Genomic DNA, 63,016 nt, shown 5'->3' on the forward strand with positions numbered 1-63,016 from the left:
ACAGTCCTCTGAACAGGAGTTGCAGGCGGTTGAGCAGGTTGATTCTGAGCAGCAAGGAGTTGCTCCATCAAAGCGCCAAGTCTGGCGACCTCTTCTTTCAATTCTCTGTTCTCTTGTTCTAGCTGATCCATAACTCTTGCAGAATTGGCTCGAGTATAATACCGGTGAGTCAGCTTGTCTTCAAAATAAATGAAGAACACAGAGTTAGGACAAGAAGACCAGAAACAAGGGTACCTGCTTATGCAAAATGATGCATGAAATGCTTGTGCAGATGCTTTTGTTTTACTTTCAAGGAACCCTTAGGGCATTATTTGCAATTTTTGAATATTTAAAGCATTTTTAATTTCATATGGAAAACATCTTATTCAATATATTTTGCAAATAAGTACAGCATTTTTGATCAATACAAAGAGAAAAGGAAAATAACATCCTATGGATCCCTATTAGCTCGGGAGGCTGGAAGACGAGAAGTGCACAGCTTCTTAATCTCTCTCTCATAGGCTGCTTCCATATCTGCTTTCTCCTTAGCAAGCTGATCATACCTCCTCTTCCAGAACTTAGAAGACTGAGGAAGCAGAGACGTCCAAGTGTCGTTCGGATCGTCGATCACTCGATGCTCGAGAAACTCAATCAGAGCGTCTTTCTCCTTAATCTGCTGCAGCAATTCCTCTCTTTCACGGATCCAAGCACGCGAAAGATCTTCCTCTCTGAACTCCTCTACACGTTGGATAGGGAGGGTTGAAGGCCCAGCCACATCCAATGGTGTAGGTCTCGGATGGTCGTATGGCATCAAGTACACGGCAGCTCTCTGTCTGACCCAAGAGGTGTAAGGCTCCAAAGCAATGCAGTTCTTCGGACCCAACTCATTCCTACTCTTCTTGCGAATATTGCGCCAAGCGCGGACAAATCTGGCTTTCAGGCCTTGGGGATCTTTACCCTCCAGAAAGAATACACCTTCTAACAGAATGTTATGAGGTTTATCCTTTAGGGGGAACCCAAGCTGACGACGTGCTAGAATAGGATTGTAGCTGATCCCACCACATGTACCAAGAAAAGGCACATTCGGGAATTCACCACAATAATCAATGATCTGAACGGTATCGTACACGCGATCATACCAAGAGATATCATCATTAGTGAGAGACATGAGTCTCTGAGACCGCCGTAGACATCCCTTATTCTCCTTGAAGGCAACAGTCTGCGGCAAGTGCGAAATAAACAACTTGTACAGCAAAGGTAGACAACAGACAATAACTCCACCACCCTTCGCATTCCTCGAGTGCAGAGAGACATAAGAATCACCCAACAAAGTCGGAACAGGATTAAGAACTGAGAAGATCCTAATAGCATTCATGTCCACAAATTTGTCGAGGTTGGGAAACAGCACTAAACCATAGATGAGCAATACAAACAAAGCCTCAAAGGCATCCTCACTCCTGGCCTTCCCATAGAAAGTAGCTTGAGTGATGAGGAACTCGGAAGGAAAACCCTGAATTCCGCCTTTGGTAGTCAGATTAGCTTTAATCAGATCTTCATCTATGTGCAACAAGCTTGCAATCTCTCGAGCAGATGGAATACTCTCTAGGCCACTGAACGGCACCTGATCCAGAATCGGAATCCCAATGAGGTGAGAATACTCCTCCAAGGTAGGCAATAACTTGAAGTCCATAAAGGAGAAGCAATGATACAGCGGATCATAAAACTGAGCCAGAGTGCTCATCAAACCCTCATCAACCTGAGTAGTGAGCAGAGGCAGAAGCTTCCCATACCGAGCCTTGAAACCCAAGGGATCTAGTACATAAGATGTCAGATTCCTTAACTCTTTTACATCAGGCTGTCGGAAACTGTACTTCTTTGTATGCCTTTTTGGTCTTTCCATGTCTGAAAATTTTGCAAATAAACCCTTTTAAGTTCCTTGAAAATTTTCTCTTTTCTGATGACATGAAATGCAGATGAATGCATGAATGCAACAATCACACTCAAGGATCAAGCAAGTCACACCAGACAAAGGTCATGGGAAAGCTCATTGTATCCCTATGATCAATCATCCATTTTGGTGGATTTAGGTTTTCACCTTATCAACACCCAAGTTCCATTGATATTAACGGTACATGAACCGGCTCTGACATCCTTAATATCAATCATCCATTTTGGCGGATTATGGTTTACACCTTATCAACGCCCAAGTTCCATTGATATTAAGGTTGTCTGAACGACTCAACCATGAATCACGGGTTTGCTGAGAGTCACGAGCATGGAGTCTCGATTAAGAACCACCCAAAGGGAGTGTACTAGGGTTTAAACCTGCCAAACATGTTCTCCAGAGGTTCCCATAATCATCGTCCCATCTCTCGGATATTATCGGAGGAACGAATACTCGTATTCCAAAAATATTCTCAAGAGAGACTCTTATGAGTGTAGTATCGCGTAACAATCGCATCAGATCTGACATCTGAACGACCTCCGCACTACGTCCTAAAAATAGGCCAAGATGGGTTTGGTAAGCTAAGGTCCTTGGCTTCTAAGGCACATGATTGAAAGAATAATGCCTAACCACAAATAACTTGTGTGACATTATTAATCCAACATGACCTCCACCAAGTGAATGGACTCGCAAGTCAACTGGCTAAGGAATACTCCACACCAGTCAACAAGACTATGCCATTCTCCTATCCTAGAGTGCACTCGAGTTCGGGTATAGAACTCATCTCACAGAGAACACCAAAGCAAACAGCAATTGTATATCAAGCAATTCAAACATTACAATCAATACAGTTATCCCAAATTGTACAAAAATATGTCAAATAACAAATAACAATATATCACACAACAAGGGTGAAAAGTAGGCAATACCACCAAGGAAATCAATTCTTTTATCCCCAGCAGAGTCGCCACTTTTCTGTAGCGGTGTATTCGTCGCTATATGATCTATTAATTAAATCATAAGCAAAGTATACAAAGAAATCGAGTCGCCACCGCACTTTTATTTATCCAAAGGACTGGCTAAAAAGCGAACAAAAGCCTAAGAAGTTTTATACATAGAAAACTAATGAAAAGATCAGAGATCGGGGTAAGGGGTAAATTACGCAATGGGAAGGTGTTAAGCACCCATCACGTCCTAGGTACTCCTAGGGAACCCTTTTCACACTTGTTGTATAAAAATGTTTATTTGTTTTTGACATATTGTGCAAACATGATTGGGAAGATGAGAAAAGAATGTACAAGTTAATTATTTTTGTGTTCGAACGGATGAACCCGTTGCCTACGTACCTTCCATCAAAGGTAAGGATCAAAATGCCGTAGTTCGGCTAAAAGATCTCCAAATTGTCAGTGGGTTCGATTTTAAAACAAGAGCACTAAGGCTTTTCATTCTCAACAGGAGAAAACTCAACCAATACCAACAATCCACCATGCAAGGATAGCTTCAACATACTAGTGAGGGGTTAACCCTATAATAAGTATGGAAGGCTTACAATCAACTTAATAAGGATGCGGTGAGATTTACATCAACCACTATGAGAATTGAAACCTATGGATAATGTATGAAAACATATTAACAATGGACAAAGCCACAAAACAATTGAATGAGTGAAGTTAATTGATTATGAGTATTCACAAAGTATGGTCAAAGTATGATTAAGATTCAATTCAAAAAGAAGTGTTATCAAAAGTGAAGTTTGAAAAGTCAAGGACTTAGGGTCCAGGTTTCTAATTTGAAAAAGGTCATGAGAATGTTTGCACAACATGTATATACAAGTTTGACAAGTCAACAAGTGAGAAGGGATTTGAAACAAAAGGGTATGGATGATGGAGTGTAAAACTTTCTAGAGGTTCACCTCTTGAAATCATATAGAAGATGATTCAAGTGTGTCCTTTGGAATAAGGAACAAAGCAAGTTAGCAAAATAAAAGACAAGGTGATACCGGATGCCATCAATGGACTTATACCAATCTCACAAACAAAAGCGGATACCGGATACCAATAAATGGATTTACACCAATCTCCTAAAACAAAACAATGATACCGGATGCCAATACATGGTCTTACTCCAATCTCACCAACAAAAGCAAAATAGGGATGTCAGATGCCAATAAATGGTCTTACTCTAATCTCCTCAAAGCAAAACAAAATAGGGATGTCAGATGCCAATCTATCTGGACTTATTCCAACCTCCACAAGATGATCATAGGAATACAAATGCCAACATCATGGACTTATACTTGCATCCTCACATACAACAAACAAACAGAAGCACCAGGCTAAGAGGATATGAGTGACCAATGAAATGGTCTTACACTCTATCCCTTCCAAATCATAGGAACAATGGCCAAAGAACATGGTCTTACAATTGTCCTCAATGGGCAAACACAAATGTGTCACAAAGATATGAAATGATGGTCATGCACCAATGAACAATCAATGATGATAAATGCACAAAAGCATGCAAGCAAACATGTACATATGCATCGAGCAAATAATCAAACAAGGTCATTTATCACACACTATAACCAAGCAATCAGGCTCAAACAAAGGGTTTGACTTTAAAGTTAACTGGAATGGGGTAAATGGTGCTCTTAACCTTGACATTGAGAGCCAAGGTGAAGCAGATGAAAGGATATGCGGGGTGTGCCTCATCACTCTTATCTCTGGTTAGAGAGAGTATTGAATATCAGAAAGTGTGGGAGTTCAGAAAGGGGGAACTCTCTCCACAAGTTAAAGACTCGATAGATCTTGGGCTCTTACTCACTATGCATCAACACAAGTAGTGTGAGCAAGGTGAGTGACTCACAAAATAGTAGGAGATAGGTTACATATCTCTTTTGTCTACCAATTGCCTTATTAAAAGGACTTCACCTGCTTGGGGACAAAATTAAACACACAAAGACATTGCCTCTTAAGGAGGACTTCAGACAGGTGCCTGGCTAAATAACAAGCCAGGTCTTCCAGACTACATGAAGAAGAAGGTGTTATACCTCAATGCAAATGCTATACAAGCAAAGCAATGCAAGTTCTCAAAGAACTATTAGCAACTATGGTACCTGAAATCAATCAAATATAATCAGTACCAATCACAAAATCAAAACAAACAAGGTAGTGAGCTAAGCACAAAATCAAAACAAACAGATAATGTACAATCAAACAATGCAATGTGCAAAGCACAAAGCTCAAAGCAAATGAGCTAAGCATCCTACAAAATAAACCAAGTTAGTTCATCATAAGTAAATAAACCAAACTCAATCAACTTGCATTAATCTCCTTGAAGCATTTTGCTTCATAACCTGAAAATCACATTCAAACATGAGATACAAGACCACTAGGACAAGCCTAGGGTCAAAAGGAGATGAAAAATTTAAAACAGCAAGTGAAAATTGATCAAAACCAAGATTAACCAATTAAGAAGAAGGACCAATTGGTCCCATACCAAAACTATACACCAAATCCACTTTATACACATAACATGTCAAACTATGCATTTTGGAATCACATTGGAGCTAACAGAATGATCACACTCAAACCAATATCAAAACAGCTCAATAATTTCCAGAAAAATTCAAACTCAAACAGGACACATTCAATGAGCCACATATCAAATTTCATGGCATTTGGATAATGGGAACCAAGTCAATGAAAATCATCAAATCAAAACATATAGAAACAAGCTCATGCATGGTATCAAATTGAGCATCAACTTCAATCAAGTGTAAAACAGAAATGACACAAGATAAATAAGTCACTCCAAAGCAAAAATGGAATTAAACATGTTAAGAATCAATCCACAAAATTTCAGTTTCATATGATAAGGTATGAGAATTTCACAAGGCATGTAAGTTGATCACTCAAGAAAAGTTCACAAAATGGTAAACAGCAAACAAAAATACCAATCAAATAGGAAATTGATCAACAAATCCTACAAAACAACATTGTTAAACTAGACATATAGATGTAATCACATGCAAAAATCCAGAGCAACTGGCATTCAATAAGCATGAAAACAAAATTCATGAAGTTGGCATAACATAGTGTGACACACATTGTCACACTCACAAAGATCACATCATATCTCTCTAACCAGGAACTCAAAAATAGCAAACTATACATCAAAATTACTAGGAAAGAATCTAGATCATGCATATGAAATTTCATGCATTTTGGATTAGGCCTCATTATTTTATGAATGAAATGGCAAAACATATACACAAAGCACACATGATCAAAACCTCTAGGCAAAATCAAAAATCAATCAGGCACAACTTTGATTATCATACCTAAAAAAAACTAGAGAGAATTTGGAGATGAATGCAAAAATCCTCACTCAATTTGGATCAAAAATGAATTAATTATGATTTTTTGAAGATTGGTGATGAAATGAAATATTTATTTAACATTTAAAATGAATTAACATGAACCGCATGGCAATTTGGTAATTATGATGAACATTTGAATCTGCGCGCCTCAGCCAAACGCTGCGTTTCATTAAAGAAACGCAGCTCCCAACCAGATCGTGACATGTGGACGAGTGCATGTGGAAGAAACACGAATGCGCATGCAGAAACACAGGAAGAAGATCAAAGACGCGTCTGAAGCATGGAATCCTAGTGTTCTTCATGAACTCATCATGTTCATCATGCATATGAACAAATCTTTCCTGAAATCTTCGTGCCGTATACCAAAACGACCGGCGTTCTACCTAGATCACGAATCCAACAAGCATTTTCCCTAATTCTACACATGGCATGAGATTTGGTCAAGAGAAGTTTTGTAATCAAGATTTAAAACTAGCATAACTTGCTCAAAAATCCATGGATTCACGCAATTCGAATTTCAGAATGAGCTATGTACTACGATCTACCAGATGCACACATTGATTTCATGAATTAGAGGACTCGAATTCTCACCTTCTTGATGATGCAGTGATGAAATCGAGCTCCTCAAGTCCTATTAGTGCAAAACAGATAGCCTACAGTGGTTATGAAGATGGAAGGAAGGTGCAGAATGAATCAATTGTGCTTCCAAAGTCCGAAATTCGCATCTGCCATGAATGAGCTTGGTCTTCAACAGTGGAGTTTTCTTCAAGAATCTCTATGCCTTTGCCTCAAACAGATCCTCTACAGTACCTGCAATTGATGATTCACACAAGAGGAAGCAGAAAAAATGATGAATTCTTGATGAATGAGTGAAAAAAAGTGTGAGTGAAAATTGAGAGAAGTGAGAGAATTTGTGAATTTTGTGATTTTTCTGAAATTGTGAATGTGGATCCCGAACTTTCTGTTATGATTAGGCTTAAATAGTTCCTCTTAATCCAAAGCCTTAATCATGTTTAGCATAATTGGAGTGATTAGCAAAATTCTCATGTTATTCACTTTGGCCAATTTGCCCTTTTGAACTTAGAACCAATGGAACAGTAGAAATGCAATGCAAACAAGTCATATTTGACATTTAGAATGTGTTGGAAAAGGTTTGAAGTGCAAATGCCATGTATTTTTGAAAATGACTATTTTTCCTACCAATTTCTAAATGGTTCACTTGAAAAATGACCTTTTTATGTGAAGGTTTTTGATGAAATGTAATGATGGATTTGGATAGTACACATCAAATGTGGTTTGCTCAAAAAAGAATCAACCAAATTGGCCTTTCCATTCAAAAGTTATGGCACTTTGAATTTCAACTTTTTTTGAAAATGATTTGATCATAACTTGCCAACCACATATGAGAAATGAGTGTTCTTAGACTTTTTGGAAAGGTGAGAGCAAGATCTTCAACTTTCATGTTGGGCAAAATTTCATTTGAAGCATTCTTGGACATTTAATTTTGAGGAGAAGAACCTTCCATTTTTGGCAGGTGAAAATTACAGGTCATTTCTATTTTTGGAAACTTTTTGTTTGACCTCAAATCCTTCAACCTTGATATTTGAAATGCCAAATGAGGCTTATATGGACATGAATGAGACCTTTCCAACCATCTCACTCCTTCCAATTCCTGATTAAATGCACAGTTGACCATAGTTGACTTTGCTAGGGTTTTGGTGGACTGAGCCATGTTCTGATGAATTCCAAGCCTCTACCACATGAGATCTTGATCCAAAATGATATCACAACTTATATGAATCCTTTATGAATAATCATGGTGCCCAAGTTCTTCAAGAATGGTCACCATCCATTGCCCAATGGCTGATTTAACTGTCTTGACCTAGTTTGCTTCATCTGCAAGTAACAAGGTTAGATGACAATGTTTTTGTACTTTTGGTTAGTAAACATATGAAAAGCAATGATATACAAATGCAATACATGCTTGGTGATCAAGAATCACACTCACAAAATACCCACCCACTAGGAGGGAAGCAAAGATGCACAATGATCCTTGAGGCAATGATATGGTATGATATGATGCCATGAGGGATCTTAGGGACAAAATTGGGGTCTTACACCTCCCAACACATATATTGGGAAGATTTGTTCCTTTTGAGTTATATCCTCATAGGACGTGTACTGATTCAGTTTGTCTTTTCGGATCAATCCCGAATTGGCATTTTGTCAACTGTTTCTTGGGCTTCCCAGTGGGTTGTTCCCCAGCGGAGTTTTGTGGGCCTCTACCCTTATACCGGTAGTTGTAAGTCCTATGTTTCTTGCGTCTTGGCGGAATTTGTGGTTATATACCTTTTATTCCTCAGCAAGAGTTGTTGGTTTTCTACCCAGTAGTCGGTAGTCGTAAATCCTGTTTGCCTGCTCTCCAGAGTTTGTGGTTTGTTATAAACCCTGTTTCTGTTTCCCGTGCGGATTTGTGTTTTTTCCCATCCCCACGTGGAGTTGTTGGTTTTCTACCCCGTATTCGGTAGATGTAAACCCTAATTCGTGGTTATCCCCACCAGAGTATGGCTACTACCCCGTATTCGATAGTCGTAAGTCCTATCTCCTTTCCCCTAGCAGAGGTAACCTTTGTGGTTTGATCTTGTTGATGGTGGATTTGCTGTTGTTGTGGTTTTTATCCCCAACAGAATTGATGTGTTCCTTGTGGAATAAGTTGAATAAGTGCTCAGTATTTGGCCTTCATTCACCCTGTCCCCAGTGGAGTTTGTGGTACTCTACCCCGTATTCGGTAGTTGTAAACCCTAATTTCTCCCCTTTTGCAGAGTTAACCTTGTTGTTCATCCTAACCGATGATGGTTACTCGTTGTGGTTATCTTCATTCGTTGTTCGATGTTGATATTCCTTTTTGCTTTTGGACAATTGCCGGATGCTAGCAATTTATCCTCAGCAAGTCTTCTGGATCATTGCCGTATGCTCGCAATGTTATCCCTTTTTGAAGTCGCCAGTGGGTCTTTTCACCGTTTGCTAGTGATTTGTTCCCCGGATCATTGATTGTTTATCAATGCATCCCCAGCTCGTCCCTGTGGATAATTGTCGGATGCTTGCAATTATCCCCAGCGGATCGCCTGTCATTTACCCGTTTGCTTGGTAATGATTGTTGCTCCTTTTGATTGGTCATCTTTATATACCTAGTTGTGGTATCCCGATACCTTTCTTTTCGGTCGATTTATCCTTTGTTAACCCAGTAATCGGTTGTGGATAATCTTCCATGCGAGTGTGTTATCCACGTTCTGAAGGTAATGGATAATATATCTCATGCACTCTTCAGTTGAAACCTTTGGTGTTTCCCTAGTCGAGTAAGATTCGTTATTTCCCTCTGCGGAGTCGAATGTTCTTTGTTGTTGGATAATTGTCGGATGCTTGCAATTTATCCTTTTGAGTTGTCTCTCGTTTACCCGGATGCTTGGTATCGATTGTCTCTCTTTTTGGTTAGTCACCTATTATATACTTCGGTATCTCTGGTGTCTTTTCCTTTCGAGTATATTATTCACGGTCTGCCGGTAATGAATAATATGTCTCATGCGCTCTTTGGTTGGTCTTCTTTGTTGATTTTCCCCAGCTGAGCAAGATTCGTATTCTTTGTAGAATCGAATATCCGTCCTTTAACCAGTTTGTGTTTTGGATGATGAGTGTTTTGGCATATATACCAATCCACGTTTTCGGTAGATCACCTATTATATACTTCGATATCTCTGGTGTTTCTTACCATGCGAGTATATTATCTACGGTCTGTCGGTAATGGATAATATATCTCATGCGAATATGCTATCCACGTTCTGACGGTAATGGATATTATATCTCATGCACTCTTCGGGTTTGTGTCCCCAGTTGAGTAAGATTCGTTTTCCTGTTGTGGATTCGAATGTCCATCCTGTAAGTCGATTTGCTTTTTCAAAGCCCTCCTTTCGGATGATGAGTGTTTTGGCATATATACCAATTCACGCTTTGGTCGGACACCTATTATATACCTCGGTATCCCTGGTGTTCCTTCCTTTCTACTCCCTATTATGACCTTGGTCCCTTGTGGAGTCAGATTTTCCTGAGTTGATGTGCCTTTTTCAGGTCTTTCTCAGATGTTTGGTTGATTGATATCTCTCACCCTTATACCGGTCTTAGATATTCATTCTTCCTGAGTTTATTACCTTTATACCGGTAACACCTCATCGTGTTGTTTCCCCAGGAGAGTCTCTTTGTTAGACATTTTCCTGGTGGATTTCTTGTTGTGATTTTACCCTTTTGCTATATTGGCGTTTCCCCCAGTATATGCATTTTCCCGGCAGGGAGATTCTTTGTAGATCTTTTCCTGGTCCGAGTCCGGATTTTTATCCGAAGTATCCTTTGTGGATAGGTTGAGTCAGCTGGTTGTCTTTCCAATGGAAGGTTGTCCTTTGGAATATTTTGTTCCCCAGTGTGAGTCCCTTCACTTCCCCGGTGAGGTCTCCGGTCTGATTTTTGTTATTCCCTAATTAGAGTCGTGTCTTGCGCACGTTGTGTCAGTTTTGTTTTCCCTAATTCGGAGTCGTGTCCTGCTCACGCATTTCTTTTTTTATTATCCCCAATAAGAGTCCGCAAGAGTCTTGCTAGAGTCTCTGTTCCTGGTGAGTGTATTACTCTGATGGGTCGTCTGTTCTTCTTTGTAAATCATATTCCCCACAGAGTTTGTGTCTTTTGCATGCATACATCTGCATCATGAGGTCTCTTAGGGACCAAAATTTGTCTCATTACTGTTATTTAAGCCCATTCTACCACGTCGAGATGAAGATTTCTAAACTTCACTTCTCCGGCTAGAATGACCTTAAATAGGGGCATCTGTAAGACCCCAATTTTGGCCCTAAGATCCCTCATGGAATCATATCATATCATATCATTGCCTCAAGGATCATTGTGTACCTTTGCTTGCCTCCTAGTGGGTGGTTATCTTGTGAGTGTGATTCTTGATCACCAAGCATGTCTTGCAGTTGTATATCATTGCTTTTCATTTGTTTACTAACCAAAAGTACAAAAATATTGTCATCTAACCTTGTTACTTGCAGCTGAAGCAACAACTAGGTCAAACAGTCAAATCATTCATTGAGCAATGGATGGTGGCCATTCTTGGAGAATTTGGGCACCATGATCATTCACCAAGAGTTCATACAAGTTATGATATCATTTGGAATCAAGATTTCATGTGGTAGAGGCTTGTAATTCATCAGAACATGGCTCAGTCAACCAAAACCCTAGCAAAGTCAATTGTGGTCAACTGTGCATTTAATCAGGGATTTGATGGTGTGAGATGGTTGGAAAGGTCTCATTCATGTCCATATAAGTCTCATTTGACATTTCAAAGATCATCATTGAAGAATTTGAGGTCAGACAAAAAGTTTCAAAAAATAGTAAGTGACCTGTAATTTCAAACTGCCAAAAATGGAAAGTCTTTCTCCTCAAATTTACATCATCAAGGAAGCTTCAAATGAAATTTTGTCCAACATGAAAGTTGAATATCTTGCTCTCACCTTTCCAAAAAGTCCAAGAACACTCATTTCTCATGTGTGGTTGGCAAGTTATGATCAAATCATTTTCAAGAATTTTGGAACTTCAAGGAGGCATAACTTTCAAACCATTTGGCCAAATTGGGTGATTCTTTTTTGAGAAAACTCCATTTGACATGTACTATCATAATCCATCATTACATTTCATCAAAAATCTTCACGTCAAAAGGTCATTTTTCAAGTGAACCATTTTAAATTTTGGTGGGAAAAATAGTGAATTTGAAAAGTACATGCAATTTTCATGCCAAACCATTTCCAATCACTTCTAAACAGAAATTTGGACTTGCTACAAGTGGAAATTTACTGTTCCATTGGTTCTAATTGAGAAAGGGCATTTTTGCATTTTTACATAACATGTGCAATTCACTAATCATTTCCATTTTGTGCTAATCATGATTAAGGGGTTGGATTAACAGGACTATATAGCCTTAATCATAACAGAAAATTGGATCACAATTCATTTTCTCAGATCCAAATCCAAAAAACCTCCAAATTCTCTCAAATTTTTCCAAACTTTTTCAACTTTCTTTCATCAAAATTCATCATTATTTCTGCTTGTTCTTGCTTGATTCATCATCTGCAGGTTTTGTTGAGTTTCTGTTGAAGCAAAGTGTGGAGAATTCATGCTAGATCGTGGTTGTTGGACATTGATGCATTCACATGGCAGTTGGAATTTCAAGAAGATCTGAGCATTGTTGAGCTGCATACTTGACTCCATTCATCTTCCTCAACATCATTGAAGTTCTGTTTTCACAATCCAAGCCTTGAAATAACCAGAATCAAGATCTGCAACTTCAAGAGGTAAGAATTCGAATTCTTCAATTGCTAAAATTATGAGATGGCTTTGATAGATCTTTTATTGCTGAGCTTGCTGCAAGTTGAATCGTGCGATTTCATTAAGATTTGAGCTAGATACATGGACACTACGCCAAAAACTTGAATAGACAGCGCCCCTTAGAGGGCGCTTTATTACAAAAGCGCACTCTAAAGTGAAGAGAAAAAATAAGGAGCATACTACTAGAATAGACAGCGCACTTTAGAGGGCGCTTTTGTAACAAAGCGCACTCTAAAGTGAAGCGAAAAAATAATGAGGAAATGGAGGGACACCAATAGAGGACGCTTTATTGAAAGCGCCCTCTAAGGGTAACCTTAGAGGGCGCTTCTAAAAAAGCGCTCTCTATGTCCATGTACATTTCCAGTTTATAAGGCGCTTTTGGAAAGCCTTAGAGAGCGCTTTTAGAAGCGCCCTCTTAGGCCCCCTTTAGAGGGCGCTTTTGTAACAAAGCGCCCTCTAAAGTGAAGCCAAAAAAAATGGAGGGACAACAATAGAGGGCGCTTCTGTGAAAGCGCCCTCTAAGGTTACCCTTAGAGGGCGCTTTTGAAAAAGCGCTCTCTAAGTCCATGTACATTTCCAGTTTAGAAGGCGCTTTTGGAAAGCCTTAGAGAGCGCTTTCAGAAGCGCCCTCTTAGGCCCCCTTTAGAGGGCGCTTTTTTTAAAAAAGCGCCCTCTAAGGTCCCCTTTAGTAAACATTAAAATTATAACATATACTGCATGTCTCTTTATTTTCCCTCTCTATAAGCTATTTCGTTTACGTAACTGGGTTTTCTCTCAACTGCGATTACTCTCTACTGCGATTACTCTCGTCCTCCGTTCGTTCTCCCTCCCTCACCGTCATCGTCGCCGTTCGTTCTCCCTCCCTCACCGTTCACGGTCACTGCGTTATCCTCTTCCACCGTCACTGTTCACTTTCTTCTCCATCGTTACCGTCACCTTTAAGGTATTTCTCTTCTCCATCGTTACCGTTCACTTTCTTCATGTGTTTGATTAGGGCATTTTCTAAACTTAGTTTTTCATTTTGTGCATTATGTTGATTAATGTTGTTTAGGGCAGACTGAGTTTTTTATTTCTGATTGAAAACTGATATATTTGAAGTGTGTTTGAGCTTGTGCTTGGAAGTTTGATGATTATGGATGCAAGTTTGTTCATGTTCCAAACACCATAAGTTTGCATTGGTCTTTTGCATGCAGTAGGTGTGTGTGAGTTTGTATTCAATAATGATAAAAAAAAAAGAGTTTAGATTGTTGTAACATGAGAGAAATGGAAGGTATATGAATGTGTTCACGTATTGAATCATTGTCTTACTTGGGTCTTATTGAATCATTTCTATATTACAGATAAAATGGCTAACCAAGACGATACCCATGCCGCGAATGAATCACGTAATAATGTTGAAAAAGAAATCAAACGAGGATTGACTGTTATGAAGTCAATCATTCGTGCAAGAGACAAGGGTGTAAAATTTGAAGTACATTGGAGTGCTGAAGACCAACTAATTGAGCCTAACGGTTCAATGTTGGCAAGTTACATTGGTTTCCTTGTTCGCCAACATATTCCGATTACATGTGATAATTGGAGAAGTCCGGACTTGAAGGTTGGCAAGGAAAAAATATGGTCGGAGATACAGGTACTTACCATATATTGTTATATGTTTTTTTTGTTGACTATTTGTTAACCATATATTGTTATAATATTACTTTATAATAACACACTCCATTTGTATGTTTTTTAGAGATCCTTTCACATCGATGAAAGCCGGCAAAAATATTATATTCAATTGGCCGGAAAAAGACTCCGAGGATTTCGATCCTTTTTGTGCAACAAATTTCTCAAGGATGAGGAAGGAAAATTTGTTGAAGGAGAATGGCCAATGAAGTATGCCGAGATTATTTCAGCCGATGAATGGGATAACTTTGTCGCCAAACGAAGAAACGAAAAATTTCATGTAATGTCTATTAATTATGGTATTATACAATTGTTAAGTTACTTGGTTCTAATATGCCTTAAACTTTTTTATCCAGGAAGTAAGCGACAAAAATAGGAAAAGGGCATCAAAACCCACGTATCCATACAAAAAAGGGCGTACGGGTTATGCACGGTTACAACAAAGAATTGTGAGTATATTCAAATGCTATGAGCTTATACATTGTCACAATATGTTATAATTGATGATCTTATAATCTAATTCAATGTGTAGCTAGCCGAGGAGAAAAGTGACGCAACATCTCTTCCGGACCACGTATTATGGAAGGCTGCTCGGGTTGGGAAGGATGGGGCTGTCGTTGAAGCGGTCCAAAATGTTTATGACGAATGTGTAAGTATATGTAACATTATTTCTTTAATTATATCGAAAATTTTGTTAGACATATAATTCATTTTTAATCTCCTCTAATAATATTTCAGGAGACTTTATCCCAAACCGTACCTTCAACCGAGGTCCAGGATTGCAGGAGCGTACTTAGTCGAGTACTAAATGTTCCTGAGTATTCCGGTCGTGTGAGGGGTAAGGGTTTTGGTGTGACTCCGTCGTCATTTTATAAAAAAACAAAAACAAAAAATTCTACCAACAAAGAGGTGATGGGGACCTTGGCGGAGTTAAGGGCACAAGTACTCCAACTGCAAAACGAGAATGCAAGGTATAGAGAGGAAAGGTGCGCTTCCGAGGCAAAAGATACTAATGACCGAGCTAGTATCAATCATCAACCGAAATTTCCCGAGGTAATTATATATGTTATTATGAAATTAAAATAGCACTTTTTTACTTGACACATATACAAGTTAACAATAACATTTATTATTGGTTTAGGGCATTTCACCTTGTCAGCTGTATCTATCGTCACCAACTTATCGCATGGTTGGCAAGGGAAAAGTGCACAATACTTCGGGTGAATTACTTCACCATAATCCCCTCCCGGTGGGATTTATGAAAGTTTCGGTTGACCTCGTATTAGATACGGACGCCCGTCTACCATTACCTGACATTGTTTCAGAGACAACGTTAATGCGAGATGCAGTCGGATCCTTTGTTGGTTGGCCATCAGATCTAATTTTCCCTGATGCCGAGGTATATATGTTCTAAATGATTATGAATATTTAGTATTCACATTTCAATTCAGCTACAATTATGATATTTAATCAATTATATGGTAATGTTAGACTCCTACAAGACCCACACATAAATTTGGTAAAGGGATTTCAAGACGCATCGAGTCGGTTGCATCTCAAAAAGAGGTACAAATATATATACCCATTGAATTATATACGCAACGATTCTGTTGCATCACAAAAAGTCATGATTTATTTTATATGAATTTTTAGGTTCCCGGTCGAGAGTTGAAAAGCGCTGCTAAGGATATTCCAACGACGTCCGGGACAAAATCTCAAATTATGATGCGTCTTGAGAAAATGGTGGAGGAGTCTGATATTATGCATGGGGCCATTCGTACTATAGATTTTGATGAAGGTGTTTTCGGAGCTGCTCATTTCGAAATAATTGGAAAGGAGGACTTCCAACAACTTTTTGAACACACCGAATTGGGCATCGCTGTCATTCATACATACATATGGTACTCCGATCAATCTATAATTTACTTAGTTGAACAATTTATTTACACATTTCAATGAGTAGTCTAATGTTTATTATGTTTCTATTTAAGGTATATGTATGTAACATTGATGCGGGGAACTGAATTGTGTAACCGTTTCAATTTTATTGCTGCTTCCCGTATCAATGCAACGTTAATAACGAATAATCCAACATCCGTAAAGAATGATCTAGTCGATAGATTCATGGCGGCCGGCGATAATACTACACCCAGTTTGTATTTTTTACCGTTTAATTCTGGCAACGGGTTAGATTTTCTTTCTAATAATTTCATTCTAATCTATGTATATCTTTTACGTAGAAAATTTTCAATTATCTAAATTTTTGTTTTATTTTACAGTGGTCACTTGGTGTTGGTTGCTATGGATCTTTCGAGACTAATAGTGTATTATCTCGATTCTTTATCGGGTGATTGGAGTAAATATCCGAGTATGAAGAAGACGGTTGACGCGTAAGTGAAATTCCCCTAAATATTCGTGTGTATTTGTATATTTAATTATGTCTGTCAGATTGATCTCAGTATACGTTTTTATTTTGTTAGGGCAATAATAAAATTTAGATTGAAAAAGAAATACCGCAATAGGAAGGACATTACCTGGATCAGAGTTCAGGTATATATTAAGTATCTTATTTTTGCTTATAATAGTGTTTGTTTTTTTGCTTATAATAGTGTTTGTAAGAAATTAACTATATATATATTGTTTGTTTTTCTGTGTAGTGTCCTCAGCAAAATAATTCGGTCGATTGCGGATTTTTTGTAATGAGATTTATGAGAGACATCATTGCGTTGAATCGTATAGACATCCCAAAAATGGTATGGAATAATAACTTAGGGTTTATTTTAATATTATCGGATATTTCATCTAATTTGTTACTAAATCATAAATATGTTTTATTCTCTTAATTGTAGTACTTTGAGGAATACAAAACTTACTCAAGAGCAAATTTGGATGAAATCAAGGATGAATTGTGTCAATTCATTGTTGATCAAAGAATCATATAGCTAGGTTGTATATTGTTGTACATATATGTATGGAATGTTGTTGTTGTATGCTGTTGTTGTATATATGTTGTATATTGTTGTTGTAATTTTACTAAATCATGAATATGTTGTTGTATATTGTTGATCAAAGAATCATATATTAATGTTGTATATATGGAGGATTAATGTTGTATATAAATGGATTCATGTTGTATATATCAATGGATTAATGGTGTATAACATTGGATTAAAGGATGAAATCAATATGAATTTTACACTTTTGCAGCATGCGAACAGGTTACCAATTAAATATCCACTGTTTTTCAAACAATTTTTTTTTAAAATAACTAACACTTTAGAGGGCGCTTTGTCCAGAAAGCGCCCTCTAAACACTTTACATTGACAACTTTAGAGGGCGCTTTTTCCTGAAAGCGCCCTCTAAAAACTTTACATTGTCAACTTTAGAGGGCGCTTTTTCCTGAAAGCGCCCTCTAAACACTTTACATTGACAACTTTAGAGGGCGCTTTTTCCTGAAAGCGCCTTCTAAACACTTTACATTGACAACTTTAGAGGGCGCTTTTTCCTGAAAGCGCCCTCTAAACACTTTACATTGACAACTTTAGAGAGCGCTTTCTCCAGGAAAACAAAGCGCTGTCTTTACCTATGCCAGCGCCAGATTAGAGGACGCTTAAAAGCGCTGTTATAGGCCAAAATAAGCGCCCTCTATTCCCTTATTTGGCGTAGTGGGATTTGAATGTTTGATGCTAAAACTTATTTGATTCGATTCTTTTGCTGTGGTGAGAATTAATTGAAATCATTGTTAGATTATTGATGTGTGATGAAAGACGGTTCGTTTGATATGAATTTCGTGCATTTCTGTGAACATTGGATCTTGGTGATATGAACACGATGAGTTTGTGAAGAACACTTAGGTTTTCATTCTCCAGCATGTGTTTGATCCGTATTGCTTTGCTTTTGCATGAGAATTGTGTTTGCACGCCATGAAGCGAATCATAATACGCCACCTCATTTAGTGAAACGCGGCGTTTCACTAAATGGCGCCAGTTTTAAAATGTTACACGGTTCGATACTTCGCTCCATCAATTTCCAATTGCCTTGCCATATTTTCTCCATGCTTTGCTTATCATGTTTCACATGCTTTTCATTCATTTTTTATTTTTTTCTTTCCACATAAAAAATCATAACTCACTCCATATTGATCCAATTCACATGCAAACTTTTTCACCATGTTCATCATCATGTCCTTGATTTTTTGGTGATTTTTAATAATTTTGTGCACATGTAGAAAAAATAAATGCCTAGGGTTTATTTTCATGTGTCATTTGTTGCACCTTGCTTACTATTTCATTCATGAAATCTTGATGCCTAATTAGAAATTCATGAAATTTTACATGTGTGTTCTAGACTCATTCCTGGTAATTTTGGTATATGGTTTGCTATTTTTAAGTTCCTGGATTGTGAGATATGATGTGATCTTTGAAGGTGTGACAATGTGTGTCACACCATTTTTTGTCCATGTTCTTGATTTTATTCACCATGCTTATGCTATGCCAATTGCTTTGGATTTTTGCATGATGACACTTCTGGATGTCTAGTTTGAACATGATTTTTTGTAGGATTTTTATATCCATTTCCTATTTGATTAGGATTTTCTTTGCTGTTTAGTCATTTGTGGACTTTTCTTGAGTGTTCATCTTCCATGATTTGTGAAATCCTTGATATGTATTGGATGGACCTGAAATTTTGTGGAGTGATACTAGACATCTTGAAGTTTACCATGGCTTTGATTGCATTCATTTATCATGTTTGGTTGCTGTTTTATGATTGCTTGAAGTTGATGCATCATTTGTGGCCTTGTATTAGCTTGTATATGCATGCTTTGACTTCATGATTTTAATTTCCATGCTTCCACTTATCCAAATGCCATGAAATTTGGTGTGTTGCTCATTGAATGTGTTCTGGTTAAGCATGATTTTTCTTGGAATTTTTTGAGCCATTTTGGTATTGATATGATTGTGTTCATTCTGTTTACCTCAATGTGATTCCAAATTGCCTAGTTTGACATGTTTCACTCATGAAATGATTTTTGTACATAGTTTTGATATGGGACCAATGATAATTTGTTCTTATTTGATTAATCTTGATTTTGATCAAGTTTCATGTTCTGTTGTGGTTTGTTTCTCCTCTTTTGACCCTAGGCTTTGTCCTAGTGGTCTACTTCTCATGTTTGAGTTGTTTTTCAGGATAAGGAGCAAATGCTTTAAGGAGATTCATTCAAGTTGATTGAGTTTGGTTTATTTGATTGTGTGAACTAACTTGGTTTGTTTTGTAGGATGCCTCTAGCTCTTTTGTTTTGAGCTTGTGCTTTGCACATGTGACTAGTTGTGTTGACTGTTGGTTCTTATCTTGTCTGTTTTGACTTTGTGATTGGTATACTGATTGTATTTGATTGATTTCAGGTACATTAGTTGCTAAGTTCATTTTGAACTTGTTGTTGCTTGGTTCCTTAACCAATTAGGTATACATCTTCTTCTTCATGTAGTCTGGAAGACCTGGCTTGTTACCTAGCCAGGCACCTGTCTGAAGTCCTCCTTAAGAGGCAATGTTTGTGCTTGTTTATCTTTGTCCCCAAGCAGGAAAAGTCCTTTTAATAAGGCAATTGGTAGATAGAAGAGATGTATAGTCCATCTCCTACTATTCTGTGTGTCTTCCCTTTGCTCACATTACATGTTTGTAGCATTGTGGATCCTAACCCAAGATCTATAGAGTCAATAACTTGTGGAGAGAGTTCCAACTTTCTGAACTCCCACACCTTCTATCATTTGAAGCTCTCTCTGACCAGAGATAAGAGCATGAGGAACACCCCTCATATCCTTTCATCTGCTTCACCTTGACTCTCAATGTCAAGGTTAAGAGCACCATTTACCCTATTCCAGTTGACTTTAAAGTCTAACCTTTGTTTGAGCCTGATTGCTTGGTTATAGTGTGTGCTAGATGACTTTGTCTGACTGATTGCTTGATTCATATGTACATGTTTGCTTGCATGCCTTTGTGCATTTATCATCATTGATTGTTCATTATTGCATGATCATCATTTCATATCTTTGTGACACATTTGTGTTTGCCCATTGAGGACAATTGTAAGACCATGTTCTTTGGCCTTTGTTCCTATGATTTGGAAGGGATAGAGTGTAAGACCATTCCATTGGTCACTCATATCCTCTTAGCCTTGTGCTTCTGTTTGTTTGTATGTGAGGATGCAATTATAAGACCATGTTGTTGGCATTTGTATTCCTATGATCATCTTGTGGAGGTTGGAATAAGTCCAAATAGATTGGCATCTGACATCCATGTTTTGCTTTTGTTTGTGAGATTGGAGTAAGACCATTTATTGGCATCCGGTATCATTGTTTTGTTTTAGGAGATTGGTGTAAATCCATTTGTTGGTAGCCGGTATCCGCTTTTGTGTGTGAGATTGGAGTAAGTCCATTGAGTGGCATCCGGTATCACCTTGCTCTTTATTTGCTAACTTGCTTTGTTGTTCATTCCAAAGGACACACTTGAATCATCTTCTATATGATTTCAAGAGGTGAACTTCTAGGAAGTTGTACACTCCATCATCCACATCCTTTTGATTCTAACCCCCTTTTCACATGTTGCTTTCAAAAACTTTGACATAGTGTGCAAACATTTTCATGTCTTTTCAAATTAGAAACTTGGACCTTAAGTCCTTGATTTTTCAAACTTCACTTTTGTTAATACTTCTTTTTGAATCAATCTTAATCATACTTTGACCATACTTTGTGAATACTCATAATCAATTAACTTCACCCATTCAATTGTTTTGTGGCTTGGTCCATTGTTAATAAGTTTTCATACATTAGCCATAGGTTTCAATTCTCATAGTGGTTGATGTAAATCTCACCACGTCCTTAGTGAGTTGATTGTAAGTCTTCCATACTTATTACAGGGTTAACCCCTCACTAGTATGTTGAAGCTATCCTTGCATGGTGGATTGTTGATATTGGTTGAGTTTTCTCCCGTTGAGAATGAAAAGCCTTAGTGCTCTTGTTTTAAAATTGAATCCACTAACTTTTGGAAGTTTTTAGCCGAACTACGGCATTTTGATCCTTTACCTTTCATGGAAAGGTACGTAGGCAACGGGTTCATCCGTTCAAACACAAAAATAATAACTTGTACATTCTTTTCTCCTCTTCCCAATCATGTTTGCACAATATGTCATAAACAAATAAATTTTTCATTCAACAAGTGTGAAAAGGGCTCCCTAGGAGTACCTAGGACGTGATGGGTGCCTCACACCTTCCCATTGCGTAATTTACCCCTTACCCCGATCTCTGATCTTTTCATTAGTTTTCTATGTGTAAAACTTCTTAGGCTTTTGTTCGCTTTTTAGCCAGTCCTTTGGATAAATAAAAGTGCGGTGGCGACTCGATTCTTTGTATACTTTGCTTTTGGTTTAATCAATAAATCATAAAGTGACGAATACACCGCTACATGGAGCATAAGTGCCTTGCAACAACAGCCATCAGAGATGAATGGATATAGCATTATAGACTTGGCAATCTCAATTTCAAATACATCCGAGATTTGGAGAAGAAATATGGTTTCAGGATTACCATAAGCCGACATTCCAAACAAAGTGTGTGAATAATGTGTGCAGGCGAAGCAGCATAAGAACAACTGATCGAAAAAATACCAAGTGTACTATTTTGCCGATGTAGTAATAATATGGAACTTTCCCAAATATCGATCTCGAGGACTGCGTAGTAATATCTAGTTTAAATCGTAATTCAATTAAAGAAAAATAGAAGTTTTTGTTTGGAATAAATCCGCACAATAATAAAAAATAAGCAATATGTAAAATTTGGCTTTTACACAAATATGAGAATTATGTTAGGGTAAGGTGTGTGATTTTTCCCTGTAATAACCGTGAATTAAGATCACCTCAACAAGTTCTTACGTTCAACTACCAGATCTTAGGTTTGTTTCCTCCTAAAACCTCAGAGGGAAACCTTTTGTCATTCGTCCTAATATCTAAGTCCTTAGAGAATTATGATGAAACCAAGCCTTTGTTTTATTAAGATTTACCCGGTAACTATAGGGTATCCCTAGTCCTAGGTGATATCTACTATAGTTTAATCGTGCAAAAACCTTAATAATTGCGGTCCAGCTAATTGATAACCGTAGAACAATCCTTATTTGTCCGATAAAGAAAGCATTAGAAATATTGCACAATTGAATTGAAAAACAAAACATAAAATTGAGGGAATTAGGAATTCAAAGTCATTACACAATCAAATCAGGGACCCCCCTAGAAATGGGGGGTTTAGCCGCTCATAATATTCAAATAAAATACAATATTAAAATTAGACATTACAAGATAAGTGGATTCCGTTGATCTTCGATTGCGATTGCTCTTGAAGAATCTCCGTTCTCCGAATCCCCTGACAACACCAATCTTAATCGTCAAATTCTTTGGTCGTAAAAAAGGTCATATTCTCTTCTCCCAAATAGTAGTATAAATAGTCATTGTTCGATTAACAGATGTAGCAAATACCTAAAATACCCTCCGGAGTCACAAAATACAAAAATCCAAGAAAATCAAAAGATGTAGCATCCAAGCCAACACGGGTCGTGCCAGGAAACACGGTCGGCCGTGTCGGCTCACTGTTTCTCAACTCAAACTCTCCAAGTGCCAGACTTGTTGACACGGGCACCCATGTCAGCCCACTGCTTTTCTTCTAAACTTCAATTTTCAACCTTCTCCTGACACGGGTGGCCATGTCAGGACCACTGTATCCTTCAAAAATACTTCTCTGTGAGTCCGAAACACCCGATTTCCTTGCACGAGTCCTTTGGGATTTTTGCTTGAATCTGAAAACAAATAAAACTACCAAGAGAACGCATAAAACGTAATAAACATACATAAATAATAAGAATAACAAAGCGAGAATGGAAATGCGAACATTAAACTTAACTTGAAAAAAAATACTAAAAAGATAAAACAAAGTGTTACCGATTTCACGGATTCATGTCGAATAAGTAACAGAAAACTAGTAGAATTGGTGACCGATCACAACCTCAAACTTATCCCATTGCTTGTCCTCAAGTAATGTTCGGGACAGCAGAAAGATCACTCCCAAATCATTTTACCATAATACTGCTTAGATCTTTCGCGACTCTCTTTCCACTTTCCTTTCACTGTTTCCTTCTTCTCCGACTTTTGACGTTTCGCCACCCTTCCACATCGAAGTACCTCTTCACCTGTCATCTTTTCACACTCTCACCAAATCTCTCAGGGTTAAAGTGTTTACACTTAATATCAAGGTATGCAAAGTCAACTCATAAGTTTGAATAACTTCTATTTTCATCTCAAACACACACCACACACACTTTTTGAGGACTTTTACAGTTGTAACGGGGCTTAGGGACAAGGTGGGAGAAACAAACAAAAGGGAAAAACGAGTGGTTTTTGGCTCAGAATCCATGTTGTCACTCGTATCACGGTGTTCTATGCATTGTTCACAATCAAGAGTTTTGGACAATGTTCTGTTAGGATTCTTTAGTTTTTTTTACTCAGGTGTTTTTTGAGCTTGCTTTTCAAAATTTCCAAACTAAATCCTCCTCTAGGTAAGTGATTTATTCTACTTCTTATTTTTTTTCTTTTTCTCTTTTTTTTAAAGCTTTTCAACTTTTTCATTTTATATTTATTTTTTTCGATTTGCACTTATCTAGATCTTACCGATGTTCCAACCCCAAACTTAGAAATTTTTTTCACAGATCAAAAATCCACAACACTTATCTGAGCAAGGTAAGGGAGTGTTTGGGTTTATGGTTAACTAATGCGGTTAATAAACAAACAAAAGGGTTATAAGGCTCGAGATGGGTGAACGAAGGATAATATCGAATGGTTGGCGGTAAAGGCTCGAGGCTAAACAAACAAACAAGTGCCTCAGTGTGTGTACGTGTGCATTGAAATTCGAATATCTAATTACGCAAACTAAGAGTGACCGAGACATACCTGAAGACTCTCATGATGATACAGTGTTTGGCTTTTTATGATCCTCACCATGTTTGGTATAGCTTACAGGTCCCAAGATACCTATAGTGTGATGTAGCTTCATCTTCGTATCGAGTGCAAAGTATTCCCGTATCAGTCCAGTGTCGGAAAGTCACGTCCGATCATCCACTTCAGTAGTACCAACTTTCGGGGGTTTCCTGGAGAGCAAGTATGGGTTGTGTCTTTCATCCACTAACTACAAGCCTCATCATTCATCCGACATAAATACCCTCGATCTGTAACACACGAAATAAAAACACACCTAATTAAAGTGACAATAAATAGACCGAAACTGAACTAACAGAAATAAAAATACTGAAAGTAATAAAAAAAACCCACACACTTGAACCAAACATTGATCGCAATGTTTAAGTCCAAGATAGAGAGGGGACTCACAAAGCCTCACTACGGCGGAGGAAATTGCAACATCAACAATTGCATCAGTGCATGCATCTCATCCATCACTATTTCCTAACTAGATTTCTCCACCCCTTGACGTGCCTGCTCCGCTTGGAGGTCATCAATCTCGATTTGCATCCACATCCATTGGTCTGGGGTCATAGATGATGACTCGTCACTTGTATGAGTCGTCTCCTCGTGTGGAGGGACAAACTGCTCTTGCTCCTGTGTCATCGTGGACGACACTCTCGCACAACCAGTTAGCAGTTTCAGTAATGCATATCCTAGCAGGGTCAGGAAGTGCCATAATAAACTAATTAGAACTCATCACAACATAATAATCTGAAATTTGAGAAATCATACCTTGCTGAACTAGAGCATTCATGTCCAGCTTAGTCTTACTGGAAACTGGTGTCTCATTTAGGGAAGCAGGGTCGTAGCCAAAATGGTTGGCTACCTGTGTAATTATACCCCTAATGGAGATTCCTCCCTGAGCAGCTCGGCCAACTCTACCTAGGTAGTCAGTTGTAAAGGCAGCAGCACTCACATCAATCCTGTTCGCCATGGCAAAAAGAAAGAACATATCCCTCTGGGTAACTACCCCAGTACTATCACCTCTACCAAAGAGTGTGAAAGCTAACATCTTTTGGGCGTAGCGGAAACAGGGATTTTGAATCCCCGATGCCTTAGCACCCTTTGCCACATAATCAAATCGACTTGTGATGGCTGACTAGAAAGCCTTAGCGTCAAAATTATCCGGAACAGTTTCGGGACCATAGAGGGGTAATCGGAGAATACCTCCTAACTGCTCAACCGTTAACTCATGATCAATATTATACAACCTGAACTGCATAATATTGTCGCAACCTGAAAAATACAGTGTGCGAAAAAAACAACCGACGAAAAAGAAAAAAGACAGAAGAGTCGCCACCGTGCATTATTTATCCCAAAGGGGGGAAAGGAAACGCTCGAAGTAAACCTGAAGGAAAAGGAAAAGACAAGGTCTCGCAACCAAATCTTGGGTTCGGGAGTCGATTATGCGAAGGGAAGGTATTAGCACCCCTACGCATCCGTAGTACTCTACGGGATCCACTCTTGTTGTTCTTGTCTAATGGGTGTGGGTTTATCTAATGTGTTATTTACTAAAAGAGGGGTCAAAGGCAAATGACTTGCACGGATGTCGCATCCACTGCATACGTATCTCATCTGAATATGAGAATCAGAGTCTTCGTTGCTCGACTGACCTATGGGTTAGAGGGATGTGTGCTCGCTAAGACATAGGGGGTTGGACAGACGCAGCAATCTGTCTCTAACGCTGAGCATATTCTCTAAAGGTTTCCTTGGCAGTCTGAGACATTCCTTGCAACAAGGTCCGATTTGGAGCCTTGTCTAAGTTGTATTGATATTGCTTGACAAAAGCCTCTGCCAAGTCTTTCCAGCTCTTGATAGTAGTACGAGACAAATGAGAATACCATTCCCGAGAAGCTCCAGTTAGACTGTCTTCAAAATAGTACATCCACAACTTTTCATCTTCAGTGTGAGCTCCCAACCTTCCCAAATAAGATTGGAGATGAGTGCGTGGACAAGAAGCCCCGTTGTATTTCTCAAAAGTAGGGGATTTGAACTTGTGAGGAATCCTTACTCCCTAAACCAGACCAAGATTTGTCACATAAAAAACCTAAGGAATTTTGAGACTCCAAAGATTTGAGCTTCTCAGCAAGCTCATCCATACGAAGAGTGGTCTCGTGAGCCTCGTCGTGCAAAGAGAATTGATCATACTGATAATCTTCAGTAACGGGGCGCCCGTTAATCCGAATTCCTTGATTCACATTGTATCTTCCGCCAATACCATTTCCAACATTCCCCGTGTTGCCAACATTACCCGGGTTTCCATCAACATTTGCGTTACCCGCGTTACCAGCGTTCACAGGGTTATCAGCGTTCCCAGGGTTACCAGGGTTTCCCTCAGCATTTGGTATCTCCACCTCTGGATCGGGCCTCGGTTGCTCAACCAATTCCCTCAGCTTTTCCTGGCCTGCAGCCATACCAGTCATCAATATCATGAACTGATCCATCCTTTCACGCATATCAGCCAGCTCTTTTTGTACCTGGTCCATCGCTAGTCGTGGATGATTTTCCTTTGTCGGGTACCTGTGGACTCGCTTGGGACCAATAATGCCTGATTGGGAACAAACATTAGACACTGCGGTGACACCTGTAAAATAACAAGGGTAGTATGCATGGTATGCGATGCACTGCTTATTCAATTTTAAGGCACCCCCCCCCCCTCAAAAAGGGAATACCCGACAAATGAATAAGCATGAGATGTTGGATGCAAATATGTGTAGCACCTCAAATTTGCACCCCCCATTTATTCATTCATTTCATTTTTAGGTCATTGACATTACATTGACATTACATTAACATTGCATTGCATTGCATCTTATCAGTCAAGATTGGCATCAGGAGAATTCATCTGTGCAAGAGACCAAGCATTTCCATGAGATGAAGGCCCTATGTCTGCTCCAGAGATTTTGTGTGAATCAAGGATCATGTTGAAGCAACTTGACCAAAGGCTAGAGGCTCAAAAGTCATCAGTACATGTCCAGGTCATCTGAGGCCCATAAAAGTCAACTGAAAGTCAACTAAGGGCTAGGAGGTGGAGAAATGGTTTGAGACACTTCATTCATGTCCCAAAGAGGTTCATTCATCATGACAAGTGTCTACATTGAAGATTTTGAAGCCAGATCAAAAGTTTCCAAAAATGGAAAGTGACTTGTAATTTGAAAGTTTCCAAAAATGGCAAGTTTTTGGACCAACTTCAACTCAACTTTCCAACATCAAATAAGCTTCAAATGAAATTTTGTCCAACATGAAAGTTGAAGATATTTCTCTCCCATTTCGAAAAAGTCCACGATCTTGAATTTGTGATGAATGGTTAAGGAGTTATGATCAAATCATTGCAAAGGGTGCATGAAAATTCAAATGGCCATATCTGTTGAACCAAAACTCCAAATTGAGTGGCTCTTCTTGCATTTTTCTCCTCAAGACATGAACTTTCCAAATACCTTATTACATTGCATGGAACTATCTCATACAACCATGTGCTCATGCATGCTATTTTTGAAGGAAAATTGCCAAAATCAAAATTGGTTGATCACATGAATATAATTCCAATTCTAATGTGTGCATGGGCTGATTTTGAGTGATTTTGGACCTTCATTGTGCACTGTTCACCTGGCCATTCCATGCATGAGGTGAAATTGTTAATTTGTGCATACACCTTATATCCTTCTAATCTCATTTAGCTTTGGCCTAATCGTGATTTCAGATTAGTTAGCAGGTGGTATATAATGTTAATTGTAATTGCATTGCTGATAACACACAGTTTCAGATCTAGAATTTGAGTTTTCATCCAAAATCTCTCTCACAAAGAACTTCAAAATTCCTCACATAAGCACCATTTCTCTTGGTGAATTGTTGATCCTGGTGAAGTTTAGAGTGAGAATCAACTGTTATTCTGTCCAATTCGTGCCAGAACCATACACACAATAGCTTGAAGGTGTTAATGGAAATTTCAAATTGAGCTGGTTTCAAGACTTTTCACGAGCCATTTCTTGTGTCAAACTTCATTAGAGCTTAAGGGAAGTGGAACTGGAAATTGCTAAGCCTTGGACACACGGTTTTCAACTTGCTGTTCTTCAAGAGGTTAGAAATCGAACCTCATGATTCTTGATTTCATTATCATATTTGTGTAGATCTTTTAACCCTGAGAATTCTGGTATGAATTTCACATGAAATGGTGCACTATAACATGAGATACGTGCGATTGAAGTTTTGCATTCATTAATGTTTCTGCTCGATTTGAACTTGTTATGTTGAATTAGTGTGAAATATTGGTCGATCTAATATGTACATTACGTGAGGATTCAAATGATATAAAGATTTTGAAATTCTGGAAAATTTTCTTGAGCATTGTTCCTGTTCATCATCGTCTTCGCAAGGAAGACGATGTAGCGACGACTTAACGACGGTTTTGCGTCCACTCTGGTTTTGGCTAGGGTTTTTGCCCAAAACGGCATCGTTTCATATGGCGCGCGCTTCATTTCAAATTGCTACTGAGTTCGATTCCGCTTGATGGCATTTTTTCAAATTGCACTTCCATTTTCCTATTTCCCTCCATATTTCATGCATATGTCACATTTTTATTTCAAATTTTTTCATCAACTTAGAAAAATCATAACTCATTGAATATTAATCCAAATGATCCCCAATTTTTTGCCAAATGATCCTTGTGATGTCTATTTTTTTTGGTGCGATCTCCTGATTTTTACCATGTATGGATTTTGAATTGTGTTAGAATGATTGAACATGTGTACATTTGTGACATTGCCTTGTTCTTTCCATCATAAAATGCTCAAAAATAATCCAATGGCCATGAAATTTTGTGTGTAGGCTCTTAACATGTTGATTGACATTTTAGGCTTGGTTTGACATTTTAGGCTTGGTTTGACATTTTTCCCATGTTCCATCCCTGTTTTATGTACATGTTAATATGGTGTGACAATGCATGTCACACAAATTGGATGTCCTATTTGATCATTTTCATTGATAGACCAATTGATCTCTTCTGTTTACAATTTTTGGCATGATGGTTGTATTGGACATGTTGTATGCTCATGATGTTTTCCAAAGTGTTTTGGTGAATTTCTGATTTAATGTGCATTTTCACACTTGTATGCCCAGTTGATGACCATGTTGTGTGTCTTTGCCATATTTTGTTCACCATATGACTTTGCTTGATGATTTTGATTTGGTCCTTTTTAGGACTTGTTCTTACTTGATTAAATGTGATTCATGTTGAATATCAAGTTCTATTTTGGCTTTTTGATCCACTTTTGACCCTAGGCTTTGACCTAGTGGTTTGGACTTACATTTTTAGTTGTGAATTTCAGGTTCAAGTATACATCTCCATAATTGACGTTGCTTATTCATTTGAGCTTGGTCATTTGTTATTGTTGGCTAACACTTGTTTGTTTTGTAGGCTTTGATGATAGTTCACTTGAGTGTTTGCCTTATGGCTTACTCATAGTGCATATTGGATTGTCTGTCTGTTGAGATCTATTAACCATTGTCTGTTTGTCTGAGCACTGTACTAATTATTTGGTTGTTTACACAGGTACCTAAGTTGTTTTAAGTTCATTTGAACTTTGCTTTGCTTGTGGTTGGCATACCACCTAGGTAATGACCTCTAACTTCATGTAGTCTGGAAGACCTGTCATGTTACTTTGGCAGGCACCTGTCTGAAGCCCTCCTTAAGAGGCAATGTTTGTGGTTGTTTATCTTTGTGCCTTGTACATTCAAAGACCTCCTAAGTGAAGAGGCATTGGCAGATAAAAGGGATGTGCAATCCATCCCCTGCTATTTAGTCATGTCTTTCATCTTGCTCACACCATGTGTTGATGCACTTTGAATAAAAACCCAAAATCTTGTTGTGTCAGTCATGTGGAGTAGAGTCCCACATTCTGGACTCCCACACTTTCATTGTTTCAAGCTCTCCTAGACCAGGGATAAGAGTTGTGAGGTCTTACCCTCACTTCCCATTTCATCTGCTTCACCCTAACTCTCAATGTTAGGGTTAAGAGCTAACAACACCCTTGTCCAGTTGGCTTGTTTGTCGAGGTTGACATGACCCCTTGACTAAAGCCCAGCCTTGTGTGAGCCAATTGTTTGCATATAGTGTGTGATACTTGTGCTGGTGATTACTCATGTGTTGTTTAAGTTAGCTTGCTTCCTGTGCAAGTTAGGATTAGAGACCTCAACATAGGGATCGTATGCATGACAACTTCTAGGCTCGAGTCGTAGTCTCCCTAGTAGCTTGTTATCTCCCTAGTCTCTGGTTAGGATAGAAATTTCTTTCCCTATTAAGGGGAACTATGTCGCCCTGATCCTCATATCAGATGAGGTACGTAGGCAGGAGATTGAGCTGATCTCTCCGGGCAACCTTTTTGTTTTGTGTTTGTTTGTTTGGGGTCTGATGTAAGCCCAACGATTGGCATTTGGTTTCCAACGTGTGTTGGTTTGTTTGGAGTCTGACATAAGTCCAGCGATTGGCAGTCGGTTTCCTGTTTTGCTTTGTGTGTCAGGAGTTGGATGTAAGACCAGCGATTGGCATTCCATTTCCTTTTGTGTGTTTCAATTGGCGTGCGTTAGTCGAGCTACGAGTGCTCTGATTCTTTCTCTGGTTAGAGGAGATATGTATGCATAGGATGCGATATCCTAGCGAGCACGTTTCCCATTTCCCCGAACTACGTCGACTCTGATGTTTGTGTCTGACAAACTACGTAGGCCCAGGATGCGACATCCTGCCGAGTCCGTTTCCTCCGTCTTTCATCTGTGTTTCTATCCCAGTTTTGTGCAGTTCTTGAGCAGTATCTTTAGCAACCTTTCTTCTATTCTTTTGAGCGTGGATCCCGTTGAGTACGACGGATGCGTAGGGGTGCTAATACCTTCCCTTCGCATAACCGACTCCCGATCCTATCAATCTCTGGTCGTGAGACCATTCCTTTTCAGGTTTACTTCGAGCGTTTCCTTTCCCGCCTTTGGGATAAATAACGCACGGTGGCGGCTCTGTGTCTTTTCCCGCAGGTTTTTCGCGTAATGCGACAATATGCAGATGATGTTATGCAATGCAAAGGACATGTCAATCAGAATTGCTGGATCCGCTTGAACATCTGTCAGGTTGCACTGCCTGGAGAGAAACCCACTGAGGAATATAATACCGGATCAGTACTTCAGCATGAATTCGGAACCGGGAACCATAGAACACAGTCTTCAACTCGGAACCCATACTTCAGAACCAACGGTCACCAACGGGACAAGTCACCATCAGTACCTGTAAATGATTTATTCCCGCCCCACTCACGGGTGTAATCTAGGCCAGGGTAAGGTCAAGAGAAACGCAGGATAAACAATCCTTTCAAAAATATCATCATATGCACACCAGGTGTATGCAACGATAATACCCCATCAGAATCTGAACTGCTCGTGATACCATGTTCCGCTAAGTGGCGCCATACCACCCGCTTCCCATGAATCACTCTATTCCTAGGTGTCCTAAAGTTCACTCATAGCCTGTGTATTGGGCTTATCTCTCATAGAACATCTCATCCCAACAAACAGAACCAGCAGATACGGCAATCATATGTACACAATGCAATAAGATAAAGCAGGTAAATGCTGAAAAATAAATAACTGTACAAAAGAATAAACACCCAACAAACAAGCAACCTACAAAATCTAGGAGGGACTCGCTTAGGGAAACATGGTCCCCAGCAGAGTCTCCAGCTGTCGTAACCTGAAAAATACAGTGTGCGAAAAAAACAACCGGCGAAAAAGGAAAAAGACAGAAGAGTCGCCACCGTGCGTTATTTATCCCAAAGGGGGGAAAGGAAACGCTCGAAGTAAACCTGAAGGAAAAGGAAAAGACAAGGTCTCGCAACCAAATCTTGGGTTCGGGAGTCGGTTATGCAAAGGGAAGGTATTAGCACCCCTACGCATCCGTAGTACTCTACGGGATCCACTTTTATTGTTCTTGTCTAATGGGTGTGGGTTTATCTAATATGTTATTTAATTAAAGAGGGGTCAAAGGCAAATGACTCACACGGATGTCGCATCCACTGCATACGTATCTCATCTGAATATGAGAATCAGAGTCTTCGTAGCTCGGCTGACCTATGGGTTAGAGGGATGTGTGCTCGCTAAGACATCGCGTCTTATGCCTACGTATCTCATCTGGAATGAGAATCAGAGCAAGACGTAGTTCGGCTAACTACGGGTTAAGGGTTGTGTTTTTGGGTGAACGACGTTACTACGCAATCTACCGGATGCTCGACCTTTGGAGACTTACTCGCCTGTAGTAGAAGGAGTAAACGTGTTTTTAGGAGAAGAAAAATCAATGAGTGTGTGTTTTGGGGATGCTCATGCAAGAGGAGTCCTAGACGAGGGAACATGCATAAAGTAAACACACAAAAACAATGCCTCCTATCGAGGTCTTCCAGCTAAGAAAGCGGTAAAATGCGGGAAAGATGTAAAAGTACCACACGGATAAAGATCCGAAGTGACAGCAATTAGAAGAATAAGAAACCCAGAGATCCTTCCAAGCTAACACCATCAAAGAAAGCGAGACAGTACAGGTAATCAGAATAAACCTCCGGGTGGTATCCCACAAATAAAGTGGAATACCAAACAAGCCATCTCTGCAAAAGTCATGTGAGCCCTCACAAAAACTCAACAAATAGGTTAGTGTAACAGGATGAAACCAGGAGAAAACAATGCCATGACAAACACAAAACAGGTTAGAGCAAACAGAAAAAAGGTAACTGTTGTCAGGCTCGCTACTGCTTCGCCTAGCGAAGGCTTAGCAAAGCTTCGCTACATGCTCGCCTAGCGATGGTGCTAGCGAGTACCTGCGGGTTTTGGATTTCTTCCTCGATAATAGTCCGATTTTAGGGACTCCAAACCCTATGGCATCCATCTCAGAAACGAAACGATTAGGCATTCAAGGTATTGTTTACATATTCATGCACAATTAAAAACCCGTGGGCAAAACCTAACGATACCTCATACATTCAGAGTATTCAAATTGAAGGCATAGAGTAATATGGATAAGGGCAAACCTGATTTGAGAGATCGATTAAAATCGGATGGCACGGCTGGGTTTTGCGAAGCAATGTTAGGGTTTGCGTGAGATGAGGGTGAAAAAGTGTGCGAGTCCGAGTGAACTTTTCAAAGCTGTCTGGAGGCTGCTGCGGATTAGTTCGTAGGTCTCCTTTTTCTCTCTCTTTTTTCTCCCCTTTTTTTTTTCAGGGTTTTGTTCTACTAAAACTCTAGTATTTATAAGCTGATATTGGTGACTTGGTGGGCTAAAATGAAGGCAACTCAAGCCCATGACTTTCTATTATTTTCTAAAAACGTGTGCGCTTCGCCTAGCGAAGGATCTGCTCGCCTAGCGAGCATGACAGTTCCTTTCTCTAAGCGAACCACTCTGCTCGCCTAGCGAGCATGACAGTTCAAGGTTCGCTAGGCGAAGCATTCTGCTCGCCTAGCGAGCATGACAACTCAGGAATAGATTTTTGCTCCTTCAAGCTTGGCGTTTTGGATGGTGAATAGGCCCCATTTGTACCTGTTGGATATGATTCTGATCGACATGATGAAATGCAATATGAAATGCTAAATGACCTAAAAAAATGAATGCATGAATGAGGAGGGAAAATTTTGGGGTGTTACAGTTGCCTCTATTCAATCATCAGCTAACCCGAGCAGGATGAAAGCGAACAGCTTATCAGACAAACAGGGTGAGCTGTGATTGAATACCAAAGACAGACCGAAAATTTGCGCTTTGAGAACACCACAAAAATGCTGAAATACACTGCGCTATTTTTTTCTTCCGATCCTCTGGCTGAATTTGAATCAGTCTTCTGGCTTAATTTGGAGTTGCGATCCTCTGGCTGAATCTATACTCGATTTAATCCTCTGGTTGGATATTAATTTTGATCCTCGGGTTGGATACGATTTTGATCCTCGGGCTGGATACGATTTTGTCTTCTGACATGACTTCAATCTTCTGGCTAGATCTTCTTTGTTTCAATTCTCTGGTTGAATTTGTTCTCTTCGATTCTCTGGCTGAACCTATTTTCTTCGATTCTCTGGCTGAATCTGTTTTCGGTCTTCGGGTTAGATCTGACTTTGATCTTCTGGCTAGATCTACTTCGATCTTCTGGGTAGATCTTCTTTGTTTCGATTCTCTGGCTGAATCTGTTTCCGATCTTCAGGCTAGACCTGACTTCGATCTTCTGGCTAGATCTTCTGCGATTCGATTCTCTGGCTGAATCTATTTTCTTTGATTCTCTGGCTGAATCTATTTCCGGTCTTTGGGCTAGACCTTCTTCGATCTGCTGGCTAGATCTGGATTGTTGCGATTCTCTGGCTGAATCTATTTTCGGTCTTCGGGCTAGACCTGACTTCGATCTTCTGACTAGATCTACTTCGATCTTCTGGCTAGATCTTCTTCGATTCGATTCTCTGGCTGAATCTATTTCCGGTCTTCGGACTAGACCTGACTTCGACCTTCTGGCTAGATCTGGATTGTTTTGATGATAAATTCCCACCATCAGGATCTCGCATCTGAGGCATGCGCTGGTTGACCCTCTTTCGAAATCTACACCCCATCTTCATGTTAGATATGCAGCTTCGAGAATATTCCACTTTTCGGGCTTCGTACATATTCTTCGTGCTAGAACATGTTGTAACGACTCTTCAATTGGACTTTGTTCTTAAATTGCGATCCGCGGGATGGATCCTCTTGTAGGTTGATTTTCTGTTGAGCTATCAATCTACTCCTCTAGCTGGCTCGCTGGGGGAAATAACGCTTGTAGGCGATTCTCTGGTTGAATCTTCAAATTGGACCTTAGGCTGGCTCATTGGAAAATGATCTTCAAATTGAACCTTAGGCTGGCTCACACACACTTGATCCTCTGGCTGGATCTCATGACTTTGGTTGTAAAGTAATTCTTCGGTCTGCTTTGAAGAACCTGTTTATCAGCTTATGTGTATGCTTGATATGCATGCAAAATGCAAATGTTATGCATGGTGTAAAAAGGAATCTGCTTGGGGAAGCAAGCTCCGGTAGGGAACGGATTGATGTATCAATCCTTGAATGCTCTGTGGGGAATGATCCGTCTGCTGGGACCTGGGAGCCACCGAAAATAAATCGGCTTTCTGGAAAGTTGACCTTGCTGGGGGAGTATCAACTATGGAACCTTTGTTTGGCGAGGCTCTGTGAGGAGAGTCTGCGGGGAAAGCACTTCCTTGGGGAAATGTCGTAGGAATCGACCCTTGCTGGGGATATGAACTTGCTAATCGTCCTCAAGCTGGGGATTAAAACAAATCTGTTAAAAATAATCTGCTGGGGAATGGGATGAACACTGGGAGCACCACCCTCTCGTCTGTTGGGTATGCAACTACTCTGTTGTTGCTGGGGATACACGGTGCAACTCTACTGGGGGGCATGCTCTGCTGAGGGGAGACTTTGTCAACCGCTCGGGGATGAGGATTCATGACTTGGCATCCGGCTCCTGTGACCTGCAACCAAAAGATACACGTATGCCCCGGGGGAATTACTCGGTTTGAATTCACCGTCCGGGATTAAGCACCCCAAAGCAATTTTAAATGTTTTCCTGTGCAAATCATCTGCAAAAGCCCCCATTATATTCAAATGCAATATGTTTTATCAAAAATTCGGACATTTTTGCAAACAAACTGATAAATGAAAAACAAAGAGGCTCTTTAACTTAATTATTCGACTTTTATTGGTTGAAAAATTTGTGCCAGGAATAGGCGAGTATATCAGGAAACTGATCCCTGAAAAGAGGCGATTGTTATAAATTGAACCAAAGAAACTATCCTAATGGAATGTGGATACAGGGTCCCACTGAGTTTCGATTCTGCTATGGCTCGTATGACCTCAAGCCACTCTGCTCATCTTGCTTTCTGAAGTGGATGATTAGTCGATCTTTAACCTTCGAAGATTGCCGGATTGAATGAAACGGTGATATAACACGGATGAACTCAGATTGCAGTTATTCGCTTATTCCCTCTTTTGCGCGGACCGCCCTTTTCGGTTTTCAATCCACCGGGTGTATATCTTTTTTATTTTTATATCCCTAATTTTTGCCCGAACATCTTTATTCTTTTTTTTTTGTTCGCCGGGATGCCCTTTTTTGCCTGGACTCTTTTTCTTTTGTCCAGCGGGTCATTTTATGCGAAGTATTTTTTAACTGCGTCTGAGTTGACAGGGGATGGGAAGTCTTCGCCATCCATGGTTGTTAGCATCAGAGCTCCGCCAGAGAAAACCCTTTTAACCATGTATGGACCCCCATAGTTCGGTGTCCATTTGCCCCTGTGATCTGTGTTGGGAGGAAGGATTCTTTTGAGTACCAATTCATCGACTTGATACTCCCGAGGGCGCACTTTCTGATCAAACGCTCTCTTCATTCGTCTCTGATATAGTTGGCCATGGCATATAGCTATTCGGCTTCATTGTTGGTGCAGGGAAAAGTTATTCTGGCACAAAATGGCATATGAACCCCCTCCGGCGTGATCAACACTGCACCAACTCCGCGACCATTGACGTTAACCGCCCCATCAAACATCATAATCCATTTGGATTCAGGGTCAGGCCCCTCCTCCGGGAGTGGTTCCTCGCAATCTTTCGATTTGAGAAACATGATGTCCTCATCAGGAAAGTCGAACGTCATAGGTTGGTAATCATCAATCGGTTGCTCTGCAAGATAGTCTGACAAGACACTTCCTTTGATGGCTTTTTGTGAAGTGTATTGGATGTCATACTCTGTCAGTATCATTTGCCACCTAGCAACCCTTCCGGTAAGCGCTGGCTTTTCGAAAATATACTTGACTGGATCCATCTTTGATATCAATAGAGTCGTGTGAGTCAACATATACTGTCTTAGTCGGCGAGCAGCCCATGCCAAAGAGCAACAAGTTTTCTCGAGCAGTGAGTATCCTTGTTCACAGTCGGTAAACTTTTTGCTAAGGTAGTATATTGCATGCTCTTTTCGACCTGACTCGTCATGCTGACCGAGCACACAACCTGTTGACCTTTCTAACACAGTCAAGTACATGATTAACGGTCTTCCCTCTCGGCCTGTAGACTGGCCCCAATCTTGATCTCTTTCGTGTCGTCTTCGGTACCAATGTTGACGGTCTCAATCACCTCCTGATAAGGTGTAATAGCTCGGTCCTCCTGTTTCAATAACCTGGCTAACTCTTCAGGCAATTCACGATCTTTCTCAACCCCTTCTTCGGCTTGATAGGTAGGATTTTCGAAGTCATACTTGGCTATAGCAGTGTCGTTAGCAGTGAGATCCGGGTGATCAGCTCTGTGTAGCACCTCAAATTTGCACCCATCATTGTACATACATTCTCATATTAGGTCATAGCATAACATGGTCCACTGCATAGCATTGCATTGTCCCATTTGCCTCAAGTGCAAGCCAATCAAGAAATTAGGTCAAACTGATCAGGAGATCAGTCAGTCAAGCAAGCAAGCACAATTCTCAAGGAGCCAAGGCCCTAGGGTCGGTCCAACATGTTCACATGACTTGGGGATCCACTTGAAGTGTTTTGGTCAAGGATTGGATGTTCAGAAGTCATCAGTCAATGCACAATCAGTCAGAAACCCTAAAAGTCAACTGTTGGTCAACTGTCCATTTAATCAGTGATTTGATGATGGAAATTGGTTTGAAAGGTCTCATTCATGTCCAAATAGGCCTCATATATCATGTCAAACACCATCATGGAAGAATTTGAAGCCAGATCAGAAATTTCCAAAAATGGAAACTGGACCTGTAACTGAAACCTGCCCAAAATGGAAAGTCTTGATCCTCAAACTTACATCATGATACAAGCTTCAAATGAATTTTTGCCCAACATGAAAGTTGAAGATCTTGTTCTCCCATTTCCAAAAAGTCCAAGAACACTCAATTCCCATGTATGGTTGGCAAGATATGATCAAATCATTTTCAGAAATTTTTGAACTTCAAAAGGCCATATCTCTCAAACCATTTGGCCAATTTGGGTGGGGTTTTTTCCTACAAGTCACATTTGATCCCCTCTTTCCAAAAATGTAACTTTCATTCACCAAAACATCACCATGCAAAATGGCATTTTTGGACTTGCCTTAATTAATTTCAAGTGAGTTGAATTTTGACTTTTCAAAATAATCATTTCTAACCAATTCTACCAATCAAACATGTTCTGAAAATGCATTTAAAACTTGTTGGAGGCCCATTCTTGTGCAGTACACATAGCCATCACCTAGTTGCTTGAAAATTGGAAAGAAAATACATTTTTCAACAACTACATCCCACATTTTCATGAACCATGATTTGTACTCTTAAACAGAGAATTAAAAGATCATTTTCTGTCATTGACAAACCCTAGTTGCAGCCTCCAAAACACAAAAAACTTCACTCATTCTCTAAAAACTTCATTTTGGCATTTTTCCAAAATCTGTCAAAAACTCCCAAAGAACTGAACCTTGCCTTGCTTAATACAACATCCATACAACATTGCAGACCTGTTTCAACCATCATTCTGCAGCTGTAAAGCCATGTTCATGGACTGTTTTTCCAAGGTGTCATCAATGGCAGAGTTGATTTAGAGCCAAACCAAGTTGTTTCAAGCCAAAGCATCTTCACCATTCATCATTAGGAGGTTTTTAAAGCATCTGTTTCAGGCCAAAAACACAAGATAGCAACTGAATCCATACTGCACTTCCATTTTGGTAAAATTTCGACCTCCTTGTTTCATCAAATAGATACATGCTTAGTGTAGATCTCTCCATGCTGAGCTTCATGATGTTTTTATTTTTGAAAATGGCCATGTATTCATGAAGTTATGCTGAAAACAAGTTTGATGTTGATTTATGTTTGTGCTCGATTCATGAGTGTGGTTGTGTTTTAATGAAAATTGCTGCTGGATTCTTGTTTGCCATGCCATGCTGAACATTTCTGTGTATTTAATTTTGGTTTCTGGGAATTTTTGTGAAACACGATTTGGGGAAGATGAATGTTGTATCTGCTGCCCAGAAAACCCTAGAATGCCATTGCCTTGCCCAGAATTTGTTCTTCACGTGCTGCATGATCACTGTTTCCCCATGCCAACCAATGAAAACATTTCTTTCCAACGTCCAAAACGCGGCCGTTTGATTAAGTGGCTCGGATATTTACAAAAATGCCATTCGTGGCATGTGACACATTGAATTAAGTTATTTTCTTTTCCATTTTAATTTCATTTGATCATCAAACTTTGAAAAATCATATCTCATCCATTTTAATTCCAAATCTCATGGGAATTTTTGCATTGTGTTCATATGGATCTCTACTTTTTTATCATGATTTTTCCAGAATTTTGTGATCAATGGATTTTAATTGGTATGAGGGTTTGTGACATGTATGCATATTTTGTACACTTTGCCAAAACATTTGTGAAATGATGATACTTTATCCAATGGCTCCCAAATTTTTTGTGCTTAAACTAGACACACTCATGGTGATTTTGGTGTAGAGTTTGTGAATTTATCATTGCTGGTTTGTGAGTTATGATTTTTTGAATTAGGGTGTGACAATTTGTGTCACACCATTGATGTGCAACTTCATGATTTTTGATACCATGCTTCTTGACCTCCAATTGATCTGATTTTTTGCATTAACCTACTCTTGTATGTCTAGTTTACATGTGAATTTTCTTGGAATTATTTGTGGCATTTCCTAATTGTTTGAGATTTTCTCCCCTGATAAGTCATATGTTGACCTCATGTGACACTTGTTCCCATTTCATTTGTGAAATTCTCATACTTTATTGGATGGACATGAAATTTGATATGTGATAACTAGACATCCTAAGCTTTGCCATGGTTTTAGTCCCATTCATTTATCATATGCCATCTCTGATTTATGAATTTTTCAAGATGATGCATGTTTGGTTGATTTCATTGAGCATGTTCAAAATTGCTTTGACTTTCTGATTTTCATTGACTGCCTTCCACTTGTCCAAATGAGATGAAATTTGACATGCTTACCATGCTGTGGGTTGTGATTGGTCATGATTTATTTGGTGATTTTTGGAAATGTTTAAGATTGCTTTTGAGTTAAGTCTTGCTGTTGACTTCTATGAGCTTCTGTTTGCAACACTTTGACCTAAATTGTTCATGAAATGATGATGATGATTGATATGAATTTGAACCCAATTGGTTGTGTTTATTAATTGTTTGAACATGATTTTGGATGCTTGCCCTTTGCTGTTTTGACTTTTTCATTCTCTTTTGACCCTAGGCTTGCCCTAGTGGTCCTGTTACTCACTTTTGAGCTTGTGTTTTCAGGTTGACCAACGAATGACCAATGAGACCAATTATTTTTGATTGAGCTTGCTTAAATATCATTGACTAACTTGTTTGTTTTGTAGGTGGCTTGGCTCACATGCCTTGAGCCTTGTGCCTTGCACATTCACTTGCTTGTGTTGACTGGTTGATATCTGTTTCATTTTGATTTAACTTTGACTTGTATACTAACTGTGCTTGACTATTTCAGGTGCTTTTAGTTGCTCAGTTCCTTGTGAACTTTTGCTTTGCTTTGCTTGTATAAGCAATTTGCATTGAGGTATACTTCTAATCTTCATGTAGTCTGGAAGACCTGGCCTGTTACTCGGCCAGGCAACTGTCTGAAGTCCTCCTTAAGAGGCAATGTTTGTGACTGTTTACTTTTGTCCTTGCATAGAGTCAAAGTCCTCCTAAGTGAAGAGGCAATTGGCAGAACCCAAGGGATATGCAACCTATCCCCTGCTATTCTGTGTGTCATCTGTTTTGCTCGCACCACTGTGTTGATGCATTGCAGATACAAACCCAAGATCTTGTACAATTGTACAGTTGAGTCAGTTTCAAATGTGTAGAAGGGTTCCCACTTTCTGAACCCACACATTCTTGTCTTAAGCTCTCCCAGGCCAGGGATAAGAGCTGTGAAGTCTTATCTTCACTCACCTTTCATCTGCTTCACCTTAGCCCCTCAATGGCAAGGTTAAGAGCACATTCACCCAGTTCCAGTGGTTTGTTTGTTGAGGTTGATATGACCCCTCGACTAAAACCTAACCCTTGTTTGAGCCACTTGTTTGTATATAGTGTGCTACCTGTGCTTGTATGTTTGTTAGACTTGCTTCCTGTGCAAGTTAGGGTTAGTTTAGACTTGCTTCCTGTGCAAGTTAGGTTTTGCTTGGCTTGCTTCCTGTGCAAGTTAGGTGTGTGTGTGGCTTGCTTCCTGTGCAAGTCATGACTAGGATAGGCTGGCTCCCTGTGCCAGTTAGCTAGAAACCTTAACTTAGGGATGAATTTGCATGATAACATCTAGGCTCGAGTCGTAGTCTCCCTAGTTGTGTCTCCCTCTGTTATCTGGTTAGGCTAGTCCTTTATCCCTCTGTAGGGGAACTACGTCGCCCTGATCCTCATACCAGATGAGGTACGTAGGCAGGAGATGAGCTGATCTCTCCGGGCGCCTGTGTCTTTGTTTTGTCTTGTTGTGTGCTTGGAAGCTGATGTAAGTCCATCGAGTGGCATTTGGGTTCCAGTGTGGGTTTGTTGGTTCGGATGCTGATGTAAGTCCAGTGATTGGCATTCAGGCTCCATGTTTGCCTCTTTGTGTGTGTTTTGGTTCGGATGCTGATGTAAGTCCAGTGATTGGCATTCAGGCTCCACGTTTGCCTTTGCCAGTGTTTGTTTGTGTGCGTGTCAGCCGAGCTACGAATGCTCTGATTCTCCTTCGTCAAAGGAGATACGTATGCATAGGATGCGATATCCTAGCGAGCATGTGTCGTTTCCCCGGTCCGAACTACTTCGACTCTGATGTCTATGCCTGATAGACTAAGTAGGCCCAGGATGCGATATCCTGCCGAGTCAGTTTCAGTCAGTTTCTTGTGTCTCTTTCAGCCAGTGTGTGTGTGTGTGAGCAGTGTTTTTAGCAACCATTTTCCTTCCTATTGTGCGTGGATCCCGTCGAGTACGACGGATGCGTAGGGGTGCTAATACCTTCCCTTCGCATAACCGACTCCCGAACCCATTCTCTTTGGTCGCGAGACCATGTTCTTTCCCAGGTTTACTCTGAGCGTTTCCTTTCCCTCTTTTGGATAAATAACGCACGGTGGCGGCTCTGTTGTTCTTGTTTTCCCGCCGGTTTTTTCGCGTGATGCGACACTCTGCATGATGGAGGATCATGCTTTACCTTAGGACGAGAGATTTTTTTTGGAAAGAAAAACGAAAAAGAAACATTGCCATTTTTAAAAGTAAAAAAAAATAGTTGAAAGAAAGAGAACACAAAATTGTTTGCAAAAGCTGTCCTTTATTGATGATAAAAATAATTGCGAAATGTAACTAAATGGATGGCCCTACAGATGAGTCATTACACCTTGGGTAAAGTGTAAGGCTTTATTATGCATGTAATAAACGGAAAACAATAAAAATCGCTCTTTCAGTAGAGTAACCCGGACGACTTTTTCAGACGACCAATTGTCGAGCTTTTCTCCCGGGACACACGGGCGAATCCAGCTATCTAAGTCACGGTTGCTGTCAGCCTTGTCTTCTTCTGCAGCATTGACGATGTGGGGAGAAACCAAACCCCCGCTGGAGAAAGTACCAACTTCATTCTTCTGAGACCCCGGAGTAAACCCCAATCCAAACTTCTCTTCTTTGATGACTGGCTCCATAAATTTGCCCCAGCCTTGGGCATTACCAGCTTTAACCACTTCAACAGCATTAATCCCCTGCCCGTCGTGGGCTGGCATCGGGTTTTGGATAACATTAGGCACCGGATAGAAATTGATAGCATGGGCATCCCTCAAATCTTGTACCTTTAGCTGGAGAGCCTTGCAATTATCTGTAGTATGGCCAGGTGCGTTGGAGTGAAAGGCACATCTGGCGTTGACATCATAACCTCTAGGCAAATTATTGGGATCGATTGGTGGGGCCAGAGTTCTTAACGTAACCAGATTCAGGTCAATCAGCCTGGGAAGTAATACAGAATAAGGCATTGGGATTGGCTCAATAACACGGTCTGTCTGCCTTGGACGTTGTTGATAGTGTCTCTGCTGACCCGGATTACCTTCTTGTTGTTGATTGTTGTACCTGGGTTGCTGTTGCGGATGATACTGCGGTTATTGTTACTATTGAGGAGCAGGTGTTGGAATAGTGACTGCGGCCACTTGATCTTGATAATAATTATGGCGTCCTCTGCCCCTGCCTCTGCCGGCATACACAACGCTTGTCTCGCCTTCTCTTCTTCGCTGAACGTTACCAGCAAACGGTTTCTTGGGACCTGATGAGTTGGAAGCATTGTTGTCTTGAATTCGGCCCATCTTCAACAGACTCTCGATTCTTTCTCCAGCAATTACTATCTCTGCAAAGCTGATTAACGGGCAAGCAGCCAATCTCTCAATATAATTGCCTTGAAGAGTGTTCATGAACATCTCCGCCATCTCCCTTTCAGACATAGGGGGTTGGACGGATGCAACAATCTGTCTCCAACGCTGAGCATATTCTCTAAAGGTTTCCTTGGCAGTCTGAGACATTCCTTGCAACAAGGTCCGATTTGGAGCCATGTCCAAGTTGTATTGATATTGCTTGACAAAAGCCTTTGCCAAGTCTTTCCAGCTCTTGATAGTAGTACGAGACAAATGAGAATACCATTCCCGAGAAGCTCCAGTTAGACTGTCTTCAAAATAGTACATCCACAGCTTTTCATCTTCAGTGTGAGCTCCCAACCTTCCCAAATAAGATTGGAGATGAGTGTGTGGGCAAGAAGCCCCGTTGTATTTCTCAAAAGTAGGGGGTTTGAACTTGTGAGGAATCCTTACTCCCTGAACCAGACCAAGATTTGTGACATCAAAACCTAAGGAATTTTAAGACTCCAAAGATTTGAGGTTCTCAGGAAGCTCATCCATACGGCGAGTGGTCTCGTGAGCCTCGTCGTGCAAAGAGAATTGATCATACTGATAATCTTCAGTAACGGGGCGCCCGTTAATCCGAATTCCTTGATTCACATTGTACCTTCCGCCAATACCACTTCCAACATTCTCCGTGTTGCCAACATTACCCGGGTTTCCATCAACATTTGCGTTACCCGCGTTACCAGTGTTCACAGGGTTATCAGCGTTCCCAGGGTTACCAGGGTTTCCCTCAGCATTTGGTATCTCCACCTCTGGATCAGGCCTCGGTTGCTCAGCCAATTCCCTCAGCTTTTCCTGGTCTGCTGCCATACTAGTCATCAATGTCATGAACTGATCCATCCTTTCACGCATATCATCCAACTCTTTCTGTACCTGGTCCATCGCTAGTCGTGGACGATTTTCCTTTGTCGGGTACCTGTGGACTCGCTTGGGACCAATAATGCCTGATTGGGAACAAACATTAGACACTGCGGTGACACCTGCAAAACAACAAGGGTTAGTATGCATGGTATGCGATGCACTGCTTATTCAATTTTAAGGCACCCCCCCTCAAAAAGGGAATACCCGGCAAATGAATAAGCATGAGATATTGGATGCAAATATGCAGATGATGTTATGCAATATAAAGGACATGTCAATTAGAATTGTTGGATCCGCTTGAACATCTGTCAGGTTGCACTGCCTGGAGAGAAACCCACTGAGGAATATAATACCGGATCAGTACTTCGGCATGAATTCGGAACCGGGAACCATGGAACACAATCATCAACTCGGAACCCATACTTCAGAACCAACGGTCACCAACAGGACAAGTCACCATCAGTACCTGTAAATGATTCATTCCCGCCCCACTCACGGGTGTAATCTAGGCCAGGGTAAGATCAAGAGAAACGCAGAATAAACAATCCTTTCAAAAATATCATCATATGCACACCAGGTGTATGCAACGATAATACCCCATCAGAATCTGAACTGCTCGTGATACCATGTTCCGCTAAGTGGCGTCATACCACCCGCTTCCCATGAATCACTCTATTCCTAGGTGTCCTAAAGTTCACTCATAGCCTGTGTATTGGGCTTATCTCTCATAGAACATCCTATCCCAACAAACAGAACCAGCAGATATGGCAATCATATGTACACAATGCAATAAGATAAAGCAGGTAAATGCTGAAAAATAAATATATGTACACCCAACAAACAAGCAACCTACAAAAGCTAGGAGGGACTCGCTTAGGGATACATGGTCCCCAACAGAGTCGCCAGCTGTCACAACCTGAAAAATACAGTGTGCGAAAAAAACAACCGGCGAAAAAGAAAAAAGATAGAAGAGTCACCACCGTGCGTTATTTATCCCAAAGTGGGGAAAGGAAACGCTCGAAGTAAATCTGAAGGAAAAGGAAAAGACAAGGTCTCGCAACCAAATCTTGGGTTCGGGAGTCGGTTATGCGAAGGGAAGGTATTAGCACCCCTACGCATCCGTAGTACTCTACGGGATCCACTCTTGTTGTTCTTGTCTAATGGGTGTGGGTTTATCTAATGTGTTATTTACTAAAAGAGGGGTCAAAGGCAAATGACTCGCACGGATGTAGCATCCACTGCATACGTATCTCATCTGAATATGAGAATCAGAGTCTTTGTAGCTCGGCTGACCTATGGGTTAAGGGGATGTGTGCTCGCTAAGGCATCGCGTCTTATGCCTACGTATCTCATCTGGAATGAGAATCAGAGCAAGACGTAGTTCGGCTAACTACGGGTTAAGGGTTGTGTTTTTGGGTGAACGACGTTACTACTCAATCTACCGGATGCTCGACCTTTGGAGACTTACTCGCCTGTAGTAAAAGGAGTAAACGTGTGTTTAGGAGAAGAAAAATCAATGAGTGTGTGTTTTGGGGATGCTCATTCAAGAGGAGTCCTAGACGAAGGAACATGCATAAAGTAAACACACAAAAACAATGCCTCCTATCGAGGTCTTCCAGCTAAGAAAGCGGTAAAATGCGAAAAAGATGTAAAAGTACCACACGGATAAAGATCCGAAGTGACAGCAATTAGAAGAATAAGAAACCCGGAGATCCTTCCAAGCTAACACCATCAAAGAAAGCGAGTCAGTACAGGTAATCGGAATAAATCTCCGAGTGGTATCCCACAAATAAAGTGGAATACCAAACAAGCCATCTCTGCAAAAGTCATGTGAGCCCTCACAAAAACTCAACAAATAGGTTAGAGTAACATGATGAAACCAGGAGAAAACAATGCCATGACAAACACAAAACAGGTTAGAGCAAACAGAAAAAAGGCAACTGATGTCACGCTCGCTACTGCTTCGCCTAGCGAAGGCTTAGCGAAGCTTCGCTACATGCTCGCCTAGCGATGGTGCTAGCGAGTACCTGCGGGTTTTGGATTTCTTCCTCGATAACAGTCCGATTTTAGGGACTCCAAACCCTATGGCATCCATCTCAGAAACGAAACGATTAGGCATTCAAGGTATTGTTTACATATTCATGCACAATTAAAAACCCGTGGGCAAAACCTAACGATACCTCATACATTCAGAGTATTCAAATTGAAGGCATAGAGTAATATGGATAAGGGCAAACCTGATTGGAGAGATCGATTAAAATCGGATGGCACGACTGGGTTTTGCGAAGCAATGTTAGGGTTTGTGTGAGATGAGGGTGAAAAAGTGTGCGAGTCCGAGTGAACTTTTCAAATCTGTCTGGAGGCTGCTGCAGATTAGTTCGTAGGTCTCCTTTTTCTCTCTCTTTTTTCTCCCCTTTTTTTTCCAGGGTTTTGTTCTACTGAAACTCTAGTATTTTTAAGCTGATATTGGTGACTTGGTGGGCTAAAATGAAGGCAACTCAAGCCCATGACTTTCTGTTATTTTCTGAAAACGTGTGCGCTTCGCCTAGCGAAGGATCTGCTCGCCTAGCGAGCATGACAGTTCCTTTCGCTAAGCGAACCACTCTGCTCGCCTAGCGAGCATGACAGTTCAAGGTTCGCTAGGCGAAGCATTCTGCTCGCCTAACGAGCATGACAACTCAGGAATAGATTTTTGCTCCTTCAAGCTTGGCGTTTTGGATGGTGAATAGGCCCCATTTGAACCTGTTGGATATGATTCTGATTGACATGATGAAATGCAATATGAAATGCTAAATGACCTAAAAAATGAATGCATGAATGAGGAGGGCAAATTTTGGGGTGTTACAAATACCAAAATAATACATCGTGGTCCCTGTCCACTCTTTCTTCAATTTAAACTCAATTGTGCTAAAAAATTCCAGGGTTATGCGCTCAAAAGTTGGCACTTCACAATGCATAAATTCTAACATGCCTAGTACATGAAACATTTGATCTATTTCTTTAGACAGGCCCAATTGAGATAAAGTGATAGAGCACAGATACCTTGTTGGCGTGATCTTATGCTTAACGTGAGACGAATAATGCCTCTCATGCTCGGGGTTGTCAAAGATTTTGTTGTGAGAATTGGGATGAAGAATGGTTCTCTTCCGAGGCCTCGACGGCTCAAAATCTGCTTGCTTTCCCTTAACAATACTCCCTTGAGGCATATTAGGTACCTGAAAAAAATGAGCGAAAATAGAATTTGGAGTTAGTAGAAAAGATTACCGGTATATTGTAGAGGGCGGTTAATGGAGCAACTTTTGTGAAGGGGGTAAGTGGTTTGGGTGGGTTAAGGTGATAAAGGTTGGAGCTTTTAATGGTGGTGACTATGGAGTTTTTGAGAGAAAGAGAAGGAAGAATGAGAGTTAGATGGAAAAGAGAGAGAAAAGGGGTGAAGAGTCTAATTATTCGAAGTAAGTATGAGTTAAGAGGTGATAATTGGCGTAAAACTCGGGTGGGGTCCACACTAGGGGAAGACCAAGTAAACAAAAGTTCTGACCACCCGCTCCCTGACACGGGCGGCCGTGTCAGGCTTCTGGCCCATCACAAATTCGCCTGCTTCAGTAGGGCTGACATGGGTCATGTAAACTGACACGGGCGGCCGTGTTAGCCTACTGGAAAACCCAAAATATCATCTTTTGAGCACATCCTGACACGGGTCGTGTCAGCTGACACGAGCACCCGTGTCAGGCCCCTGTTTTTCACACTTTTGTCGTTTTTTTCGACCTTTTTCTCCTGGCATATTGAATTCTGCTGATTGAGTTCAACGTCTCCTACCTTCTTAAGGGATCACTGTGTGAACCTACAAGAAACTAAAACACACCAACACAAAGGAAATTGTTAGAAATAAAAAGTGTGGGTTTCCTCCCACGAAGCGCTTCGTTTAACTTCGCATGGCTCGACGGTCGTCCATCTTATCCTGTAAGACAAACATTGTCTATCAACCCACTCTCTTGTCGTTTATAATAATGCTTCAATCTTTGACCGTTCACTTTAAATATGTCCCCGTTAGTTTTATTTTTTAGTTCTATCGCCCCATGGGGAAACACGCTATGAACCAAAAACGGACCAGACCATCTGGACTTCAATTTTCCAGGAAAAAGTTTCAACCAAAAGTAAACAATAACACCAACTGTCCCTCCACAAATTCATTTCTCGGGATCTTCTGATCATACCACTTTTTTGTTTGCTCTTTATAAAATTTGGCATTCTCATAAGCCTGATTCCTAAATTCTTCTAGCTCATGGAGTTGAAGAATTCGGGATTCACCATCTTTGACAATATCATAATTCAATAATTTGGAAGCCCAAAATGCTTTATGTTCTAACCCGAGCGGCAAGTGACAAGATTTTCCATACACTAACTAATAGGGGGACATACCTATAGGAGTTTTGAATGTTGTTCTGTATGCCCACAGTGCATCTTCCAGCTTCATTGCCCAGTCTTTTCGAGACGCACCAAGAGTCTTCTCAAGGATTTGCTTTATCTGCCTGTTAGATACTTCAATCTTCCCACTCATTTGAGGATGATACGGGGTGGAAATCTTGTTATTAACATTGTACTTCTTTAGCATATTTTCCATGAACTTTTTTATGAAATAGGTACCTTCATCACTAATAAGTGCTCTCGGTACTCCATACCTTGAGAAAATATTGTTCTTCATGAAATTTACTACAAATCTGGAATCATTAGTGGGCAACAATATCACTTCCACCCACTTTGATACATAATCCACTGCTACCAAGATGTAATTTTTTCCAAATGAGGGTGGAAACGGTCCAATGAAGTCTATTCTCAACATATCAAACAATTCCACCTCCAGCATGGCGTTCTGCGGCATCTGATTCCTCTTAGAAATATTTCATGTTCTTTGACATTTGTCGCACTCTTTGACCATGTCTTGGGTATCTTTGAATAATGTAGGCCAGTATAAACCAGTTTGGAGGACTTTAGTTGTGGTTCTGTCACCACTAAAGTGTCCTCCATAGTCTGAGTCATGACAAGCTCTAAGAACATCCCTTTGTTCCTCCTCTAGGACACATCTTCTGACCAATCCATCTTTTCCTCTCTTGTACAGGAATGGGCCATCCCACAAGTAGAACTTGCAATCATGTAAAAAAAATTCTTCTTGTTAGAATCAAAATCATTAAGGATTACACCACCTACCAGATAATTCGCGTAGTCTGCGAACCAAGGGATACGGATAACATTGAGGATGTGTTCATCAGAAAACTCATCCTTTATTGGTCTCTTGTCTTCCGTCTCTTCAATTGGTGACATTCGAGAAAAATGATCGGCAACGATGTTTTCATATCCCCTTTTGTCCCTAATTTCCACATCAAACTCTTGGAGGAGCAAGATCCATCTCAAAAGCCTCGACTTAGAATCCTGTTTAGCAAATAAATGTTTCAAAGCAGCATGGTCAGTATAAACAACCACCTTAGATCCTAACAGGTATTTCCAGAATTTATCAAAGGCATAAACCACTGCTAACAACTCCTTCTCAGTAGTTGCATAGTTCATCTGAGTAGGGTTCAGCACATCCGAACTATCCCATAAGGTTTCTTGACCGAATGATCGGAAAATTGAAGTGCCATCCTGGTGTCTTGCATAACCTCGATACCCAATTTCCCGTAAATGGATAAAGGCATGAGACTCACGCTGACTCCTAAATCAATAAGAGCTTTTTTGAATGACCTATTTCCAATGGTGCATGGGATGGTGACATCACCTCGATCTTTCTTCTTCGTTGGAATTTTCATACCCTGGAAAATAACACTACAAGTTTCGGTTAGAATAATTGAGTTTGTGTCTATGGTTCGCTTCTTAGAAATGATGTCTTTCATGAACTTGGCATTGGTAGGCATTTGCTCAAGTGCTTCCAAAAGTGGAATGTTGATTTCTAGCTTCTTGAACAACTCTAAGAATTTCTCAAATTTTTTCTCATGTTGCCCTTTTCTCTTGTTTCTTGTGGGGAATAAAAGCTTAATGACCGGTTTTGTCTCAATGAATTTTTCTTTCACCACTTGTTTAGGTGCAACAACTTCCTCCCTTACAACTTCATTTTCTTTGATTTCAAGATCTACTTCAAGCAGTTGATCTTCATCTTCAGCTTTCTCCTCAAGGACTTCATGAGATTTCCCACTTCTCGTTGTCACAACACTAACATTATTATTCTCTCTAGGATTTGTCACAGTTGCACTTCGTAGAGCACATTGTGCTTGAGAACTTGAGGCTAATTGTTGTGCTATCTGACCCATCTGAACTTCAAGATTTTTTATGGAAGCAGTAGTGTTATTCTGATTGTTTCTAGTTTCTTCTTGGAATTAAACATTGTGAGCTTCCATTCTTTCAATGGCAATATCTCAATCTGCTTTCTCTAGGGCTTGTTGTTGCAGCTATTGTTGATATTGAGTTTGATATTGACCTTGACCTTGTTATGGAACATTCCCTTTCTGATCTTTCCATGAGAAGTTAGGATGATTCATCCAACCTGGATTGTAAGTGTTGGAATAAGGATTATTCTGCTTCAAAAATTTTATTTCTTCAACTTGTTGAGGGGTTGCAAAGCAATACACTATTTGGTGTGGTCCATTACAAATCTCACAACTGATTGTAGCACCTCAAATTTGCACCTATCATTGTACATACATTCTCATATTAGGTTATAGCATAACATGGTCCACTGCATAGCATTGCATTGTCCCATTTGCCTCAAGTGCAAGCCAATCAAGAGATTTAGGTCAAACTGATCAGGAGATCAGTCAACCAAGCAAGCAAGTGTGTTTCTCAAGGAGCCAAGGCCCTAGGGTTGGTCCAACATGTTCACATGACTTGGGGATCCATTTGAAGTGTTTAGGTCAAGGATTGGATGCTCAGAGGTCATCATTCAATGCACAGTCAGTCAGAAACCCTAAAAAGTCAAACTTGGTCAACTGTGACTGATTTTATGGTTTTGATGGATGGATTTGGTTTGAGAGAGCTTATTCATGTCCAAATAGGCCTCATATATCATGGCAAACATCATCATTGAAGAATTTGAAGCCAAATCAGAAATTTCCAAAAATAGAAACTGGACCTGTAATTTTAACTGCCAAAAATGGAAACTTCTTGATCCCAAACGTACATCATGATACAAGCTTCAAATGAATTTTTGCCCAACATGAAAGTTGAAGATCTTGTTCTCCCATTTCCAAAAAGTCCAAGAACTCTCAATTCCCATGTATGGTTGGCAAGATATGATCAAATCATTTTCACAAATTCTTGAACTTCAAAAGGCCATATCTCTCAAACCATTTGGCCAAATTTGGTGAGGTTTTTTCCAACAAGTCATATTTAACCTCCTCTTTCCAAAAATGTAATATTCATGTGCCAAAACTCTATGGATCAAAATGGCCCTTTTTGAACTTACATGTTTATTTTCAAGTGTGGTGCAAAAATGAACTTTTGAATTAACCCTTTTCCATCCATTTTGCCAATTGGGAAAGTTCAGAAATGTTGTTTGGAGCATGTTTGAAGCCCATTTCGTGCAGAATCATACACCCCATGTGCATTTGGTTGAAATTTAGCAAATTGACAAAATTGCTTCATTTGAGATAATGTTGATTAACACTTCATTAGCAAAGCTAAAACAGAAGTATAAAAACATATTTTCTGCCATTTTCCAACCCTAGCAGCCATCAATTACACACAGAAAATCATTTTCTCTCAAAAACATTCATCTTGCATTTTGCATTTTTCTGCTCAAACTTCCAAAGAAGCACGAATTTGCTTGCTTGCCTCCTCACATACCATCACTTTGGAAGCATTTTTTGGCCTTGAATCTCAACTGAAACCAAAGAAAGACCACTGTCCATTAAAGAACACTTCCATGGCAAGATTCGAGTTGGGCTATTTCCAAGGTTTCTGAGCTAAACACTCTTCACCATTCACCTCCTAGGACCTTCATGAGCACCTGTTTGGAGCATTGGTAGCCAAAGAAGCACTGAATCGACACTGCCTTGCAGATTTGGTCAGTTTTCAAATCTCTTATTTCACTAAACTTTGCCATGCTTATGATAGATTATTCCTTGCTGATTCCAATGAACTTTATATCACATGAAATAGTTGAGTAATGAGTGAGATATTTGGAAATGAAAGTTGGTGTTCATATGAATTTTTGTTCGATTCTCTCTCATTAGCCTGATTCATAGAAAATGGTGTTTGGATTTGTAATGTATGTGGTTTGCTGATTCTATTGGTGTGCTCATTACTCATTTCTGGGAAATTTGTTCTTGAATAAGTTTGATGTTGAATTTCTTTTTGTTCGATTCATGAGTTATACTGTGTTTTAATGGAAATTGAAGATGGATTCGTGTTTGTCATTGCTTGTTGATCATTTCTGTGTGCTCAATTGCCTTTTCTGGAAAAAAAATTGAGAAACTCGAATTGGGGATGAATGTTGTTCCTGTTCATGCATAAACCCTAGCTGTTCTTGAAGCCTTGCCCAGAAAATGGATTTGTACGTTGCATGCCACTGTAGATTCATGCTGACCAATTAGAACATTTCCTTGGCCGTGCCTAAACGCAACCGTTTTGATAAGTGGAGTCCATAATTACACTTATGCCACCCGGTCTATTTAAATCCAAATTAATTCATTTTTTCTTCAATTTTTATTTCATTTGGCATGGCTTACTTGTAAAAATCATAATTCATTCATTTTAAATCCAATTCTCATGGGAATTTTTGCATCATCTTCATCATGATCTCTACTTTTTTATCATGATTTTTGCTGATTTTTTGGATGAGTGAATTTTAAATGGCATTAGGGTTTTGTTCATGTGACCAATTTTTGTACATCTTGCCAAATCCTTTGTGAAATTGTGATGCATTATCCAATGGCCCTGAAATTTTTTGTGCTCAAACTAGACTCATTCATGTTTATTTTGATGTAAAGATCATGAATTTATCTTACCTGGATTGGGAGCTATGAATTTTTGAAGTAGGGTGTGACAATTTGTGTCACACCATTGATGTGTAACTTGTTGATTTTCATAACCATGCTTCTTGACCTCCAATTGGATTGATTTTTTGCATCAACCTATTCTTGTATGTCTAGTTCACATGGGATTTTTCTTGGAATTATTTGTGCCATTTTCCATTTTGTTTGAGATTTTCTCCCCTGTTGGACTAAAATGTTGACCTTATGTGATGCATGTTGCCATTTCATTTGTGAAATCCTCATACTTTATTAGATGGACATGAAATTTTACATGAGATAACTAGACATCCTGAGCTTTGCCATGGTTTTAGTCCCATTCATTTATCATACACCATCTCTGATTTATGATTTTTCTAAGTTGATGCATGTTTGGTTGACTTCTTTGAGCATGTTCAAAATTGCTTTGACTTTCTGATTTTCATTGACTGCCTTCCACTTGTCCAAATGAGATGAAATTTGACATGCTTACCATGCTATGTGTTAGGACTGATCATGATTTATTTGGTGATTTTTGGAAATGTTTGAGTTGACTTTTGATGCAAGTCTTTCTGTTGACTTCTATGAGCTCTCACTTGCCATGCTTTGACTTCTTTTGCTTATGAAATGATGATGATGCATGATATGAACATGAACCCAAGTGGGATTGTTTCTTGATTGATTAAACATGATTTTGAATGCTTTCCCTTTGCTGTTTTGACTTTTTCATTCTCTTTTGACCCTAGGCTTGCCCTAGTGGTCCTGTTACTCACTTTTGAGCTTGTGTTTTCAGGTTGACCAACAAATGACCAATGAGGCCAATTATTTTTGATTGAGTTTGCTTGAATATCATTGTTTAACTTGTTTGTTTTGTAGGTGGCTTGGCTCTCAAGCCTTAAGCCTTGTGCCTTGCACATCCATTTGCTTCTGATTAACTATTAATGTCTGTTTCCCTTTGTTTTGCTTTTGAATTGTGTACTGATCTGTTTGACTATTTCAGGTACCTTTAGTTGCTTAGTTCTTTGAACTTGCTTTGCTTTGCTTTAATAGCAACTTGCTTTGAGGTATAATCCCTTAATCTTCATGTAGTCTGGAAGACCTGGCCTGTTACTTGGCCAGGCAACTGTCTGAAGTCCTCCTTAAGAGGCAATGTTTGTGTATGTTTAATTTGTCCCTGTACATATGAAAAGTCCTCCTAAGTGAAGAGGAAATTGGCAGAACCCAAGGGATATGCAACCTATCCCCTTCTATTCTGTGTGTCATCTGCTTTGCTCACACCACTGTGTTGATGCATTGCAGATACAAACCCAAGATCTTGTACAATTGTACAGTTGAGTCAGTATCAAATGTGTAGAAGGGTTCCCACTTTCTGAACCCACACCTTCTGATATTCAAATGCTCTCCCTGGCCAGGGATAAGAGCAATGAGGCACACCCCTCATCTCCTTTCATCTGCTTCACCTTAGCCCCTCAATGGCAAGGTTAAGAGCACCATTCACCCCATTCCAGAGGTTTGTTTGTTGAGGTTGATATGACCCCTCGACTAAAACCTAGCCTTGATGTTTGAGCCCCTTGTTGGTGTGTTTATTTTATGCTGTATGTGCTTGTGTGGTGTGATTGTATCCCCTAGGTTTGCTAGACTCCGCGTAGTCTCGTTTGCATGTCAATTAAGGTAGCACGGTTCCTTCGTATAGGACTTCCTTTCTTGCTTGGGCTCTCCTAAAACACAAACAAACATTATCCCCTCTTAAGGATACGTTAACTCTTTCTACTACAGATGAGTAAGTCTCCAAAGGTCGAGCATCAGGTAGATTGTGCAGTGACGTTGTCCACTTAAAAAATACAAACCAACGGGAATATTTTAGCCGAACTACGGCAACTCTGATTCTCATGTCCAGATGAGATACGTAGGCACGAGATGCGATGTCTTGTCGAGTTTGACTAACAACTAACACTAATTCTTTTCTCTCGCCCTCGTTGCGATTGAGACCCCCCCTTTCTCTTGCCCTAGTTGCAATCGAGACCCTTCTTCTTCCTGTGCTAGTTGGGTTAGTTGTGGCTTGCTTCCTGTGCAAGTCATGTTTAGGATAGGCTTGCTTCCTGTGTAAGTTAGCTAGAAACCTTAACTTAGGGACGACTTTGCATGACAACATCTAGGCTCGAGTCGTAGTCTCCCTAGTGTTGTGTCTCCCTCTGTTATCTGGTTAGGCTAGTCCTTTTTCCCTGCGTAGGGGAACTACATCGCCCTGATCTTCATACCAGATGAAGTATGTAGGCAGGAGATTGAGCTGATCTCTCCGGGCGCCTTTTTTCTTTTTCAACCCTTTGTGTCTTAACCACCCTTGCGTGTGTTTTGGTTCGGATGCTGATGTAAGTCCAGTGATTGGCATTCGGGCTCCACGTTCGCCCTCTTTGTTTATTTGTGTGAGTTGTTTCTCCTTTTCTGGTTGGAGTCCGACGTAAGTCCAGCGATTGGCAGTTGGTTTCTTGTGTGTGTGTTGGTTCGGATGCTGATGTAAGTCCAGTGATTGGAATTCGGGCTCCACGTTTGCCTTTGTTTATGTTTGTTTGTGTGCGTGTCAGCCGAGCTACGAATGCTCTGATTCTCCTTCGTCCAAGGAGATACGTATGCTTAGGATGCGATATCCTAGCGAGCATGTGTCGTTTCCCCAGTCCGAACTACTTCGACTCTGATGTCTATGCCTGATAGACTAAGTAGGCCCAGGATGCGGTATCCTGCCGAGTCGGTCTTGTCTGTTTTCTTGTGTCTCTTTCAGCCAGTGTGTGTGTGTTTTGAGCAGCGTTTTAGCAACCATTTTCCTTTCTATTGTGCGTGGATCCCGTCGAGTACGACGGATGCGTAGGGGTGCTAATACCTTCCCTTCGCATAACCGACTCCCGATCCCATTCTCTTTGGTCGCGAGACCATGTCTTTTCCAGGTTTACTCTGAGCGTTTCCTTTCCCTATTTTGGGATAAATAACGCACGGTGGCGGCTCTGTTGTTCTCGTTTCCCGGCGGTTTTTCGCGTAATGCGACAGCTGGCGACTCTGCTGGGGACATAGAGAAGTTGACCTGTGCTGGTCCATCTTCCCTAAGCGAGTCTCTCCTAGCGCTCTCTAGGTTAGGGTTTTGGTTGCTTTGTGCTGTGTGTATTTATTGCTTTCATTATTTGTTCATTTCATTTATTGATTGCATTGATTGTGTGCATTAATGTTTGCATTCATATTCATTATTCATTCTGCCTGGCTGGTTGTCTGTTTTTCTTTGTGGGGATGGGAGTCACTTGAGGTAAAAGGTCCAATACCCAGACCATGAGTGAAATCTAGGATGCTTAGGAATAGAGTGATTCATGGGAAGCGGGTGGTATTGCGCCACTCAGGGGAATATTGATATCACGAACAGTTCAGACCCTGGTGGGATATTGTCGTTGCATACTTCAGGTGTGTATATGATGATATTCTGCGAAAGGTTATTTATGATGTGTTTCTCTCGACCTTACCCTGGCCTAGACTACACCCGTGAGTGGGGAGGGATTGATCATTTTAACAGGTACAGTTGGTGACTCTCGGTACTGATGGTGACTGTGAATTATGGACATTTATTTCTGGGACGCCGGAGTTCTGTCCGTGGTTTATCAGCGGGTTCCGTTTATTTCGGATCCCCGGGTTGAATTTGAGAGTACCTGTTCAGAGGAGCTGGTTGTCATCCGTTCAGTGGATGTTCCTGTGATGATAGTAATGTAATCTCCAGTTTCGTTTATTTCGGAACTCCCCAAGTCGGATTTATGGTGACTTGGTTCCTCAGATTGGTTTCAGATGCCAGTTGATCAGATTGACTTTGGGTTTCAGATGAATTGTGACTCCGAGTTCAAGCCGAAGCTTTGACCCTGTGCCTTGAGACGCACAGCTTGACCAGTCATGTTCACATCATTTGCATCATAGCATATTTATTTTCAAAAAATAATAATGCATGAAAAAAAAGTTAACTCGCATACGCATATCCTTTATCAGGATCATTCATGATAAAATAGCATCCGCATCCGCATCATGCATATCATGCATATATCATTCTTGCATTACAGACATGTTTGGAGGGACTTCTCACTTTGGGTTTTGACTGAGACAGGATTGTTGATCACCGTCCGCACCGCAACCAGACTAAATCAACAAAGGAGTATGGACCAGGTTCAAGCTGAGCTAGCTGAGATGAGGGCAAACATGGCCCAGTTCATGAACATGATGCAAGGGGTCGTTCAGGGGCAAGAGGAGATGCGTGCCTTAGCCCAGAGACAAGAAGCTGTGATTCCAACTGCCAACCGTGCTTCACCAGTGGGTGTTCCTGTGGATGATAATGCTGTCGATGCCGCTCCCGCCAGTAACTTTGATGGGGTTGATGAGTTGAGAGGAATAAGAGTCAATGGACAGCCTCTTGCTGCAGAGGTCAATGTCAGAGCTACCCGGGCTCCGATTCGTCATCCAGCTCCGTTTGTCGACCAACAAGAGGACATGTTCACGTTGCTGAGTGAGGATGATGAAGTGGTCAGAATGGAGGATAGGGATCGTAAGGTGGATGCTCTTGCTGAGAAGATCCGAGCCATGGAATGTCAGAACTCACTTGGGTTTGATGTAACCGACATGGGTCTGGTGGAAGGGTTGAAGATCCCGTACAAGTTCAAGGCACCCTCATTCGAAAAGTACAACGGTACCTCCTGTCCTCGCACCCATGTGCAAGCTTACTTCAGGAAAATCTCTGCTTATACTGATGACGAAAAGATGTGGATGTATTTTTTCCAAGATAGTCTATCTGGGGCATCTTTGGACTGGTACATGGAGTTGAAGAGAGAATCAGTCAGAAGCTGGAGAGACTTGGGAGAAGCCTTTCTGAGGCAATACCAGCACAACATGGACATGGCGCCGAGCCGAACCCAATTGCAGAGCTTGTATCAGAAAGATAAGGAGAGCTTCAAAGAGTATGCCCAGAGGTGGCGTGAGCTAGCCGCTAGAGTGCAACCTCCGATGCTGGAGAGAGAGCTGACTGACATGTTCATTGGAACCTTGCAAGGAGTGTTCATGGATCGCTTGGGAAGCTGCCCATTCAGTAGCTTTTCAGATGTTGTTGTCTGTGGGGAGAGAACTGAAAGCCTTATCAAAGCAGGAAAGATACAAGATCCTGGCTCTGCAAATTCTGCAAGTTCTAAGAAACCATCCTCTGGGGCACCCAGAAGAGGAGAGGATGAAACGAATGTTGTGCACCGTCGAAGGAGTGCAAACAGGGGACCATATCGGCAAGTTGCTGCTGTGACTATTCCAGCAACTCAAACTCAACAACAGCCGAGAAGACCAACTCAGTAGTATCAGACTCCGCAACATCATCCTCAGCAGCAGGCTTCCCAGCAAGCCAGTACGAGTAATGAGAGGAAGAAGATCATTTTTGATCCAATCCCCATGTCCTACGCCAAACTGTATCCCTCTCTGTTAGAGCGGAACTTGATTACTCCCAGAGACCCGCCGGCTATACCCGTCAACCCTCGGTGGTGGTATAGGCCTGAACAGCATTGTGTGTATCATTCGGGTGCTCCTGGTCATGATGTGGATAGTTGTTTCCAGCTGAAGGTGAAGGTTCAAGACCTTGTGAGGTCAGGTATTCTGATTTTGGAAGACTTAGGTCCCAATGCTAATCAAGCTTGAAGATAACAAGTCCTGGGCTGGCGCCGACTTTTTCTTCAGAAGGGTTGTTCAGAAAACAGAAGCTGCTGATGCAAGAGATACTGACAGTTGTCATCCCCGGTGGGATCTATCACAATTGGGTCACTGTGGGCGTTCCTACAGTTGTTCATAAGTCAGAGCAATAATCACTTTGTTTAAAAACCCTTCTCCCATGCCAAAAGGAGAAGTGATGACATTGTTGGCAACATTTTATGCAATGATATTTTCATTCAAATAATTCATGTTAAAACATTTGTTTTTCCAATTGTTTTCCCTTTTCGCTTTTTGCATGAAATTGGTGATCACAAAGAACCCTAAAAACGAGAATAAAAGCAATCTTTTCATCTGCATAATGATTGTCTTGTTTGATTTTCAAAGAGCTTTTCATATCAAAATCTTTATGCAGGTTGTTTCTCAAACCCATTGAACATAATGATCGGACGTCATCTCCCAATTTTGAATTCCCTGTATTCGAAACGGAAGAAGATGATGCTTGAGGGGATTCCTGACGGTATTTCCCGACTTCTTGAGCAAGAAAAGAAGATCACACTCAGCTGCATCTCGAGAATCAGCAGAACAGCCAACTGGGGCATTAATAAAAAAAAAAAGAAGAAAAAAAAAAATCAATCAAAAAACAAACAAAAAAGAGGAGGGTGCAAAATAAGAAAAAAATCAAAATCAAAATCAAAAGAAAGAAAAAAGAAACAAACAAACAAAAGAAAAATAGCACCCTCAAAGTCCCAAGTTGACTGATGCTGAATGGATTCAGAGTCACTACGACCAAGTGAATCCGATCGAAAGAAAGAGATCAACTGCCATGTGTCATGGTCAGTTACATCAGCAGAGAGTGAAAAAAGCATTCGACAAAAAGGTCAAATCTCGTGTGTTCCGAGAAAATGACCCTGTGCTCAAGAAAGTCTTGTCTTTCGTGCCCGATTCCAGGGGCAAGTGGACTCCAAGCTAGGAACGTCCATATGTTTTCAAGAGAGCCTTTTCAGGCAGTGTTCTGACATTTACAACAATGGATGAAGAAGTTCACTCGTCCTGTGAATTCCGATGCAGTCAAGAAATACTTCGCCTAAAATAAAAAAGCAGAATAGCTCGCTAAGTCGAACACCCCAAAGGGCGACTTAGGCAAAAAGGAGCGTCTCGGTGGATTGAAAACCCGAAAGGGCGATCCAGGCAAAAGTTAGAGACATTGAAAAAAGAATTTGCATCCCGCTAGATTGAACACCTCACACTGGGGCAATCTAGGCAAAAATTAGGGATTTGGCAAGTAACTGCATCTTGACAAGACTGTGCTCTATATCTGTCATCCGTCAGGGATTCTCGATTCGTCGTCGACTGAAGCTTTGAATACATCGAAAATTCAGAATGGTAGAGGAAAGGTCATTATGTTCAATGTAGCCCTCTCCAATATATATCACCGGTTTCAAACTTGTACAGATCTATGGAGTCTTGCCCTTTGCAGACTACCATTCCATCACATCAATTTGAGTTTTTTATCCAATTATTTGCACTCTTATTTGTTTCAACTCAACAGATGTTTTGCATGTTTTAATTGATAAAGTATCATTGTTTTCAAAATAAACAAATTTTTCAAAAAATTGTTCTTAAACAAAGTGAACATTCACAATAATGGATACTTAGGAGATCCGCAGTGCTCTCCCGAGGGTGGTATGATTACCAACAGGTAAGACATTTGTTCGTATCTCGAGCATAACTGTATCTTTTTCCTGTCAAACCTCTTTTGGTTTCTCCTCAGCAAGGTTGCTCAGTGCAGTGTTGGTTGAAGTTGTTTATCTTCATGTTCCCGGCAATACAACATTCTTCCTCCAAGTCCCTATTAGCCCTATTGTGGGGCATTTCCAGTATAGGTTTGTTTGAGCCCTACCGTGGGGCATTCCCAGCAAGTTTGCTGTTTCGGACATTATTGTGGGGCAGTTCCCCGAGCAGAATGTTTACTGAAGACGTTAGTGTTCGTCTCTCCAGCAGAGCAGACTTCTCCTCTCCCTGCAGGATGGTGTTGTTCCCTGATATCCCGGTTTCCAGCAGATCGCGTTTTCTCTCTGGTGTTTTTGGCCTTCCCTATGGAAGAAGAGTAGTACCGGGTGGTTGATCCCTGGACCTATGTTTACATGTCTGTTTGTCAGCATTCATCATACATTCATCATGCATAATGCATACATGCATAATCATAGCATTCGGATACTCATGATGCAGCTGTTACCGTGTATCTGTTGATGATTGCCTCCTGCTTTTTGTTGATACAGATCTCTCCAGTAGATTATCCTCCTAGCAGAGTTGGGTGTGTCTGATCTCTCCATGTAGAGCCAACCCCTTAAGCAGAAAGTGTCTATCCTTTCCTGCCATTTCCCCACTGAGATACATCCTCGTGGATGACGGTTGCTTCCGTTTCCTCCCTACACGGGATGGGTTGTCCCTATTGAGTTCTTTCCTCATTAGGATGAGTCTTGTTTCAGTCTGCCTTTTTGGATCAATCCTAAATTGGCTTCCTGTTGGCTGTCTCCCGTGCTTCCCTGGGGCATAAATGAATAGTCGCTCACTAACCGGCACTCATTCATCTTATCCTCAGCGGAATTTGTTGGCCTCTACCTACAAACCGGTAGTTGTAAGTCCTATCTTTGTGGCCTCTACCTACAAACCGGTAGCTGTAAGTCCTTTCTTTTCGGTCTTCTACCCACTACCCGGTAGTTGTAAATCCTTTTTTCTCACTCTGTCTCTCAGTAGATCGTTTGGGGGCCTCTACCTACAAACCGGTAGTTGTAAGTCCTATCGTTGTGGTTTTCTACCTACAAGCTGGTAGTTGTAAAATCCCACGTTCTCCCCTTGTTGGAGTTAACCCTGTGTGCTCATCCTATCGATGACTGGTTACTTTTCCGGGGTTTTCTACCTACAAACCGGTAGATGTAATCCCCTCTTTGCAGTTATCAGTATCCGGTTTGCGGTATTGGTATTCTTTCCCCTTTGGATACTTGCTTTGATCAAGCAGTATTGTCCCCATTGGGTCTGCCCTTTCTTTTTGGATACTTGCTCCGAGTTAGCAACTTTATCCTCTTTTGATTGGTCATCTTTTGCATACCTAGTCCTGGTACCCTGATGCCTTTCTTTTCGGTCGATTATTCATTTAACAACCTACAACCCGGTTATGGATAATCTTTCATGCGAGGTTATTATCTACGTTCTGACGGCTATAGATAATATATCTCATGCACTCTTTGGTCAATCTTTCGATTGTTATCTCCAGCAGAGTAAGATTCGTATTCCTTGTGGAATCGAATGTCCATCCTTTAACAAGTTTGCTTTCGCTCTCTTCAGGATGTTTTCGGTCGTTTATCCATTTAACAACCTACAACCCGGTTATGGATAATCTTCCATGCGAGGTTATTATCTCCGTTCTGACGGCTATAGATAATATATCTCATGCACTCTTTGGTCAATCTTTCGATTGTTATCTCCAGCTGAGTAAGATTTGTATTCCCTATGGAATCGGATGTCCATCCTTTAACAAGACTGCTTTTCTAGCCCTCTTCGGGATGTTGAGT

The 63,016-nt window shown here is 40.4% G+C and overlaps 2 protein-coding genes across 2 annotated transcripts; both read right to left on the reverse strand.

The window, feature by feature from the left end:
- Positions 1 to 25,552: 25,552 nt before the first annotated feature.
- On the reverse strand, positions 25,553 to 49,627 carry LOC127137717 (uncharacterized). The gene is made up of 2 exons (XM_051064149.1): positions 49,168 to 49,627; positions 25,553 to 25,689 (listed from the first exon to the last, which is right to left on the reverse strand). The coding sequence occupies exons 1-2, from the start codon at positions 49,625 to 49,627 to the stop codon at positions 25,553 to 25,555; spliced, it is 597 nt and encodes a 198-aa protein (XP_050920106.1).
- Positions 49,628 to 50,321: 694 nt separating this feature from the next.
- On the reverse strand, positions 50,322 to 51,047 carry LOC127137718 (uncharacterized). The gene has a single exon (XM_051064150.1). It carries the CDS (start codon positions 51,045 to 51,047, stop codon positions 50,322 to 50,324), a length of 726 nt encoding a protein of 241 aa, XP_050920107.1.
- Between the last annotated feature and the right edge of the window lie 11,969 nt (positions 51,048 to 63,016).

This window comes from Lathyrus oleraceus, chromosome 4, assembly GCF_024323335.1.
Source record: "Lathyrus oleraceus cultivar Zhongwan6 chromosome 4, CAAS_Psat_ZW6_1.0, whole genome shotgun sequence".
In the NCBI taxonomy this organism is placed as follows: domain Eukaryota; kingdom Viridiplantae; phylum Streptophyta; class Magnoliopsida; order Fabales; family Fabaceae; genus Lathyrus; species Lathyrus oleraceus.

What these genes read in the sequence shown, in the direction of transcription:
- LOC127137718 (XM_051064150.1), bottom strand. Translation starts at nt 51,047, where the DNA reads ATGGGTCAGATAGCACAACAATTAGCCTCAAGTTCTCAAGCACAATGT.
- LOC127137717 (XM_051064149.1), bottom strand. Translation starts at nt 49,627, where the DNA reads ATGCCGCAGAACGCCATGCTGGAGGTGGAATTGTTTGATATGTTGAGA. An exon ending in AACATTCAAAACTCCTATAG is followed by an intron (nt 25,690 to 49,167) that starts GTATGTCCCCCT and finishes TGTATTTTTCAG; the next exon opens with GTTGCGACAATATTATGCAG.